We start from the raw sequence: 66,464 nt of genomic DNA, 5'->3' as shown, positions 1-66,464 counted from the left end.
GGGCTGCAATTTTTAATTGTATTTTTAATTTATTTAATTTAAAATATACTGGTATGCTCTTAATTTCAAATTAGTAGTGTATTGCCCCTGTATGTCATATTTTTCCTGATAACAATGCCATGCCAGTCATCTATGTAACTTTGTTCTGGGGAAAGTTTTGAATTGAAATCACACGACTTCCAGTCTAGACCAGAAGTTCGTATATAGTTAATCGGGACTTCCTGCCCTAAGCTTTCCGTATCTGGTCTCGACTTTCGTCTATCTAATTCCGTTCTTGAGATTAGCAAGGTTGCAGCCAAAGTTTTTGATGCAAAAACGTGTACGTCGGGCGTTTGGTGCAGCCTTCCCATAAGCCTAGAAGTTTGACGATGGCGTTTGGAACGTCGGTGGAATTGTGCTCGACATTCCAAATGCCATTGTCAAACTCCTAGGCTTACGGGAAGGCCACAAACGTCCGGCATTTACGTTTTCATATTGAAAACTTCGGCCGTAACCTCGCCGTTAAGGAAGTACGGACGGACGGACAACAGTGAGAATTTATAGATCTACAATTTTTTCAAATTGTAGCCCAATAAAATCAAAATTTTTTAATGGAACATAAATTAGCATTTTCATTTTTTTGTCTTGATATATTTTCACCAGATGATAATGATATAAAATTATTTCTCTAGATGTCACGCACGCACACTTGCATGCACTATCACATATTCAGAAACCATAATGTTTGTTTTGATTCAAAATTAAAAAGTTTTGGAATTTATCTTATATAGACTATTTTAGAAAAACAATTATGATTTAAACCATTTTACTATTATTTCCTTCAAAATAGCCACCTCTTGCAGCTCTCACTTTTTGCCCAACATTCTTAAAGCTGTTGAAAACAATTCTGGAATGCACTCTTCAATAATTCATTACAGTGGCAGTGGTCTGTCTCTCTGAAGTACTGTCCTTTCAGTTTGGCTTTAAAGTGAACAAGAAAGTGAAAATTTAGTGGTGACAAGTTGGAAGAATGTGCAGGACTGCTTCTAGTGTTTATCACATTGTGCTTTGCTTTGCTACATATTATTTAACTAATATCCATTGTGCCGGAGCAGTGCCACGGAGGAGAATCCACGTGTTTTTTTATTTTTATTTTTGTGGATTTCTTACTACGACTCTTGACCACAAGGGATATCAAGGTATGTACAGTACATTTCCTTGGTAACTTTGATTTTCTGAAATAAATACTTAGTGAATAATAACCCGAGAAAAAATTTCCAACAACTTTTCCTTTGACCAAGGAGATGATATCAACTTCTAATTGGAAGTTATCATCTTCTTTCATATTTTGTCTTAAGATATGGTATTTTCTGTAGATCTGCCTCCTGTGACAATCATGTTTAAAAAATTATCTATTTCAGCCATAACCATTAAGTTTCCTGATACTACTGTTTGCATTTCTTTGTTCTGGAGACAATTTTTGGAACCATATGTTGACAAACACAATGCATGTTTGGGTGATTAATCAGAACATAGGAAAATGTTGGAAGTTTTTACAATATCTAAATGCTATTTCTTCAGTTGCTGTGAATAACATTCTGAACATGGCAATGTTTTTGTCAGTTTGACTGCTTTGAGGATCATTGTTAACAGTAACTTGTGCCAATCACAGACCTGGGATTCTTCATTGCAATATCACTAAGCTTTCTGAAGAATCATTAACCCATTAGCAACATCATTTCCGAACAGTTGGGGAATAGAAGTGATTGACTTTTTACATCAGATCAAAAAATAGTGGATTAAGCAGCATTGGTAAGTTAAACATAAGCCAGACTGGGGAAAGCAAATATTTTTTAAAAATAATTATTGAGGTTGTGTTAGTGAAGATTCTGTGTCTTATAGCAGTGATCTCCAAACTTTCTTGATTGTGTACTCCTAAGATAAAAATAATTATAATTTGTACCCTCTAGAATATAAGAAAATCTGCAAAATTTCCACTATAAACACGCAATTCCTGCTAAATTTTTTGCTACCCGCAATTTGAATTTTTTCTACGTATGCAAGTGATCGTGAGCCTACTTCTTCGGGAGGATGACTGTAAGATTAGACAGACTGCGGACGCGACACACACACACAGTATTTTGAAGGAAAATTTGGCATACCCCCAGGATACACGTACTGTACTTTCGAGACCATTGTCTTAGAATTAAATTTTGAGAATAAATTTGATCAGTTTTGACAAAAACTTTGCCATTTTATATTAATTGCAATGAGGAATCCAAAAATGTAATAAAAACAAATGGGTTTCGCCACTTAGTTTTCAAGATATGGTGGAATCAAAGTGTCAATGTCCATGCTAGCCGATACAATTGCTACTACTGCACATTACTGCTGCAATAGTGGCCAGTGATCTTCATAGATGGCTCCCCAAAACTATTATTGAGTTGCTAGTGCTTCAACTCAATTTCAAATTGTTTGTTTTCCACCAGAAAACGAGCGAATTAAATAAATTATATCGTATCTTAGATTATTACCTCAATTTAAACAAAACCAAAAATGTGTTTCGCTAACATCAAAGAATTTGCCATATTTATTCAAGCATAAGACCCCATGCAATCTTTTTCAGGTTTTAGTATCTCTGAAAATTGGGTATTTCATACAGTATGTATGTTTATAGTAAATACCGAAACTCCTTTTTGGAAGTGGTCACTTTAGATTATGTATAGTATATAAAAACTATTGTTTTTAATCTTTTTATTTCTCATTTTAAATCAACATTCAAATTTTTCTATTTTATCAATTTTACATCAAAGATTGAGAAACATATTTTTGCCAATAATGTACTACAGGTAGTTGCCAACTTACAATGGGAATGTTAGACCTTAAGTCAAACATAAAAAGAATGATGGGGCACTGATCCTAAGGCCCCACCCAATCTTATAATTGATATGGACATTAAGGTGTATAAAGATGGCCGGAGGCCAATACATTAACCACTGGCCCCATTTGAAAGGTTAAAATTATGAGCAAAGTAAAATCTAAATTTTTAAGAAGGTATGGTACGGTACATGTACATGGGTGAATTACTATGTCCTTTTCTTACGTTTATATATATTAACTCATAACTACCAATTCTTCAAATGAAAAGCTTTGATTAATTACTAGACAAAATCACTCATTTCTCTAAGTGCTGTATCAAATGTGTCACTAACAAGGGAAGAGCACGACCTGGGAAATTCACTTTGGGATGAGACTTGGTATATAGGTAGTACTACTTTAGGATGTTCAATCCTCAAAACAAGAAAGTGCAATGGCCAGCCAATTTTAAGAAAAAAGCTGAGCTCGAATTTTTAAAGGCCTATGTACTAATAAGTTTTGCTAGGTCAGCAGCTGCCGAGCAGCTCGGTCGACATCGTTCTTGGCTACCGCCAAGTCGTTCGGGGTTCAAATCTCGGTCACGATTAGTATTTTTTTTTTCTTTTTAAAAATTTTTTAAAATAAGTATTTTGAATATATATAAATATTAAAATGTTGTTATAACAAACATTTTTTTAAATGAAATTATTTATTATAATAAGATTTTAATATTTATATATATTCAAAATACTTATTTTAAAAAATTTTTAAAAAGAAAAATAAAATACTAATCGTGACCGAGATTTGAACCCCGAACGACTTGGCGGTAGCCAAGAACGATGTCGACCGAGCTGCTCGGCAGCTGCTGACCTAGCAAAACTTATCGTTACATAACTCTGGATATCTTCTATTTCGAAGTTAAGACAATGAAGAAAATATACATTTTCAAGTCTATGTTTTAATCCATTTTTCACCAACCACAGAAGTAACAGCTAAAAATACATGAAAATAAACTTCACGAAAAAACAAAAAGTAAGTAGAAAATTCACATGGTTAAAACGATATCAACGTCAGCGTCAGCCTTTCTATGGAGGATCTTTCTATAACATAGACTTGAAAATGTATATTTTCTTCGTTGTCTTAACTTCGAAACTAGCAAAACTTATTAGTACATAAGCTGAGCTCGAATTTTTAAAGGCCTTTTTCTTAAAATTGGCTGGCCATTTCACTTTCTTGTTTTGAGGATTGAACATCCTAAAGGAGTACCACCTATATACCAAGTCTCATCCCAAAGTGAATTTCCCAGGTCGTGCCCTCCTCTTGTAAGTCGAAGTGACAACTGTAGACCGAACATCTAAAGTGTGTTCTAAGAGAATGGGACCAAACGGTACACAACCAATCTCGAGAGGCTCGATCCATACTAACAAACCACAAAGTGGCAGAGTATAGACTGATAATGCAAAAAGTTTTACCATGTTTTTTTTAACTTGCAACTTTTAGGCATGTAAATTGAGTTGTTGAATTTGATAATTACAACTAAAATTATTATTATTATTATTATTATTAGACAGCTGGATGGCCAAAGCAATTAAAGCATCAGCCTACAGCCTACAGCCTACAGCTTTAGGAACTCAGAATTTTACATAGGTGCAAATAAAAAGAAAAAAATTAACCCCTTTCAAATTTTTTACAAAATTTATTTGGCAATATATAAATACATGCTAAATATTTAACATTGATATCATTACATTTTAAAGTACAATAGAAACAATATTCATTTGTACATTTTATATTTTACAAACAGAATATACTCAATTCCCTGCCTTTTGACAATACAAAAATGATTTTTCTTTACGGAAATCAAAGTGGAACGGACACCGGTCGGCCAAATCTTTCCTCCGAAGTAAAGGTTAGTGGCTCCCAGAGATGTATTTACCTGTCTTTTAATTAACAAAAATCAAAACACTGTTTCTCTTTGATATTTGTACCGTGTCAAAGAACTCGGTCGATTTAAAGCTAAGCTGCAATAAAATATTTTAAAAACATACTTGTATTGTGAATCTATTTCAATTCTTGACAAATACCCTAACTAAAGAAAATTTGGATTTCTTCAAGCAACTATGATGAAAAATAACAGTTAACAATAATGTTAATGACATTAAAGACAGCAAGTAACAAAAAACGTTTTATCAAATAATAAACTGACATAACACTAATAATAATTTTCAACTAGTTGGTGCCAGAAATACAGGTCAAAGTAGTGTGATTACGTATAAACCAAATATTGCAACTAACAAGAAAACTTATTTCCTATATGGTTTGTAAATATTTCAGACCTTAACATAACATTTTAACTGTAAAAATTGTATATTATTATAAATTAGCTCATTAAAAGCCAACACTTAATAAATATTTGCAAAAACCCAGAAGCAAGTACAATGTGACTTAATTTATTTTTCATCCAATTTAAATAATCGTACTTGTTGTTGTCATAGAGGCTAAAGAACAGAATAAAGTGGAATTAGTATATTTTTATGCTTCCATGTGAAATTATTAATACTAAATACTCAGAAATAATAATAATAATGAAATGTAAGCACTACTAGCTGAAAATTTTTTATCTATTGGTCTAAAGAAAATAAGGAGTTAGATATTAATAGATTGAAAATGCTATTTGAAACATAAGATATCCAACGACACTAAGAATATTTATAAATGTTCTTAAATAAATGGAATTGAACTATTATTTAACTGGCTAATTTTAATTTATATTTAAATATAAAATTGACTGTTGTATTATTGATTTAAGAATGGTTGGCATCTGTAACAAAATAATTAAAACATAGGGACATGCATACTTCTGACACCAAATAAATTTGGTTTGTATTGAAACAAGACCCACATATATATATAAAACATCAATTGAATTCCTAATTTATAAAAATCGTCACTTGAACTTGTTTAATTAACAAATTTACATTTCAGTTCAAAGTAAGATGAAGTACATAATGTTTTAAATCACAAAATACAACTTTAGGAATTTCTACCAGATGACCTTATGCATTCTTCCACTTTGATACAATACACAGTTATATCAACTTAATTATCTGTGACCAATTAAAATTAGATAATATATAACTTGTAAATTCCTTTTTAAAATAAAATTATTCTATAAAATTTTTTCAGATGTATCACAGAGACTTTCAAGATAAATAAATCTAAGTATTGTATACAAAATAAAATCACCGCACGATAACTTTGTAATTATCCTTGAGAGACGTGAAATTCTTCGAAATGCATCCTTCCGCGGCTAGAGTGAAAATGAAATCTTGCCAGGTCTTTTCTGGTAACGATGCCGATGACCTGAAATATGCATTAAAAGTAATTTAAAGGAACAAAAATGTACAAAAACGTACATTTTTAAAAAATTAACTTACCTCGTTTCTATCGTTCACCACGACGATGTGGCGAAGACCTAGAGCACGAAACAGACGAAATATACGAGGAAGCGAAGCAGTCTAAAATTTGAATGAAATTTATAATTAATTATATATAAACATATTCAAATTAAATTACAGAAATAGAGAAGTGACAGTATACATATAGAGCATTTAATCCAACTATAATAGTTTGAATAATATATTGTGTGTTTAAAAACTGATATTTGAAATTATTCTTAGCATGTTACAATATTGAATAGTTTCCAATTTATTAAACTATTCTATTGATAATATAATTTCCAGAAACTTATTATTTTACTGATTATATTTAAGAAGAAAAATCTTCCCTATGGCTTCGAATAAAAACCAACAAACAATGATTAATGTCTACAATTTGACAAATAAAAATACTCCTCTCATCAGACTGGTAAAATTTGTCAAAACATTAAGCAGAGAGTAATTTACATAAACATACATTTAATAAAACCGATAGCAGAAAATTGACACCTTATGCATGCAGATATTTCATGCATAAATGTTTTTGAATTTTATTGTAGGATTTTTCAAAATTGTCAGTCTTCTCTGCATATACCAAATTTCAATGACGTATTGCTTTGTTTACAGAGCGATGTCCTTGATGTGCCCATAGAGAGCCCTTCAAACTTTGCAGTAACATGGACTAATGGGAAACAAGTTTAAGTGGAAATAAATCATATTTTTCTCTTTGTGTGAAAAACACCTCAGCCCTCATGTCATTTTACTGTATTTTTGGACTTGAAACAAACCTGTGAACACATTTAAATTTTTGAAGGTCATAGTGTTCAGGATATTTTAGAGACAAGCATCCAAGGTTCACAGAGAATTGCAGACCACGAATACCTTTTGCAGTAATTGTGAAAGACCTCCACGACGTCATTTTTGATAACAGGTTACCAAAAATGATGTCAGAGCAGAAAAATCGTCACTTTATGCATATGATTGCATACATAAAGTGGCAGTTTTTTGAGGGCCTTTGTGTAAAAATTTTGGTTGAAAAAATTTTTTTTCGTTTATCAGACAGACGGATAATATTTAGATGTGCTTACACGATGTCCTCGTGCTAATTAAGTCAATTTGGTAAAAAATGCTCACAAAAAATTACTACTACTGTATGGATTAAACATTAATAGCAACGTATTTTCAATTAAATTTAACTTTTTTCGTGTAAAATTACTTACATGTAGAACAGAATATGCCGACGGATTCATGTAAGGTCTTAAATCTATGGTAAAGTTTCTCTCTTGCTGCGATATATTTACTTGCTACATATAAAAAAAATGACATATTTTAATTATGTATATTTCATGTGTTTGTTATTTTTGTGTTAAAATATTATTTAAACACAACTTTTCCTAAATTATTATTCTAACTTTGTTAAAATTAGCAATATTTGCCAGATATAATCAATCGCTTTTATAACTCCTTAAAAGGGACTTTTTGGACAAATAAACTGAAATGTTGTGTCCTTCGAATCACTCAGAAGACAATTAGTTCTCATATTTTATTTAAATGCATTCTGGATTGGAATTCTCACTAATTCCTCTTCAATCTACAAAATAATTTTATTGTTTATAGACCGAAGAGGGATCGGCAAGAATTCTGTGGGAAACGCCGGGAGGTAGGACGGAAGTCGGGCCTCCTTGTTCTCGGTGAATAGGTCGGCAAGACCCGCCCCACTGTCAAGGATGGCTAATTTTGCGCGATATCCCGACTTGTCGGGATCGGTCAGTTACTTGTCAGGTCGAATGGAGGTGTGTGTGTGGGGTCGTCGATAAAGAAAGGCAATATCCATATAACAGGACAACATAGATAATGGTTTATTGGAACATAGGAACTACTACAGAAATGCTACGCATCCCGTCCCTAATCGCGGGAGAGAGAGAGCTCACAATGGTTAGGGGATTAATACCTCTCGGTGATCGATTTTGGTCGAGGATGTTCGTCGGACTCGGGCGTTTTCCTGGCGGAGCGACAGGTGGGCGGCAGGATTGGCTTGTCGGCGGAGGCTTCGGCGTCTCGACTTGGCTTCGAATCGGATACGGTGTCGCCGGGCAGTTCGTCTTCTTCGGACGTCAGCTACCCCGTTCTTAGAGATCTCCCCCCTATTTATACTCTAAGTCCCTTCCGCCACGATCACCAATCGCGATAGAGGATGATGACTTGAGTTCCGTGACTCAGGTCGGATCCCGAGAAGGAGGGAAGTGAGTTTGACGGCGGAAGATTGTACATCCTTCGAAACTTAATCGTTATCTCCCGAGAGGACTTCGAAATAATTAAAATTTAAACTCGGACCGGCTCAATTCGGTCCTTACAATTCCAATCCAAAAATGCATTTAAATAAAATATCTGAGAATTAATCATCATCAGAATAATTCTTAAACTCAGGTGAACATTGGATTCCAAGGACAAAGTTTTTGGATGAATAAACCGAAATGTTAAGAGGTTATAAAAGCGATTATTAAATTTAATTAGAGAAAAATGGCATAATTTTTTAAAAAATTAAAAAACTAAACATAAAAATTAATATAGATTATTGCATTTCCTTGAAATGCACGAAGTAGTGGTTATGTATTTTGAATTTTATATTGTGCAAAAAACTGCTGTGGTAATTAATTAGTTATACAGTGGAACCTCACATAACAAGCAAAAACAAATTGTAAAAAATTGACTAGCATAACAAGTGACCAGGAGAGGGAAGTCCTGGATTGTGTGCATGCTCCACCAGTCTGTGTTTAGCACTCGTTCCGCAAGCATCTTGGCGTTGCTTGCAATCACACATATTATAAACATTAACAACCATAGCCTATTATATAATAAGCAGGCCAAATTATATTTAATTATAGCTTTCACATGGCATATTAAAAATTAATTTGACTAGAAGTAGGCAGTTATGCTGCCATCTCGTATTAAATTTAATTAATGACCAATTCCTAATTAAATTTTAAAAATGTCTAAATTAAAAATTAATTATTTATAATTATTATATTAAATACGAGATGGAAGCATAACTGCCTGCTTCTAGTCAAATTAATTAATTTCTAATATTTAATTATAGCTTTCACATAGCCCAACAATTTGGCCTGTTTATCAGACATTATCTGCGACTTTTTTCTTTTCTGAAAATCGAATTCGCATTCGAGGTTGGTTCATTCCGCACTAGAAAAAAAGATGATGATGATTCATGCTTTATAACAATGTATATTGTATAATTTTCTTTAAATAAACATTATACATAAAATATTTGAATATTTTTTTTTTGGCATGGAACGCATTAAGCTTGTTAAGCGAAGTTCCAGTGTATTTTATTAAAAATTAAAAAAATACAACCTTCATGAAGTTTTAACAAACAAAATTCTGGACTATTGGAAAACAAATTTTTAAAGCAATAATGATGTCAAATAAGGTGGGGGAGAAATGTAAGATTTTACAGCTCTAAATGTCAGATATTTGACATTCTTTTTCTTCCTCTTGTATGTGCAGCTTTATCTAAAATTAGCTCCCTAAGATGCTTTAGAACTATAAATTAAAATTTTTCCATTTTTAAATATATAGTTTTACAGAGAAAATATATAGATACAAATTATAACACAATCAATTTTATTTCAATATTAAAGTCTTTAATTTCAAACTTACGTGAATAGGTGGATAACGAGGATACGCATCCCTAAAGTTTTTTAATTTTAATTTATTTGGCCAAGTTCGTTCTGCAGTTTCATTAAAAACCTATAAATAAAATTCATTTAAATGAGTATTATAAGCAAACCTATACATTTATATGTATAAATTATGTATGTATATAAAACTTGATTTAACAAGCTAACATTTTGTTTAAAATAAAAAATATCTAAGCTTTTAAAAGTGCACACAAGACTTATTTCAAGCAATTATTCCACAGAAAATTACATGTTTTTATTGATGACAAAAAAATAGCAATAAAATATTATTATTAACAACTTTAATACTGTATTAATATATATATGACAATGCAAAATTAACATTTTAAGAATTACTGATTGGGAATATATCATTAACAGAATTCTCTGTGTAATATAAACTATTTCAGCATTATTGTTCATTTATCATCAAATCTTCATGGTATAATTATAATTTACAAAATTCAAAATAAAATAGCACAGGTTAAATTTATGAATTACTCTCAATTCATATATTAGTTTCTTTAAAATTTTTTATGGAAGGTCTACAACTTGTTAATGCTAATACTTGCCTCAGTATTAATTCACACACAGAGAGAGATAGAAGTAAGTGTGGTGTCTGTATATACAAGTTAGCTTCACAAAGTTCCCAGAATTATGCTGGGTCAATTAAAGGTGACGAAAAAGGGAACATATAATGCATGTCTTAGCTAAACAAGTCCATACTCTCTGCAAAGATGACAACAGTTATCATTCACTGAAGGTCATGTTAGTGAGACGACGTGAAACAGGGTCTGGCAAAAATGTCTGTGGAACAACAACATGCAAATATCAAATTTTGTGTGTTATTGGGGAAAAAACTTTCTGAGACCTTAAAGATGCTTTGGGATGCCTGTGTCGAATCTTCCATGAAGTTCGACTGGCAAAAATGTTTTCACGAGGGACGAGAAAGTGTCGATTGTACATGAGATTGTGAGGTCAGACAGCAGGAATTCCGGTTGAAAGTTGTTATTCCATCCTGCATGATCAATTGAACATACACCATGTTTGACACCGTGAGCATTCGTCACACGGTGTCACGAATGCTCACGGCAGACCTCACGAGATTTATACCTCTTCCTCTGGTTCCCTTACCTTCTTGAAAGATGCCATCAAGGAATGCCACTTCAAGAATGAGGATATGGGATGAGGTTATACAGAGAGTGACATCTGTGCTGCAGGCATTGTCACAAGATGGCTTCCAAGAATGTCTTCAGCAGCTATACCAGCATTGGAAAAAGTGTGTGGTTGCTGAAGGACAATACTTTAAAGGACATTTTGTTTGATTTATCAATTGTACACATATTTTCGATTAATAAACCAATTCCAGGAACCTTTTGAAGGAATCTTGTATAATATATATTTGTAAGATTGATTAAAAATAAATAGTAAGTTATTTCTTAATTTTGATTATCAAAATAAGTTTATTCTTTTTTTGTATAATACAAGTGAAATAAATCATATCAAAATAATTTCTAAATTGTTGTTTGATTCTGTGAAGTTTAACTCCATTTTCCTTGTCAGTTATTTGAAGCTTATAAATAATTTAGATTGTGTAATTTTTCTGATATTATTATATTAACAAATATAATAGAAAAGATAGTTTAATTACCTTATGCTGCAATAATACTATTAACTGCCATCTTAAAATCAGTCCACGAAATCTTCCTTCATGCTAAATTTAATAAAATATAGTAAGGTTTTATTTACATAAAATATGATATATAAAAAATAAAACAAACAAAAAATTATTACCTTATTATCTACAACAGGAAATCCATTGTGCATTTCTTTTGTTAAAACATCTACAATTTTACCAACTGTTTCAACTGTGTTGAATGTGACAACAGGACAACTCATTACTTTACTGAAATTTTTAAAACATTTCACTTTAAAATTTAATAATCATTTAATTCTAAATACACCATAGTTATTTAACTAAAATATGAGAATAAGTCAACAGTGGCTTAGCGAGGGGGGTGCAAGGGGGTGTATCATGCACCGGGCGCCACTCGCAGAGGGGTGCCCAAATGGTCTCCAAGACAAACTGTGTGTGTTTCTGGAGGGAGGAGAGGTGTGCCAGTTATGTTCGCTACGCCACTTGTTCGGTATCAATCGTATTAGTGCAGAAGAAAGTGTATGTTGGGTGGGGGCGCGTATGTAACGTTTTTGATAGGTGCTGGAGGGAGAAAGGGTAATGGCGTCTACGTATTACACATTGTGATGACGATTTGTACCTGTCCAGTTTGTATTGATTCAGTTTATATTAAAGGTAACTAAGAGACTTTAAGCTTCGTTTTATCATCTGTCCGGAAACATTGCGAAGGCTCATTGACATAATTTGGTCCGTCGAGGCGGATTCTGGTGTGGTTGGCGAGGGTTAAGCCTAATACAGACAGCAGCTATTTCATCCATCGACATCCAGCCGGATACCCGAAAACTTAAACAGTGAGTACCGTTTAATTGTTTCTTGGACGACGATCAATACGACCACGTGAATAGTATAGGCATTTCGGATACATTGGGAATTGGAGGACATCTTAAGGCATAACGAGCATTCAAGATGGAGGCACTCTTAAACCGAAGGAAGGTACTAAAGGGACGGGTAACCAGGATTGAAAATATATTAGAGGAACATGGAGTTCAACCTCTCGGTGAGGTAACGGCACAACTATATCTTAAAAAATTAAACACGTTATCGGACGAAATCGATCAGTTACAACAAGACATTAGTGGAGAATGTTTGGAAGACGAATTTGAGGTACATGATGCTCAATATAACACACTAATTGGTCGCGTGGAAGCCATGACTATTCGACTCATGACTGTTGAACAAAATTCAACAACCATAAGTTCAGTACCCAACAGTGCGACTGGAACAGAAGTTAAACTTCCAAGATTGGAACTCCCGGTTTTTAACGGCAAGTACGACGAATGGCTCTCCTTCCGCGATTTATTCACAGCAACTGTTCATAATAATTCTACACTATCTAGTGCCCAAAAACTCCAATATTTGAAATCCTCAGTACGACAGGACGCCGCTTTATTGATTCAATCCATCCCCATCACGGATGGAAACTATCAGGAAGCTTGGGATACATTGTTAAAAAGATACAATCACAATCGTGAGATAATTGATTCGTACATTCAGAAGTTATTCAAGCAACCCAACATTGCACATGAATCAGCCACTGCGTTACGACACTTACTAGATACAACTAATGAGTGTATTCGTGCACTAAAGGTATTAAAGCAACCTGTACAACATTGGAACTCTATTCTGCTGTATATCCTCAGAGAAAAAATGGATCAAGAATCTCGTAGACAATGGGAACTTGCTCAGAAGGACGCAGAAGAACCAACATTTAAAAACATAACCTCTTTTTTAGAACAACGAGCTAGAGCACTGGCTGTTTCCCAACCCAATATTCATTCTGACCAATCAAGGCCAACATCCAGACTTCGTCAGTTTTCACAGTCCAAGCAAATATCTGCTGCAGCACACCATGGTATTGTGCAGCCAGCATGTCCCATATGTCATGGCCCACATTCAGTTTTCAAGTGTTCGACATTTTTGGGCGCATCGGTGAACGAACGGAGAGATCTAGTTAAGAAGCATGAGTTATGCTACAACTGCTTGAAGCTTGGACATCCGGCAACAAAGTGTAAAGCAGGTCACTGCAAAAAATGTTCACATAAACATAACACCCTTATACATCAAGATGGCCCACATGACAGTGCAACAACCTCCAGCAGGGTTGTAGAACCAGAAGTCATGTCACACATGTCAAAGCAATCAAGTGGGCATAGACAAGTATTGCTATCCACTGCTGTCATTCAAGTGAGGAACTTTCAAGGAGAACTACAACCATGTCGGGCTCTATTGGATTCTGCCTCTCAAACAAGTTTTATTACTGAACGTTGTGCTCAGCAACTTAGACTGAAGCGGAAACCATCTAACGTAACTATTTCAGGAATTAATTCTACCGGTATTAGCACCGCGTCCAGTAGTTTATGCATTAACATAAGGGTTACCTCAAGCAATTCAGAGGATATTTGTGTAGAAACACTAATTACTCCAAATGTGACAACAAACTTGCCGAATTTCCACTGTGACCCGTCCAATTGGGCACATATAAAGGGACTTCAATTGGCGGACCCAACCTTTCATAAACCAGGCACAATCGATATACTTTTAGGTGCAGATGTTTACAATGAGGTTATTTGTCCAGGGCAGTGCAAGGGACCACCAGGAACTCCTAGCGCATTGAACACAGTATTTGGTTGGGTACTATCAGGACCAATAGGTTTGAACCAACCACCAGTTTCAGTCAAGGTTCATCACTGTAGTATTAATAATCAGCTAAAAAAATTCTGGGAATTGGAAGAACTGCCTGAAATAAGACATTTAACAACACAGGAACAACTGTGTGAAACCATTTTTTATAGTACACATTCACGTGATTCAACCGGCAGGTATGTGGTTCGTCTCCCTTTCAAAAACTCCACACACAGGCTTGGAGAGTCAAGAAAGACGGCCATTAGACGGTTTCAACAACTAGAACACAGGCTACAAGGGAACAACAATCTGTATAATCAATATAAATCTTTTTTGGATGAATATTTATCCTTGGGACATATGGAAGCAATTAGACAGGAGGAAATCCAGCTCAACCCTTCAAGGACATATTATCTTCCCCATCATGCAGTGTTCAAAGACACAAGTACTACAACCAAGCTTCGGGTTGTTTTTGATGCATCGGCTAAAACTACCACAGGACACTCACTCAATGATGAGCTTCTGGTTGGACCAAGAATACAGGATGAGTTACTCAGTTTGTTAATTCGGTTTCGGTTTCCTGTTGTTGCGATGGTAGCAGATCTTGAAAAAATGTACCGGCAGATTTGGATACATCCAGATGACAGAGATTTTCAAAGAATCATTTGGAGGAACCATCCAACCGAGCCTCTTAAGGATTATCGATTATTAACAGTCACCTACGGTACGGCTTCAGCACCATATCTAGCTACCAAGGTTCTCCAACAATTGGCTAAGGACGAGGGTGCAAGGTTTCCATTGGCAGCTACAGTGCTCACTCAAGACTTTTATGTTGACGACCTAATGACAGGGGCTAACTCAACAGAAGAAGCCCTTAGACTTCAAGCAGAACTCATTCAACTGACACAACAGGGTGGGTTTAATCTTCGGAAGTGGGTGTCAAATCACCCATTGATACTAGATGCAATTTCACCAGAACTAAGAGAGATTCAACTCCCATTTCAAATAGATAATGAGAAGTCAGTCAAGACGTTAGGTCTTCAGTGGCATCCTGCAACTGATCACCTTTCCTTCACTGCAACCACCTTACCAGAACACATCAATAGTACTAAACGAACAATCTTGTCAGATATTGCAAGGATCTTTGATCCGCTTGGCTTACTTGCACCAGTAACTATTCGCGCAAAATTGATGCTCCAAGAACTTTGGCAGCTCAAATCAGACTGGGATGATCACTTACCGAGAGACCTTGAGAAAAGATGGCAGGCATTTCGAGACCAATTGGATCAAATTAGAACTATCAAGATCCAACGTTGTGTTGGTCAGTCAAGTATCGAAGACATTAGTTTACACGGCTTTTGTGATGCCTCTGAAAGGGCGTTTGCGGCAGCGGTTTATTTGAGGACTATGGCTCATAATAAGGGTAGTCAAGTTTATCTCATAGCGGCAAAAACGAGAGTTGCACCCTTGAAAACAACCAGTTTGCCTAGACTGGAGCTATGTGGAGCTGTTCTTCTGGCAAGACTGATCAGAACAATTCAATCCTCCCTAAGGAGACCCATCACCGAAGTTCATGCCTGGTCAGACTCTACGATCACACTTTCTTGGTTATCATCGTCTCCACAACGTTGGAAAACATTTGTTGCCAATCGAGTTGCGGAAGTTCAAACTACTATTCCCAACGCCAAATGGCATCACATTTCTAGCGAAGAAAATCCAGCGGACTGTGCTTCCCGAGGGATTTCAGCAACTGAGTTACTATCTCAGTCACTTTGGTGGCATGGCCCTCATTGGCTTCTTGACACTCAATTCCCAGAAACAAATCCTGCGTTATGTAATAGTGCAGAATGTGCTGTCGAAGAAAGGAAGATCCATACCATTGTGGCTCACACTCGAATGGATGAGTCATTATTGACCACGTTTTCATCATTGTCTAAGCTAAAAAGAGTCACAGCATTCGTACACAGATTTATCAACAATTGTCGTCTTCCTGCTACTGCACGTCAGATAGGTCCTATATCAAAGCAAGAATTAGATTCAGCTCTCTTATATTGGGTTAAGGTGATCCAGCACAACAGCTTCGGCCCAGAGATTGAGGCATTAAGGAATAACAAACCGCTTCCAAGCAAGGGTAAAGTAACACAATTACATCCCTATCTTGACCACAACGGAATTCTCAGGGTGGGCGGAAGACTTAGATATGCGAAGATAACTCCTGATCAAGCACACCCCATCTTGTTATCACATCGTAACAAGCTTGTACAGTTACTCATAGACATGGAGCATAAGAGATTACTACATGGAGGTCTCCAACTAGTGATGTCAACCTTACAACAACGTTTTTGGATAATTGGAGCCCGGGACGCCATTCGACATCACATAAGACGATGCATTCCGTGCGTGAGACAACGTGCAGAAACTGCCCAACAACTTATGGGTGATTTACCGCCAATGCGGGTGAATCCAGCGCGTCCTTTCCTTAAGTGCGGAGTCGACTTTGCAGGCCCCTTTCAACTTCGCCTCATCAAGGGTCGAGGTCAACATTCATTCAAGTCATACTTAGCGGTGTTTGTGTGTTTTGTCACTCGAGCTGTTCATCTTGAACTAGTCAGTGCACTGACAACAGATGCATTCTTAGCAGCTCTCAAGCGGTTTGTAGCTCGACGAGGAAAATGCTCTGATATTTTCAGTGACTGTGGTACCAATTTTATTGGAGCAGATCGAGAACTCAAAAAATTCATCAATTATGTTTCAATCAGGCAACATACTAATGAGATATACAACTGGCTTGCCAACGAAGGCATTTCATGGCACTTCAGCCCTCCTGCAGCCCCTCACTTTGGAGGTCTGTGGGAGGCTGGAGTAAGGTCAGTGAAATACCATCTAAAAAGGGTACTTGGACCTCATCGACTGACTTATGAGGAAATGGAAACACTGTTGTGTCAAATTGAAGCCTGCTTAAACTCCAGACCACTCACAGCACTTAGCAGTGATCCTAATGATCTCACAGTTCTCACACCAGGACACTTCATTATTGGCGATTCCCTTTCAGCAATTCCTGAGCCAGATCTCACTAGCATCAATTCTAACCGCCTTTCTCGATGGCAGCTAGGCCAACAGATGTTGCAACATTTTTGGAGACGGTGGAAACGTGAATATCTTGTAAGGCTACAACAACGACCTAAATGGGCAGCCAAAAGGAAGAACATCAAGATTGGTGAGTTAGTGTTACTCAAGGAGGACGATCTACCACCCACAAAATGGAAGATGGCGAGAGTTTGTGAACTTCATCCTGGAGAGGACAATTGTGTACGGGTCGTGACAGTCAAATTGGCATCCGGTCAACAGCTCAAGCGACCTATTGTGAAGATATGCCCACTTCCTCTTGATTAACTGATTAGTGACACTGGTCTTGTAACCGCATCAGATTGAAACTGTTCTTTCAAGGTGGGCGGGATGTTCGGTATCAATCGTATTAGTGCAGAAGAAAGTGTATGTTGGGTGGGGGCGCGTATGTAACATTTTTGATAGGTGCTGGAGGGAGAAAGGGTAATGGCGTCTACGTATTACACATTGTGATGACGATTTGTACCTGTCCAGTTTGTATTGATTCAGTTTATATTAAAGGTAACTAAGAGACTTTAAGCTTCGTTTTATCATCTGTCCGGAAACATTGCAAAGGCTCATTGACACCACTATAGGTCAAAAAATTAAGTTTCCTAATTTTATTACTTGGAAACAAACACAGCTTGCTGCAACTTGAGTATGTATTCACGGCTACACAGCATGGGACATTGTCCTTGAATGTTTGGACAGAATGTGTGCAGTAGGTGGGTTCTGAGAAAACTGTCCAGAGAATGGCTATCTAACTGACAAACCTGAAAAGTTATGCAATTGAGAGTGATACTTTTTTGTTGCACAGTGTCACAGGTGCTGAGACATGGGTGCAACAAAAAAGGGTTGGTTAGGTTACAATATAAATGCAGCCTAACAAACAATAAAAAATTTATGTACTATTGATTGCCTTGAATACAGCCCAGGTGGCACAATTGACTACATGTTCAGGTTCAATTCCATGTATCATTCTGCAAACCCCTTTGTAAATCTACAAGATTTGAGAAATACAGTTGTTAGCTTTTAAGACAATCATGTAAATTACTCCTCCATGGCTACCAGTTGTAAAAGAGGGGGAGAGAGAGACATCATATATCTGTCAATCAGGTCATCTGGACTTAATCAATTTAATTAGCAACTGTTCTAGAGTTTTCCAATGTTCCTTCAGTTCCCAAGACATAAATTTTGTACATATCAGAATTGAAAACTAGTAAGATTTCAGAGGAAGTCAGGTGCTAAGGCCCTATTCATCCCATAATTTTTCAGAAGAGGAGGAAGAAATAGGCCTAAATAATGAATTGTTAGAGTCAAAAATGACAGAACTGATTGTCTCTGATAGTAATCTAATAAAGATTATTTGTCTGTCTGATAGTGGAGCCAGCAATTTTGAAGGTTTTGAGTGAGAAAAACTGTCCTTTTCTGTGTATACATATATGATATATTTGTTTTCTGTGTACCAGTACTAAATAAAACTTTTTTAGTGGTTCAATGCTCACTATTATTATTCATTTATTGGAAGTTTTGGATTATTTTAAACATTTTCACTGCAATCTAACATCCATGTGGCTTATCAAACAAAGCATTTTATAAATATTTGGTTTTTTAACAGTGATGCTTATCAAACCATGGAGCCTATAGTCCCAAAAATATAGTAATTTAATAATTCTAAATATATTAAATTATTTCCACTAACAAAGAAAACAGATCATATATTGTTATACATTAAAACTAATCTATGCTCATTAAATTTGTAAATGTAATATCATGCATGAAAAAATTAAAAATTTTTGTTTTGATTTAAGAGAGAGATTTGTTTTAATTTAAAATTATATAATTTAATTAAGAGTAAAAATAATTACCATATTTTAGTAATATATTTTGATGTTAATAATTAACTTTTATCTACTTTAAATAACATTCATTACCTTGCATAAATATTATGTGAAAGTGGTGGTGGCTCCCAAGAAAGAAGAGGTACGCTGGCTAATCGAATATGAATATCATATAGACCCTAAATATAAAATTTAAGAAAATTAAACAGTAAAAAGTTATATAAATTATAAATATATTGAAATATACTTCTATAAAGAAAATTTATTTAGAAGTATATTTTTAATACAACTTCATAATACGGTAAAATTAAAATTATTATTGTTGTTATTACAGAAAAATTTCATTATATCAATATTTATGTAAACACACAATAAAAAATACTAATAGTAAAATCTTCTCTGCTAAACTTGTAAAAATTGTTTGTTACAAGACAATAAATAACTAACTATAAGTGCAACTATAGAAATATTTGCTTAAATAATAACATCTAATATATAATGATGCGTTACATCTTAATAACCAACAAGACTGATTGTTTCAAAGCTTTTCCTATTAAGGAGTAATGTTTTGGTTAACATGATTGCTATAAAGGATGTAATTGCAAGTTTTAATAATATAAAAATTTACAAAATATTCATCACAAATTTAGTTATCTAAAAGGGAAGTAAATTTTAAAACTATTTTCAGTAATAAAAATGAAATAGTTCTATTCTTTACTCACTAATGTTTGTAGCTATTAAGTTCTGATTTTTGAAGTCATCGTGTTAACAAAAACATTACTTTATGAATAGAAACTTTACAATCTATTAAATTCTTCTGATTACAAATATTGTATTCAATAAATATTCTATAAAGATAGCATATATTTTTAATCATGTTCATTTTACATTAACACTTGTAAACTTATTAGTAATAAATAGTAATATAAATTTAAATAAATAAATAAATAGCCTGGCATTCATTGTAATGATGCTGTTGTAAGGGATAAAATTTTGTTATAGTTAAATAATGGTATGTAATGTTCAATCAGAAATGTTTAAAAATGGTTTTAAGGATTTGTTGATTAAAAACATGTGTGTTTTGTTTTTATAACAATTTTTCTTCAATACCAAAAAAATTTCATATTTTTTTCCATACTATAATTTCGTTCTTTTTAAAATATTTAAACTACAGTGAAATGAAGATTTCATAATTATATTTTAAATGTGCTCTATTCCCTAAGTAAAATATCTTGTCTTGTAAAAAAAAAAAATCGAGCAAACGAAAAATATTTTAATTTTCTGCTTAATGATTTCAGTTTAAGAATAAGTCAGACCTTAATCAAGACATTCCACAATTATAACCACTTCACATAACTAAGCTGTTTGTGATGTCAACTTCCACTTGGATAACTGATATAATATTGACTCAGACAAAATAATAATAATAATAAAAGTCTTAATCACACTTAAAGTATTACTACTATGTAAAAAGTCTGATTTATTGAATTATATTTTACTGAAATATAATCATACTGAGGTTTATGTTTTAGCTGACATCAATTTCCATCTCCCGTCACTAACAACTAAACTATATTTTGAAAACCTCTCTTAGTCTCTACATTCAAGCATGGAAACCATATACTTTTTTGGGCAGCTACAGCCTAAGCTTTATACAAAAAGTTTAATCCAGTAAGGAGCTCAATATTCAACTTCAAATCATCATCTCATCCAGGTTGTTCCTTTATTACAGCCAGGTAAATTGTATGAGCTTCTAGAAATACCTAAGTCTATCTTTTTAAAAAATGTATATATTGTTCTTGATATTAAATAACTCTAATATAGAAATATTCTTTGTTGCATTTTGAGGATCAAAATATAAACACTCAGCTTCAATAATGTTTCCTGCCAAAGCATTGCCTTCAATTTCAATTTAACCAAAGTAGACTATGGGGATCTTGTATTAATTTTCCTTAAGCTGTTTTCAGTTTAATGGCAGTAAGTTAATTCTAATTCAGAGAAATCTCCTTCACTTAAGGAAAGATCTGTAACTTTATTTCAAGTAATTTAGTAATCTAGTCATTTTTCTATTACAAAATGAATTACTGGATGTGTGTCATTGCCGACAAAAATCAGAAATTCTCAAAATCAGTTTTTAAATATCAGATGCCAGTCCAGTTTTCAAACTGATTTTAAAACTGCTCTGAATTCAATAGAATTGTTTTATTATTGTATTTTATTTATTAATAATAAAATATTATTAAGTACTACAGTAAATATTATTGAACAATATTCACATATATGTGTGTATTATGTTTTATTTCACCAAGAAGAAGTCAGAGTTTCTTTGATGCTGATAAATGCTAGAATCTACATATTTAACAAATAGCATTTGAAAAATTTATCGTTTTAAGATTAATTTCCATTGGTTTTCATGTTAATTTCACTTTTTGAACTTAAACATGAGTGATACATGGTGTTTTGAATTACGGATCTTTTTAGAATATTCAGTTATCGATAAAAGACAAGAATGCTAATAAAGTCGTAACTGAAAACACGCTTAATTCTTTTTACAATATCATGCAAATATTTCAAAAAGTTTTGTGTTATTTATAACATAATATATATATATTATTTATTCTAATGAAAAACATAACAGATATATTACAAGTATCCTGTAAAATTTTCAAAGGTCAATGACAGATAGATTTGAATTGCTAAGGAACAGATAATATATAGGAAACTATCTAACAGAAAAAGAATATATTAACAACAACATATATTAATAATGTTTTTCAAATATAATAAAAATATATCTGATTAAAGTTAAATGAAACTTACATTCAAAAATTAATTATTTTGTTACAATGTATACCAGCTTATTCAGTAAAAATTTACACTACTATATATGTATAATGTTTTTTAGAATGAAATAAAAACAGTATTATGATTTCAAATTCAGATTCAAATAGATCCTTCAGAGCATTTATTATTATTAAAACTATAAAATTTAATAATATAGCAAAAATTCATACAAATTAATCCAAAATACCTCATTAAAATAATCTCCAACCCATTTTGCAATCATTAATGTAAGCATTAAAGGAAGACCTAAGGTCAAATTTCCAGTTGATTCAATTAGAATAGCTGTCAAACTAATAGTCATTCTTACAACTCCACCAAGCATTGCAGCGGCACCAATCAATGCAAATTTACTAAAATTAATCCATGGCTGAAATTAAAACAACTTATTTTAAATTTATTTATTTACTAATAAAATAAATACAGTAGAGAGTCGTTAATCCGAACCCCAGTAATCCAAATCGCCAATTATCCAAACGATTTTCAGTCGGACTGTGTCGTGCTGAATCGAACGTTTTTGATACTAGATTTACTTCTAAAGTATAATTTTCATGTTTTTATATTCTTCAATATATTTATTTGTTTGTACAAAATAAAGAAATAATTTTTAACGATACGATAGCCTCAATTATTATTATAAAAATTTTCGTTAGGCTTAAAATCGACGAAAATTCAACACGAAGAGACACGCAACGGAGAAAAATTTGAACATCGGACAGGTTAATATATTTTTTCGTACATAACCGGTTATCCGAACAAATCACTAATCCGAACAACCCCAGTCCCCAATTGATTCGGATTAATGACTCTCTACTGTATCTTCAATTTTCAGAAAAATTTTCCTTAATTACAATTTTGTATTTCAAATCTTATAAAAATGTAAATTCTATTTTTTCTTTATTTAAGAAAATAATAATAATAATTTTAAATAACTTTAATATTTTTTCTCTTTGCTGTTTAATCCTCATTCAATTTTTTGTTATTTCCCATTTATTGTAATCTCTTTCTAAACTATTTTCATTAATGACCAGATAGTTGAGTAATTACGGTGACAGCCTACTGCTCTAGAGTACTTGGAATTGAATCCAGCTGGGTTGAAAAACCTCAAAAATTTTTAGGGTCTGTCCAGATGTTTGGCTGCACCTCATCCCATTGTGGGTCTGACCAAACACATAATGGGCTTGCTAAAAAAAAATTGCCCTCTTAGTACCCACAGGGCAGAGAGAATTAAAAAAACTTACTCTCATTGATTCTGAACAAGAACAAGACAGCATAAAAATCTTTTAAAAACAAAATTTTTGAGAAATCTTTTAGTTTTTTGTTAAACTTAAAAAATTAATTTGTTTACTTTATTTTGTTTAATTTGCTATCTCCAAACAAAGTATATTTATTTTTTTAGCTTTTATACCAGAATATATCAGAACTTTGTACACAATTTGTAATTTGTTTTTTCTCAGTTTAGAGAGTATTTTTCTGCATACAGTAAATATGAAAATAATATATAACAGCATTTTCATTTATACGGATGAAATGCAAAGAGTAAGCACACATTCTACTTTTACTCAAAAATTTTATAATTTACTATACCTGATTTGGAAAAATGGCAATTATTATTTTAGCAATTAAACGGCCCCAAGTAGCTCCAATCAGTAAAGTTGGAATAAATAAACCACTTGAAATACTAAGTCCATATGTCCAACATCCAAGCATATAATAAAACACAATAAAAATTGCTAATGATGATATTGACCATGTTCCTATAAAAAATAAAATGAGTATCACAGTCAATTAATACTGTAATTTATGATGATGCAATGAATATTCGGTTACTATTCGGTATTCGGTCAAATACCTAAAAACAGGAGTAAGAAATAACAAAAACACAGTAAATTAATCATTTTGATATTTAGATTTAATGTTATCGGGTTAGTGTTGTTTGTTTATATTTATTTATAACTTATAACCTGCACAAAATAAAAAACAAAATAATATAAATCACATGTATTCACAATTTATAATTACAAAGATCGGCACTCGTACACACCTATTCGTTCGAGAAACGTCGCACATCCGAGGGTCTGACCCTGTCTATCCTTCTTTTTAAGCGCTCGTCTTTGCTCTTCCCTTTCTCTTCTCTCTATCTATCGCTCTAGTCCACGTATGCCTATGCATACATCATAATGTGCGCGCACGATACTTTCAATTTGTCACTTTTTTGTCGTAGATTTCCCATTTTACAATTATGCGACTCATAGCCTGGTGATAACAGAGAAAAGAGACAGATAGGACGTTGGTATAAGTCACAGTTACGATTTCACATATTTGAGACAGCCTGGTAGCCCGAACGGCCCCAGGCTTTCGCCCGTGCACGTTAAGTGACTTTCATTACAAGCATATTTAACTTTCCAAAGTCTACAAGAACAATTATTTGGCATTGATGACCGTGAATTTCGCACCAATAAGCTGCCCCGACTTGTTCAATTATGTTATCGACTCAATTTCATATTTATTTTCACATTTTCACTTTGCGGTCCTTCTCTGTTCTTTTTCCGTTATTTACACGTGTAGGTCATTTCATTGTTATCCACATTTGATATCATCACTTTATCACATACTGCCATGACGCTCCTGTCTGTCCACTACAACTGTCAAGAATTAATGCAATTGGCAAAACGTAGTGACAGCAGGCCAATAGAGAGCAGGGTCCTTGCCAAAATGCAATTTGTGCGCCAATTTTCATATGTGTGTTAATCAAGCCGAATAGTTTGGCCGAATATTCGGTATTCAGCCTGAGGCAAAATATACTATTCATTGCAACATTAGTAATTTATGTTCTTCAAATTTATTCTTACATTCAAAACTAAAAATAATATTTAAAGATGTAAAAATTAATGTTATTGTCATTAAAGTTTACTAAAAATTACAATATTTAACAAATTTAAGTTTTATAACTTAAACTGAAGTAATTTAAATATTTCTGAATTTATATTATTTTAAATAAAAAAATTTTGGGCCACCATTAACTATTCGTAGTTTTTGAGATAGTTTTGATTCTCTTCCCTTCCTGTTGAAGACAATGATATACTTTTGGCAAACTTCCTTCCCTGTAATTGCATATACAGGGGTCCATAATATTTATGAACAGAAAATTATATACAAACGTTCAGTCATATTTTACATTAAGAGCTTTATTTACATATTATAATTTATCTTTTAAGCATTAATTAAATTTAAAAATAAAAACTTTGTGCTCATAAAACTCCATATGTATTTTCAAATTTCAAACTGCAATAGTGAAAACAGCTCACAAGGACTCTTGCATGACTTCACACACTTTTAGACAGGAGGTTAAGGGAATCAGGAAATGTCAATAATTTTCAATTATAATTTCTAAAAGTTCAAAAATAAGGCTTTCACCTTTTTTATGAGTAGGGATGAGTATTTAAAAAACTAGTAAATGCCAATAATAAGTAAAATTTTTAACATGTTCTGCACCTCATATTATTAGTGGCTTGCCCCTGCACATCATACTTTTCCTTTAAAAAGAGAGTCATGCAAGTCATCTACTAACTGCTCTCAGGAAAAAAGTTTTGAATTGAAATAATGTGACTTCCTGTTTGCATCGGAAGTTTGTGTATAGTTAACAGGGCCTCCTGACCCTAAAGTTTCCATATCCGGTCTTGTCTTTTATCTATCTAACTCTGTTCTCGAAATTAAGGAAAGATAGATGGATGGACGACAGTGGGAATTTATAGGTCTATAATTTTCTCAAAATGCAGTCCAAAGATAAAAATGACAATTGTCTATTCAATAAAATAAATTAAAAACAACAAAGTATAATATCACTATTCTAATTTTTGTATTAGTGCTTGTCATTAAACATACTTTATAATATGTGCTTTACTGAATGAGAAGGACTTTTTGAAATGTATTTCTCTTAAAAACATTTTCTAAAATAAAACTAAATTATTCTTATTAAGAAATTTGTTCATTTTACCTCAAACATAATTATAATATTGAAAAATAATATATTTTTCACTAACCTGGTAAATTATGAAACATACTTCGTACACTTGCTTCTGGAGTCTGAAACCAAAGAGCTCCAAGAGTACTAAACTCACCATCAGGACAATGATACTGTGGGGGGAAAAAAAATATGACTATATGAATACACCCATCCCTCGATTTACACGGAAGATAGGTTCCTGAGAAAAACGTGTAAATCAAATTTGTATCTTTTTGAATGTAAAATCGTGTAAATTGAAAAGTATGCAAAAAACGCACAATTTCGTTGTTTATTAATTATGAATTTTTTCAATTTTTTAAAGGTACATAAATCAAACAAAAATATTGAAAGGCAAAAAAAAAATATATTCTTTTATTAATTAAATACAAAGTACAAAGGAACAAAAAATAAAATCTGAAAGATTCATAAAAATGTAATGTAATTGTGTAATGTAATGTAATGTAATGTAAAAAATGTAATTAAAAATAATGTAATCGTTTGTTACTTATGAATATGAAAAATTAAAATTTTCTGGTTTAAAACTATGTGCAACGAATGCAACTTTGTGCGTATGGGGGAGTACCCTATATCGGTTTATCGGTTACTATTTGACGGATTGAAATAAAACTGTCACCTAGTATCCTAAATATCAACTATAACATATAATTAGGGTGGATTGGAATATAGATGTAGATTAGAGTTAAAAATTGTTCTTTTTGATCATAGTCAGTTTATTTTCTACATATATTTTTTAAACCATGTAAAAGCGAAAACGTGTAAAAAAAGTACTGTGTAAAACGAGGGATAGGTGTATTTGCTGTATATCAATAGCTTTTAATAAAAAATTTTAGTTAAACATTTAAATTCCAATTTAAAAAACACTATGCTACTAAAATTATTATTGTGAATCTAATATTTTATTATTACTTAAATAAATAAATTATAATATTAAAGAAATACATAATTTACTAACTTGAATAGTATAATTTTCAATATTTTCTCCATATTCTTGACAATCATTTGAAAAATAAATCATCAAAAACCCAACAGTAGCTGACATTATGGCCACAACAGCAGATTCCAATACTCGTGAATATTTATGATGCAAATATCTAAAATAAAGCTTTTCTATAAAACAGCATCTTTCATTACATAAAACTTAGAAATTCTAATAAATAAATATATTAAAGATAATGGCAGTATTTAACATTATACATAGAAATTTACTTATAATAATAATCATTACTATTACTGAGAGGATTTTTTAAACGATTAGAATGTTTTTAATCATACCTATTTTATAAGAATGAGAATATACTAAAGATTTAAAACTAGTTTAATTCTCAAAAATCTACTTTAAAAGCACTCCTTCTTAATTTATATTAAATAGATAAAAGTATAAATTTAAAAAAAATCATCTATTTAATGTTTTGGTTAAAATTATAACATTCTAAAACACTAACAAGCTTCAATAATACTCTTTTTTTCAATAATGAAAAAGAAAAATTCCATTTTTGATTATATAAATCTTTTCAGATTATAATTTCTATCTTTCTACATCAACTATTGGAATTCCATTCAAATATATAGTAGTTATATAAATATAATTGTACTGGAATGTAAGAAATTTGCCTTTTATAATTCAAATTTCATTTTAATTTACCCCTTTACACATAATTTAATAAACTTATAATTTATAATTATGTAAATTGAATCTCTAGCCATAAAACGTATGTCTTATGTTCATTTTGTAGTTGTTTTATTAGTTTTTCTTATGATTTTGTGGGAATATGATTGTTTTAATTTGGAGGAGGCCAAATAGCTATTTGATGGTGCCATATGTGATGTAAACATAAAAATAAAATAAATAAATAAATTTGTATGTTATTGACAATACTTAAATGAACTATAAATATTAATTTTAATTCTACTATGATATCAAAATAAGAGTAAAAGAGATTTAATGCATTCAAAGATTGTGACTTATTAATCCTACTTGTCTATTTGTACTGAAATAAATGAAACCTAATATTAGAGTTGCTAATAAGATAGCTTAATAACAGGCCTACAGAAAAATCACTGATAGACATTATGTAAAAAATTCGTAATTTCTGAAATTAGTAGTCCTTGAAATTGATTTTTGATAATCAATGCTCTCTTATGTTTATATAAATAACAAAATATGTAATTAACAGAGATTTCATTAAGAAAAAATGTGTAAATGAAAGAAATATCAAAAATATATAAAATAATCCACTTTTAAAATTTAAACCTGTATATTTTTAGAATTATATTGTGGTATTTAAAAAATATAAACTTTTATCGAAGTAATATTAAAAAATACAACTTACTTCATTCTATACACAGCCAGTTTTGAATTAATGTGATTGTAGAGAGCACCTAATAATCCACCTGTATGAAAACATTTTATTCTATAACAAATTATTTTTGATTTTAATAAATAGTAAAAATAGCATATGATTAAAATGTAAATAAATAACTCCTAAATCAGTAACGTAATGACTTCTTAATTTATGCATGTTTAAATTATACGAATTTAAAATGATATGCAGCAACCATATTTTAAGAAAGCACCACAAGAGACCAGCATACTAGCTCACCATTTTCTCATTTTGTTTTGCTGAAGATTATGGAGCAGTTGTCTAATGGAAGTGCTCGAATTTTACTTTTGCACTTATTTTTACTTATTTCACAATGACGTTCCAGTCAGGGGTAACTTAGCTAAAATGAGAGTTACTCTCATTAGTCTATTATGCACGTTTCAGTGATTTGCATCATACATGAATTTAAACTGCACATGAGACATTCTGAAACTTACCCATTTAGTAAATTAAGAAGTCACTTTATAAAAAGTGAAAATATGCTTCCATATTAATATTTCATTGCTTGTTACTTATAAGTTTGAAATATAGTTATTGTTTAAGATTTTTTTAACTTTTAAAACAATAATCTTATTTAACGACCTGTCAAATTTTCCTCAAAAGCAAAAATCTAAAAAAAAAATTCACGCATTAACTTTTTTCAGTAATATATTTGATTATATATGTTTGTACATAGAAGCCCAGGATTATTTTGACTATTGTCATTATTGAAAATTAAGACTATACAAATAAAGTTGAAGATTGATTGTATTCATCTGTTATTTTTAGAAATTTTACTTCAAGTTGTCGGTTGTTTTGTGGTTCCTGGACTGGAATAAAAAGGATATAAGTAGGCAAAAGGACTCAAACTTTGTATAGTCTTAATTTTTAATAATGAAAAATGAATATACGTTTAAACTTAAAAACATATTCTAAAATTGAACTTATTTATTATAATAATAATAATTAACAATGTATATAATTTGTAGCATACTAAAAGAAAAATTTACATACCAAGAGCACCCATAACCATATATATAGGTAATTCAAAAACATCATAATTAATATCCTGTAAAAAATATATTTTTATTTTGCAATCTGTTAATATTAACTATAAAACTTTGTTAAGTTATCAATAAAATATGAAATTTATATTGTTAAGGTTATTATTATTAAACTTGATACTTATAAAGATGCAATATTTTTAGCATTCTAATTTATTTAAATTATGATGATGACTTACATAATTTAAGTTAATGAATACAGTAGACTTTACTTACTGTAATCACTTTAGAATGCACTTAAACTGATAATATTAAATGAAGTAAATAAATGACTATAATTAGAATCAATAAAACTAGAATTTCCTCTAATATTAAAAGGGCATGTTAGATGAATTAAAATGATGGATTAAATGAGATCAATAACAGATTAAAATTCTGTATAATGTAAGGAAGTTTACCTGTCATTTACGACATTTTTTGATTTCATATATTGATTGCATAATACAAGAAATAGTAATAAGAATTAAGATTATCCCTAAACAATATTTTTTAAAACAACATTCTTCATATACAAACACAAAAATTCATTTTATAAACAGAGATGGCAACTGTAATAAAACAAAATAAGTGTTTTGAATATTTCATAATTTCACTGAAATTCTAAAACAATGGTTTGCGAATGATATGGTAAATGTACATCATCATCTTAATATAAAGAAAAAGTAATCTTAAAATAAATAAATGACTTTTAATCTAATTTTGTCTCATTTTAAATCTAATTAGTTTCCAATGAAAGGTACAATAGAGCAAACAATCTATTATACCTTTTTTAGATTTGCTATTTCCCTTAGGTTACTTTTTTGTTACATATAAACTAAATAATATAATCTAGATAATTCACTATTTTTTCAAATGTAAATCATGGAATAAGAATACTACAGATATAACTGTTATTGGCATATAATAACCAAAATTTCATAAATCTAAAACTGTAATAATATATTTTCTTAGAAACTTTAACCAATATTTAAAAATATTTTTCAATATACAGGTATCCCTCATACAATATCCTACTCCTACAATACAATTGAAAAATTGGGGATATCCCCTGTACAATACAGTTTCCAGTTTTGTTCTAACGTGGTAAAAGAATTTAGGAAATTGTCCATACAAAATTTCAAACTTTTAGGTGCAAACTCCAAAGTTCGATATTTTTTTCTTCAAGTAAGCATGCATTTTGTCTCAAATTTGCCCATGAATTTTACAATATTGAGATTTTCAATTTGTTTTGTGCCTTTCGTCGGGTTTACTTTAATGAAAACTGATAGTACAATTTTATTTCCCCGTCCTAGCTTTCCTAATAACCAGGTATTGTTGATGTTGCTTTCAGACATTAGCATTTAAGACTGTCACATATTTTGTTTTTATAGATTAATCTTCGAATTTAGTAAAATTTATTTAAACATTTTTAGATAAATGTTATTAATTTTTTTTTAACTGAGGTAAGTAATCATTTGTAAAAGTGATGAACAAAATATGGCAGTATCTCGATACTTGAACTGTTCCCAACTAAAACAATTTGAACACATTCTGGAGAAAAATCACTTGGTACTTGACTGAAATGAGGGGTCTGTAGAACAAAATTTCAATTAATAACATATTTTTACTAAGCCAAACAATTGCCATAATTAATTGGGTTATTAATATGCTATAATTAATAATTAGACATTAAGTAATTTGGTACTAGAAATACCATCTCTTACCTAAATTAATAATTATAAAACTTTATTAAATAATTTAGAACATTCTGGGAGAAAAGAACTAGCCAGGAACAGGACATGAACCTGCAACCTCTGCTTACCGTGCAGTGCACCTGCCAGTTACACCATCTGGACCCTGAGCAAGTCTTCGCTTCCAGACATATTTAAATTTAGATTTAACTATTCAGTTACTTACACCACCTGCTGGGGTGACTCCTTCACTCACGATGGCCTATGTACTTTTCCACTATGGCATTCAACTGGCTAATGCTTTACCGGCATGTTATATACAGTCAAACCTGTTTTTATGCAGTGGATAGGGACCGCATTAAAAAAAAAAATCGCACAAAACTTTACGAATGGCTGTAAAAATAGTTTTCGCAACACAATTAAAAAAATATTTTTTTATGCGGTCAACAGGGACCGCATAAAAAAAGTCTCACATAGGAAATAACTCGTTTTAAAAATCGTAGTCTTAGTTTCTAAGGAAATTACCTTCCTCTTCGCTTTGTTTTTGCCCTTATTCATTTTCAGGGATTATGTCTAAACATAAAATAAAAATCCTAAAATTTTATATCTAAATAGAAAAAATAATACAGTACATTTACCTTTGATTTATGCTTTGAAATGAATTTTATCTTAATGGTCCAGGAATGTGAAAGCACTTTGAAGGTTTAATTAACGTAATTAAAGCACACGTAGAATTTATTGACAACAGATGTCAGCACTTGACTGCATCGTCTGGTCTATCGTCTGTTTTACATATTTTTGTCCAGGTGGTGTTTTGTTGACTTAAAAAGTAAATTATTTCATTTTTCGCATATTCATGCAATAATATTACTATAATAAGTGCATTTATGCTATAATAAGTTTATTTAGCTATAATAAGTCAACGTGAGACATGACGAATCGCACGAGACTAGTCGCCAACTATACCGCACAAATAAAAAATCGACACAAAAAAAACCGCACAAATTAAAAATTTGCATTAAAAAAATCGCACAAATAAAAATTGCGCATAAAAAGAGCACATAAAAACAGGTTTGACTGTATATCGTATATTTCCGCGAATAAGACGACCTTCAGATAAGACAAAGTATAAATTTTCGGCAGTTTTATAGTTTTAGCGTATATCTCCTATAAGACGACCCCCAAACTATCAATGGCTTATGAATTTAGTTTAGATCAGCAATCATCATCTGGATAATAATACTGTATAGCGTATATGGAATTATGTCCTATTCGTAATTTTTCAAATGAACAAATTTTATTTTCTGCCTCGCTATTGTTGCAAACGTTCACACTGATTTGGGCATTTGGGTAATGACCTTGACTATTCACAAAAACATCGTATGGGTTATTCTATTTTGTGGACATGCCCTACTCTCTACTAGTAAATAATTACGGTTTGTCCATTTTTTTTATAATGGTTTTAATTTATATAGATTTCAATCTAATTTTTTTGTATCTGTCCTATAAGACGACCCCAGATTTTGGGGCTGTTTTTTATGATTCAACTATTGTCTTATCCACGGAAATATACGGTATATATATCAAGTTCCCAAACCCGAATAAAATTATTTAATAAATTATTATAGTTATTAATTTAGATACGAGATGACAATTTTTTATTTTGTCATCCACAAAAATTTTTTTATGATAAAAATAAAATGAAGACATTTCTGACATTTCTGATCAAGATCAACAAAAAAGCTATGATGATGATGATGATACTTTGTAAAAAGAAAACACCCTCATTTAACTAAACTTAATATTAATGAGTAATACAGTACTTTTAATTGTGATTTTTAGTTATTATTGATTGGATATATTACTGATTGATTTTATAAACATATTCCTCTTATTAATGAGAAAGAACAGTATATTTTTGCTAAGTTTTGGCCACTAACCCTATGTTTTGTATTAGTCCTTCGTTTCATATAGCACAGATTCACATAACACTGCACTTTTTTGGAACATAACTACTATGTTATACAAGGGGTACCTGTACTCTAAATCTTTTACTCCTGTGATTTATTACAGTTTATATAGTCTTCAAAATAATACATCTCAGAACTATATATCTCTTGAATTTTGATTATGTGATTTTAGATTATTTATTTTCTAATGATTTATTTCTATCAATTATTTCATACTAAAAACCAATTTTATATAATCTGTTTTTATTATATTTTATGAGATATATATATATATATATATATATATCATTTATATTATTATTAACTACTTAGTTTGATTAATTAATTTATTAACAATTGAATGAATTTAATGCTGTAAATAAGCATCTGCTGTTAATACTAATGATCATACTTTATAATCATGGATTTAGGATTAAAAAACTTCTTGAGTAATAATCAAATTAATAAAAGAACTTTTTAGTAAAATTAGTTAAAATTTATTGTAATGCGCTAATTTTAGTAACTATTAACTTGTATTTGGAAGAATAATGAAATTACATCTTTCCTATATTTTTGTTGTTTGTTTATTTTTTAATTTCAGTTAATTAATTTGTAAAACTAATTAAGAAAATATTTTTAATTAGTAGAGGAACTTTATTTTTCTTAAACAATATTCTTTTGCATTTATCAAACAATATAGAGAAAGGCTTTACTATTTATAATAAATTTATTATGAAAATTTTTATAGTATGTAAAATATTTACCTTAAACTTTCCAAAATTCAATAAACCAGGATAGGATAATTCTCCAACATGGCGATGATAAATGCTCAAAATTAAATTTAACATAAATACAGAGATCATTGAACAAAAGAACTGAAATGTAACAAATTATCATAAGAAAATTATGAAAATAAAAAAAATTTAATACATACATAAAATAGTTATACTTAAATTAAATTTCTATAACATTTTTATATATATAATAAATTTATTTAATAAGTATTTAGGAGAAAAAAATTAAAATTAAACATAAAGAAAATTTTATAACAGAGATGATATCCAACTTAAACCTCTATGTTTGATTATTATTTTTTCTCATAAAAAGTTTAAATCTGAAAATTAGAACAAACTGATTAAATTCTAAAATTAAAAAAAAGTGCTATAAAAAATTAATTTTAAATTGTCGCTAATTTTTATGGATTATTATTTCTTGGATTTTATTAAGTCAACATTTTAAAATAAGATATGTTTTATCATAAAATTTAAGAATATCAAAAATATTTATTTTTGATATTCTTATTCAAACTATCAGTTATTATAAAATACATTTTCAACCAATCAATTTCATCCAGTATAAATGTCATGAAAGAAAGATTTCTAATAATCTTCTAGGATAAGAGAAAATACATACAAATTTATTTCTATATTGCCATTTATTTTATTTAGTGTATGGCTAGACATCTAATTAGTAAAAAAAAACAGAAGGCAGAAAAAAAACCACGAATCATAAATGTAAATCTAAGTTAGAAATATAGTTTAGAGCAGTGATTCTTAACAGGGGTGCCACAGCCCCCTGGGGGTCCGTAAGAAGTTTGCCGGGGGACCGCCAAATAATGCAAAATTTCCTTCAGAATATAATAAAAAAAAAATTGGTGTATAACCAAATATCGTATTGAAAAATGAAATAAGAAAGATAAAGTTTTCCTATTTAGTTTTTTTTATTTCTTACTATATACAACTCTGTTAGTACAGAAGAAATAAATGCAAATATGCTACTTACACTGCAGTATTTACTTCTTTTATTCCAAAGCAATTCTAAGAAACTATCAATGCTTGGAATTTTAAAAATACAGTCGACACCCCAAGGGGAAGTGGAAATGTGTTGAGTTATACGATGTGACTAAAGCGAAGTTGGGAAAAAAACCACAAAACCACAATTAATAAAATACAGTAGTGTATTATACAGTAGTATAGGCTTACAAGACATTGTGTCCTCCATTTACAATTACTCTGTAGATGAAAAACTGAAAAATTCATTTAGTTTTGTTTGTTTTGAACACTTAACTGTCTCGACTTTCTTTTCAACCATCACGAACGCCTTGAAAACATCATCTTCGCAATTGTCAATTGTTGGCAAGTAACGTCTAAGGATTCTTAATGCCTCTGGCATGAGAAAATGCAAAATTGGATTCTGGTGTGATGTTGATGTAGATTGTATATTTTTTTTTGTTTATCTGTTATTATTTTATACATAAAAATACATAAAATGTTAAGGCATTTTTATTAATATATATATATATATTATATAATTAAATATATTAATAAATCGAGTCCCCCTCCTGAAAAAAACGAGTTCGCACCACATGTGCAGAGTGAATTCGTTTTTTCAGGAGGGGGTGATGACTTATCGGAGTGTGGGATGGCAAAAGTATGTCGACTTATCCAGTGGTGACGAGTTAAACGGTGTCGAGTAAACCGGAGTTTTTTAACATTAATGCCTATGTAAGTCGGCCAGGACCACAGAAAATTGACTACTTAACCAATGGTGTCGACTTATGTGGACTCGACTGTAATTATGAAAAATAGTAGGCTTAGTAGTAGGCTTTGAAAATTTATATATTTTTGCAAAAAATATGCAAAATCTTTACGACAAGTTGTGGGTGTTTTAGTTTTAGTTTTAGCATCAACTTTGGATCAATTTATCGACATGTTTCTTATTTTATTTTTTGTTAAAAATTAATGAGTTTTCGTGCTTAATTGTGAAGTTTGAATGTTATTTAAATAGATAATGAAATAATAAAGTTATGATTTACATTTATTATATAAAAAAATAAAGCAATAATTTGTTATAGATAATTTGTTAATTTGTTATAGATACCAATTTGTTATAGATAATTTAACAAATATAAATTATTATTTAAGAAATGGGGGTCACAAAAAAATTATGAGATATTTGGTGGGCCGCGAGTATAAGAAGGTTAAGAACCACCTGTTTAGAGCACTTTCAGTCACAATCAGGAAGTCACTCTGTTGTCCTGGAAAAGATCTTATTGGACAATCTTCCAAGATATGATGTATAGTCTGTCTTTCAGCACCACAATCACACTGTGGGGATGCAACTTTTCCCCAACTAAAAAGACTGTCCCTACATAACCCATGTTTGGTCCAAATTCTATTTAGCATATTCCAAAGATTTCTGGATAATTCAAATCCAGGTGGTCGCTTTGTGATACAAGGAAGTTGTCGACTGTCCACCGGAGAGACATCAGCCCAAAGCCTTTTCCAAGATTCAGTAAGGTTGAAATTATTGGAATGCAAGGATTTAGCTCTTAAGAGAGGGAGGTGTCTTGATTTAAGTCAATTTATGCTGAGGTTATCAATATCATGATGAATCGGAAGTTGTGGACTGGACAGTATTTTCCCATATTCCCTGAGCAGATCGCTATCTTTTTAGAGTACAGACAGAGGGATATGGCTCAAAATAGGTAACCAATGAATAGGAGTAGATTTAAGAATGCCTGTTATGATACGTAGGATATTATTTAGTTGGGCATCCAGTTTTTTAACGTGAGTACTGTTCATCCATACTAGTGCACAGTATTCCGTTGCAGAGAAAACCAAGCCAAGAGCAAAGATCCATAAGGTGGACAGCAAAGAGCCCCATGCAGTTCCACATAACCTTTGGAGAATGTTGTTTCTGGTATTAACTTTGGCAGCAAGATTCATCAAATGTGTTTTAAATGATAAAGTTCTATCTAAAGTGACACCAAGATATTTCGAGTTCTTATATTTCAGTAAATTATTTTCAAAATAAACTTTAATTCTTCATTTGCCAGTTTGTTATTAAGGTGAAAGCATGTAGCTTCAGTTTTTGTCTTACTCAATTGAAGTCTCCACTGGCAAAAATAGTCCTAAGGTAGATAAATTCTCTGTCAGGATCTTCTGAGTAATTGCAAGATCTTCATGTCTCGTGGCAATCATCCAATCGTCTGCATACCCAAATTTCCTTGCTTTTGTTTGAGGCAAGTCAGCAATATAAGTAGTGGTGCCAGGACAGAACCCTGAGGTAGGCCATTATTTAGTTTTCTTATCCTACTTCTCAAATTTCCCATGATAACTTGAAAGTGTTGGTTATTTAACATCTCATCAATTATTTTAACTATTTTTAAGCAGGGTATTACTCGGAGCAGTTTATAGATTAGGCCTGCCGCCAGACTGTATCATATGCTGCAGTAAGATCGACATATACCGCAGATGTTTTTAAATTGCCTTTGGTATCCAGCCTCTACAATAGTAGTAAAGACTAGTACCTGGTCTGTATAGCTCCTACTCAGTCGAAAACCAGCCTACTCTACAGGAATGTTCTCAAAAATTGTATTGCTTAATCTGTTGTAAAGAAGTCTCTCTAAAAGCTTACACATCACACTCAAGAGTGAGATAGGTCGATAACTCGATGGTATATCATTAGGTTTTCCAGGTTTCAAAATAGCTATGATTTTAGCTTGTTTCATAGCAAAAGGAATATTACCTTTCTGTAGGATGTTAGTCTATTTTGCCATACTAAATATCTTTGAATTAGGAAATGGTCTAAACAATTATTACATTATTTATTTTTCCTTAATTTCTGTACTCAGTTATGATATTTTGAAAGAATAAATTTGAAGGAATGAATTATTTATAAAAATGTGTCTATAAATATATAACCTTGGAATTGTTCTCCACTTGTAACATTACATATTACATGTTCATTGAATTAGTAACTTTTTTATTTTATAAAAAGTTAATTCAAGGTATAAGAGCCTGGACTTGACAAAAAATTTTATCCGAAAATTTTTCGAGAGGAAAAAAAATCGTTAAGGATATGATTGTCTCTTTTCCCACAGACTAGCTTCCTTGTCCAGAGATGACATCTTCTGGATGTGTCACCAGGAACAAACAAAAAAAATCACTATTGAACATTGCACTTCAAAATTTCCAAAAAAGGGCATAACAGTGAGGGGGAGGACTCACAGGAATAAAAGAATGGGATCAATGATGATCGAGAGTTCGTTCATCTCGTGAGTTGGTTGACTAAGTGTTCTCTCCCATCTTGGATTATCCCCTACCAACCACCATTGCTACCGATTGCTGCCTAGGTCAACCTGCCATCTTCCTACCTGCCCTCCAAGGATCTTAAACCGAACTATCGAAACGTCTAACATCCAGACAAATCTAGAGACCGTCTACATAATCAAGGAACAAGGAATATCAAGTGTGTAACAACTACAGGTATTTATCCTTGTGCACACAAGTGTAAACACTCTCTCTCTCGCACTCTTAACCTTATATGTGCAAATAGTTATATAAATAAACAGGTATTATTCTTTTGTAATTGAGTTGTAGTGTGCACTTCTTTTGGGCGCACTGTCTCTTGGACCGTCTCCATCCCAAATCCAAGTGCCTACAGACACAACTGCTTGCGCGTAAAAGCAAATGAGAAAAAGGCCATCAAGGTTTCTGTGTCTGTCCTGATAACTTTGTCATCGCAAACGCGGTATCGACCCTTCGGTCCCATGATACGGAAGCTTAGGAGGTGCTTCGCACATTGTCACAAAGGACAAGGATAAAATTAGCTGATTGAAAATATATTTTATAATAATTATTTTTAATATTGTTAAATTTTATGATAAAACAAGTCTTATTTTACAATGATATGTAATATGTTTAGAAATGCTGGCTTAGATTATTATTTCTTGAATTTTATTATGAAAACTAATAAGTTAAAAAGTTATAATCTTTGTTTTTCTCTCAAATTAAAAAAAATGATCAGTTTGTTTAAATATGAAATATTAGCAAAATTAAACCGTTTTACAAGGAAAGAAAATCATCATAGGCAGAAGATTAAATTGGATGTCATCTCTATTATAAAACATTCTTGATATTATGATGAATGAAAATTGATTACATCTTAAAATATATTTCAAGATATTATAACATATAAGAAACTCTTATGAATTATAAATAACAGTTTTGGATGTAAACTTGTAAATTCAATAAATTATAAAATCTTTTACAATCAGGGTAACCTTTCATAACCATAAACAGGTTTATGAAACTGGTGTTGCCATCTAATGACCAAAGTATGCATCTAACTGGAGAACCTACTAGATGCTTCCATTTTATACATTTTTAGTGCTAGAGGCTAGCAGAAGTTTCCATCATCATATTTAAGTGGGATATCTCTTGAATCCAATCCATATATAACAGTGTGTGTATATATTAACTTTGAAGCAATTTGCCTAAGTGTCTTGTAAATTGTGTTAGTCACTAGTGAGGGGTTAGTTACAATTAATAGTAGTAAAACATTAGTGTTATTGCATTAATTATTTTTGTTTACTATTGTCTTGTCTGAGATTGTCATCATCTTTATGGACTCATGTAATAATCCAATATCTCTGCTTATTTTGAATCATGAATAAGTTGGTTAATAAAGAAGCCAGTGACAATGCAAAATGCTGGACTGAAGAAAGAAAAACAAATTGTGGTGGACAAAATGGTCAAAGAAAAAAACAAGGTCAAGAATTAAAATATATATTTTTATATTCTATTCAATATATATACACAATATGTAAAATCTTCTTACTTTAAAAAATAGTTATATAGTCTTCAAAATATTACACTATATAACAAGATAATGCAGATTTTTGGATAACAAGTTTAGTGATAAAAAATAATTTTTTAAGAACTTAGTTTGCAAATAAATAACACTTCAATTATATTTTATCTATTTATACAAATCAATGCTGTATCTTATAAGATAATCTTTTAAATTTTGATGACACATTTTTACACGAACTTATTACATAATCCAATATATTTGTGGCATTAAGCACTGTTGCTATTCTTAATATATAAGGTATGTTTGTAAAATTGAACAAGTTACAAAAATTACTAATGAGTTGGTCATGAAGTACTAATTCAGCTCAATGTACTGTACATGCTCAATTCTGACAATGTTTCAAATGAAATTCTAACAAAATTCAAAAAGGAATGAGTTAGTTTACATTGCTAAAAAAATGTCATTCAGCAATATTGATGTTTCTAAAGTCATTTGAATGTATAAATTGTAAAAAGTTAAATGACACAAATAACTGCCCATGTGAAGCAACCTGAGAAAAATACTTTGGACCAGACTGCACTAACAACATTCATAACTTCAATTTTAGAAACAGCCATTTTGTTGTAAATGAATCTGTCAAAATATCCAGCAAAAGAAGAACAATGACATCATTCTTGTTTAATTTGTTTGACTTTACAAAATATACCCATAATAGATCATGGAGAAAAATTTTTAAAGCAATTAGTTTTAAAGTTAAAAGTATATGTTTTTATTTTATTGCTATATATTTATTATTATTATTATTTGAATTCTACACTTCAATTTTTTATGCTTTTTTATAAAAATATACAAAAAAATACATAAATAAAATAAAAAATTCTTAAATTATATATTATTTAATAAAACTTATAAATACTGGATATACTGATTGTTATATATTCAATGGCATAAATGAGATTACTTACAATACGCCAAGTAAGATACTGATTCCAAAAACTAGCACCCTCTTCTAAACTGAAAAGAACTCCACCTGAAAAACAAAGTTTATTAATCTAGTATATATAATAAATAATATTATTTAATAATTAAAAATTTAATGATTGAGTTGAACGATTAAAGTCTTTTCAAAACACTAAAACAAATATAGCATTAACATTTCACAGTGACAGACAAATAATTGAAATGAAAAAGTTCTATAATTTACAAACTTTTTATAATCATATCATTCATTACAATATAATAATATGATGACAAGATTATAAAAATTTGATGCACATTCATAGTAATCTAAATTCCTTATTTTTTTCATTATTTTTCAATCTAAAACTTTAAAATCTACCATATTGCATACTAAAATCATTTAACCAGCACCTTTAAGTCAAAAACGTATTTTTCCCCCAATTTCTAAAAATGAGTATAAAAAAAATAATAAACCCAATACAGTGGTACCTCATACTTCGAATCACTCTAACTTTTAATTCTTCAGGGTTAAAATGCCAAATTTGACAAAAATTCACTTTGGAGTTAAAATGATGCTTTAAAGTTTGAATTGCACATGCAATGAAAAAATGTGCTCAAAGCATAAATACAATTTGTTGTGCACCCAAGTCGTCTCTCACATTATGTTCGTCACATTATATTGTTTTCAGTGCTTTTTTCACTTTATTTTTGGTGTGTTTAGTTATATATGTTTTGTGTTATTTGTCGACTTTTAACAATTTCTTCCTAAAATTTTTCGACAACAACTTTTGGTCACCCCCATATATTTTGTATCTTTTAATTCAAAATTTCCTAAATGAACATGTTCAAAGTTTAGGAGCATCTTCCTCATATAAATTATGAAAATTCTTTTACAGTTTGTAGTGTTCAGAAACTCATAAAGCATAATATGTCTAATTTTTATATAAAGACATTTCAACTTGATTTTATTAAAACAAAATGTGAAGTTTAAAATAAGCTTCTAAACAAAGAATACAATCTTAAATCAGAAATAATATGTTACATTTCACAATTGTTATAATTAAATCATCTGTTAAGTAATAACAGCTGTCAAAAATATGCAAAAACTTTCTGTCCAACCTAATATAGCCTTTACTTATTAACCATAGTACTTGAGAAGTGTATGGAAGCAATGAAGTCTAAGAGAAAGTTTGTATTATCAATTGTTGGATTGAAGAAGAATCTTATCATGAAGCATGAAACCAGTATACGTGTGATAGATCTGATGGCCATATTTAAGATACCAAAGTTGACAATGTACAAACTAATAAATGCAATTTTCATTTTATTATACAGTATTACATATTTTATTTATTGTTTCCATGTTTTAATTTATTATTAGGGCATTTAAGATTAATTTTTAATTTAAGGTTTTAATTTAAGATAAAAATAGCACATTTAAATATGTGCTATTTTTATCTTAAATTATGTGTATTTGCTGTTTTAACTTTAATTTATCGAAATAGGTATTGTTTAGGTTCTGGGAATGGAGTAATTCACTTTCCATTATTTCTAATGAGAAAAACTGATTTGGACTTCAAAGAATTTGGAATTTGAATGCCCTCCTAAAATAAATTAAATTATGGTACAAGGCACCATTGTATTTTCTAATGGATAGCAAATAATGTTGCACACAAAACACATTTATTATTAAAAATTGCTCAAATAACTTTTTTCAATAATCAAATCCATGGATAGTCTTAAAAAATTTTACTAATTACTTTGAACTTGATTTTCTTTTAAAAAATTCTAGATGTTGCAAAATTCTTTTAAAATTCATGAAATTTATAAATTTCACAATTTTACATTAATTCTGAAACATAATCTTAAAATAATTGTTTGTTATAATGCTCATTCTTGAAATTATATATTGTATTTACTCTGTATATATGCTTGCTCAGTACAAAATCATTCTGTATAGAATTCATTCTTATTTTTTAGTAAAATCAGTTACAGTATACAGTAATACCTCAGTTTTCATTGACTTCTGTTATCGTTGATTTTTTCACAAAAAATTTGTCTCAGTTTTCGTCGATTGCCTCAGATTTCATCGGCATGCCCAAGTAATCTTGCTGCTAATTTTGCGAAAACAAAGGGCAACCCATGAGTTTTCTGGCTCAGTGTGGTGTTATTTCTCATTCTGTGAGCATTACCCCATGATGGCCCACCACTGGCCAATGTTTCTGTTCCCTGAACACACTGGGAGTTGTCATGGGTTCACGCTTTGCCAGGACAGGCTGGTAACGTGGAGTTTTCCGGGTTTTCTCCACGTCTGTAACGCCTGAATAGGTGCCAGTTACCCTTAAACGGACCTCCCGGAAGGCATTTTTCCCCGCAATACGACCATCATAAATGCATACAACTACTATTACATGACAATTACGTCACACTTTATCACGGAGCGATATAGGCTAGAAGCTCATGTCTAACTAACTTCTACAAGACAAGACATTACCCCACACATCTAGCTAAACAATTCCATTGCTTTCCTTTAGCTTTTAGATTAGTTTTAGTTTTTTTTATATTAATTTCTTATTGCTTTTAGTATTTAACGCTATATTAATTCTCTATAAAATGTGTTTTTTGGTATGTATTTTGGACTGTCTAGAACGAATTAATTGGATTTACATTGATTCGTATGGAAATAATTGCCTCAGTTTTCATCGGTTTTGGATTTTGTCGATTGTTTTTGGACGAATTATCGACAAAAACCGAGGTATCACTGTATATTGAAAAAATGTGCAAAACGATAAAACGTTTTTATATTTTTGCTGACTAACAGAACTGTAGGCTGAATTTTTGGGACTTTTTTCACCAGCATATTTCACTTCTCTTAATTAATAACTTTTATAAAATTATTAATTTTAAAAGACTGGAAATAAACAGTATTTATTCTAAAATAATTGCAGGAAAATAGTTTTATTGTAGATTTGCCATTTAACATATTTAATAGAGATTAAAAAATGATTAAACATATTAAAACACACCTATTGGAGCACCAAAAGCTGTAGCCACTCCAGCTGCAGCCCCTGCAGAAACAAAATCTCTTTTTTCATGATCTTCTCTAAATCTTTCAAAAACCTGTAATGAAATTCTTTTAATTTTTAAAAGGCAGATTTTTTTGTTACTTTGTTACTTCAATTACATTTGGATAAAAATATAAATTTATATCTGTATAATTGTTTAATTTATGTTGCATTTCTTAAAACTATTCTGCATTTATAGTGTGTTTAACCATCTGTCATAGCATTATTTGTAACAAATAGAACAAATATAAAACAGCTGATGTTGTATTTGCCTTGCAACTGAATAATTTAATATATTGTAATCACTGTCTGTTAATTATTATTTGTAATTTTTTTATTTCCTACAATTTGTAATACACTTCTCATTCAGCAGTTAAGATATTTCATTTATTCCTTTGTTCTTTTTCTTTTTGAAGAGTTAGAAAAATCTTATTTCAAAATTTAACTGAACTCTAGAGTAAAATAATTGCTCCACTAAAGGTTTTTATGTAATTTAACAATATTTTACAAAGTGATTAAACAGGTATTTAATTTTTCATTTGATAAAATTACATATAATATATTATATGTAACTTCATAACTTTACTAAAATTTAATAATGATACTTAAAATTATAAAATATTACTAGAGACAATATTAAGATCTTCAAAATTAGACAAATAAATAATTAAATATTCATTTCTTCATAACTAATTTTTTTTAAATAAGTTTGAAAAATTAGTTTCAAAATCTTGAAAACTGACTGGGAAATAAACTGTCTGCCTAATAATTTATTTGAGTTAATGTAAAAATTAAAATGTTTCTTTGAGATATAATGGCTCCAAAAATTGAATTATGAGCTATAAAAAAAATATTTACAGTAAAAGGATGCTTTATGAAATGAAAAATTCGTATAGATGCAATTTTGGTATATTTATCAAATAATGTTTTCAAAATTTATATTATTATTATTATTGTTTATTTAGTAATTTTTAGTAATTAAAAAAATAAATAAACTTAACCTTAAAATCTTTTCGAAAGGTAGTGCTTTTTCCTTGAGAAATTCCGGCAGCAATAACCGAACCACAATGAATCATTGGCCCTTCCTAATAATAAAAAGTATGAATAAATTTCAAACAATAATTTAAAATGAAATAATAATTTCAAAAAAATACCTTTCCGACTGCTAAACCTCCAACAACTGATAAAATAACACCAACAGCTTTTACAATTAAAGTTTTTATCCTAACTACTTCTGGAATTTTTACTCCATTTAAATAACACTTGATGACAGGAATACCACTTCCAGCAGCAACAGGCTTAGGTTAAAATAATTTATATTTATTATAATAATTTTAAATTAAAAACAAATAGAAGATTAAAGGAAAACTTTTAGAAATAATTTTCTCAAAAAATTCACTAAATTATTTTTAGTTTTATATGAATAATTTGTAATTTCTAATAAAATACAAAGTTATCACTACAAAATGTAATAAAGTATAAAAAATATCTTACGGCAATGTAAGTAACAAGAAATGATCCAATTAAAACTGAAACAACATTAAATACTATCCACAATATAAATGGTATAAACATGCAATCTTTATCTGTACATTTATCAACATCTGTAATAATTATTAAGGAATATAGGCTATAAAACAGAATTCGAATAATGATAAATGATGATGATGATAATTATACTATAGGAGCGATTCTTATAGAAGTTTATAATTATATTTTTTACTATTTAAAAGATACAAAATTTCAAAACAGAAAATTTCAGTCTAGTTAACAAATCAATTAAAATTGTTATAAAACATCCTGTCATGGCGGTGAGTGTTCCAATTGCCACTATGATGAGCCAACGATAAATACTCATCTTCTTTATCAACTATAAGAAAAGAAATTGTAACAAATTATATTAAAAATACACATTATATTAAAAATATATGGTTTAATAAGAATTTTAAACTATACATATGTTAGGGCTAGAGAACGGCTATAGCAATATTAATAATACGGGTTAGTTGTTGTTTATTTATATATACATATGTTACTATATATATCATCAAGAATTAATTAATGCAGTTTTTATTACAATTTTATCAAAAATTAATGCTATTATATTCTATATTATGTACTTAATATTCATTTAACCAGTTGCTGATATCATCATATATTGATATGTACAGTACTGTAAAAGATAATTTACCTCTATTTCATTTCATTTTTAAGTTACTAAATTTTATTAACTAAAATCATTCCAAAGTATCTACTGATTTGCAAAACTGTTTACACAAATTTTTGAGTAAAAAAAAACAAGCTTAATGTTTTTATAAAAGAACTGTTAAAAGACAATAGAACAAAATGGTTCATTGGCCATTTTTCAGGAAATTTGTTAACTCTATAAAACTCCTGCTTTTCCCCATCAATGGCCTTTGATATACATTTTAATATGCTAAAGATCAGGCAGATTTATAGTAAAATGCGAAATTATCAGGAAATACAGGAAATTTTGCAAAAATATCTGAGGATATAAGATCTAAAAAATAAGATAAGTAATTACAATTATTTGTTTTTGTAATAGGACGAAAACAAATAATTATAATTAATCTTCTTAATAGCTTTATGTAATTTGCTATAAATTTTAAGGACTTATCACACTGCAGTTTTCAATTAAAATGAAATGATTTAATAAAATCTCAGTGAACTTTCCAATTGAAAACTGTGGTGTGATAAGTCTTTAAAATTTATAGCAAATTACATATACTTATTAAGATGATTAAATAAGATAAATAAATTAATATATCCTAACTAGGGTTTCTCAAACGAGATCCCGGTTGTTTTTTTATCCCGGGAAATTCCACAAATTTCTTAAAAGTTCACTTTTTTCTTATTTTATGTTAAGGTTGAGGAAATTTTGCAAGTAGAAAGTATAATTAACTCAAACTGTCAGAATATATTTGTATTTATTAATTTTAAACCTACTTATTAGTTTTTTTTATTTTTGCATACACTATTGTTTCTCCAACTTTTTAACTGGTTATTTTTTCTAATTAACAGTTATATATTTTTTTTTATAACTGATGAATTAGTAAAATTAAAATAAGAAAGACAGAATTATAGCATGTCTTCTCTACATAAAACTAAAATTTTTTATTAAATAAAAAAGAATTTATCCTGTTATTAACTCATCTGTAAAACTTCGTGGCTTTGAAAAAAAGAAAGATAAAGCCATTAATTATTGTTAAAAAATTCTGTATAATCCTTGTACAAAAGTATAAATTTATTAAATTTGTCCCTTAATAAATTTTCCAAACTTTATAAAATATTAATAAACTGGGAAGAAGTTTCAGAAATCAAATTGTTTTGTTATGCAATCAAAATTATTAAAATGAAAAATGATAAATAATACCATTTGAATTAATATTAAGTTGTTTATTATTTTTGATTCTTTGTTATCATTTTTTTCATTAGTTCATTAACACCTGCCCTCAAATTGAAAGTGTGAATTGTGAGAGAGAGTGTGTTAAAATTTTTCAAAAACTTTTATCAACATTAGATTATTATGAGTATTAGATTTTTCTCTCAAACTTAATACTGCATAATTAATACAGCAGTTTAAAATCTTAGAGTATATTAAAATTTAAAAATAACAATTGATGTTGCTGTATGATTGTACATTTTGTGTGCTATAATTTTGTGTATGTTTGGGTGAAATTTTGGATCCTGAAAATATTCTGCACCCCTTTTTTCCCTGACTTTCCAGGTGCATAGGAACCCTGTATATACAGCTTACATTACTTTCATGTCAGGTTCTTACATTTTCACAAAATAAAAATTTTTATTCTTAATATTTAACCACTCAGCAGTGATCGACAGATATATCCATCAAGGGCGATCGTGTGGCAGTGGTGAATGACTTCTATATCTGCAAAGAAATTTTGCAGATATCGCCAAAAACTAGCCAAAAATTACTGCAAAAAAAATTCACATAAAAAAAGGAATTATATGACAATAAAAATATGATTTTTCTTTAGTAGACATAACTGTTTAATAAAATTTTTTTGAAATGGAAACGAGAAAAACACGAGAGATAATTCTTTAAAAATTTCCCTTGTTTATTCTCCACTACATTGTGGTAGCTCCATATCTGACTAGCCCACTGTAGAAAGGTTAATGAAATAAAAAAACTTATATTCATCATCTTCAGGCAAACAAGATTTAAAATATAAAACACAATATTCTAACATAAATGGAATAAATATCATTTAAATTAAATTAGAAGTCATGTTTGAGAACAAAGTTCAATTACACAAGAAGTTGAAAAATCATTCAGCACATGCATGAGACACGCTCACGTCAAAGATGTGATGGTGGACACACATCACTGTTTAGCCATTTATACAGGGCAACCCACACGCTGGGTAGGTCAAGTGTGGGTGTGTTACATGGCTCCAAGGTTGTTGTAAGGAGAGATTCTCATATGAAAACAAGTTTCCAGTTGCTGCAGTGCCTGAGTAGCTTTGTTTGAGCCAATAACGAGTTGTAGTTCTGTTTGAACACCTTTTTTGTGAGCTCCAAGGTATGCTTTCCTTTCACCACATCTTCCTGGCACTCAGATAGACAGATATCAAGCATTCATGTTGTGGCCCCAATGTACATCATATTCACCCCATTACAGGATTCTCTAACAGCATAGCATAAATTCCCAATCTTTCAAAGGTGGAGAGTTTATTCCAATCATTGCAGATAAGGCTTCATAAATTTGGTAGCAGGAATATGTGCAGAAGAAAGTTGTGTTGCCTGAATATACGGCAAATGTGTACGCAGAGGAATCTAAGGTACAGCAACAGCAGTTGAATTATTGACACCTCTCTCTTGTTATGCAGTGTTCTGCTTGAAAGTAGTGATTTTCTGACCATATTAAGTACATGCATAAACTTAGCACATAAAAAACCAACTGTGCACATTACCAAATCTATGGTGCTCAACTCAATGTTTACAAGTACTTGCATTGACAGTAATAAGAATGCTACTCTAATGTGGGCAGCAATAATGGCACCAACATATCACAAAGGATAAGAAAGAGCAGAGATATTATGAGGCACCATATTAAACTTATGGAAAATCGAGAATAGCAGCCCTTCGCGGATCTATGTATGCACAGAATCAAGAATGTAATTGCCACATCTACCTCTTTTTCCACGTGAAGTTAAAAGAGGGTGAATAGGCTCAGGCACTGCTGCAAACAAACTCATTTTCATATGAGAATCTCTCCTTACAACCTCGGAGCTATGTAACACACGCACACTTGACCTACCCAGCGTGTGGGTTGCCCTGTATAAATGGCAAAATAGTGATATGCATCCACTATCACATCTTTGATATAGGTGTGCACTCACACATGTGCTGCATGACAGCTTGTAATCGAACTTTGATCACACACATAACAACTTCTAATTTCACTTTAAATGATATTTATTCCATTTACGTTAGAATATTGTGTTCTATATTTTAAATCTTGTTTGCCTGATGATGATAAATGTAAGTTTGTTGAAAATGCTAGTGAAAATAAAAACTTAACACCACACTCTGTGTTTTTATTTTCTTTTATAAATGTTCTTATAACATCTACTGTATTTTGAAATAAAAAAAAACATGTTATACATGAAAATTGCTTGTTTTTGCAGTTTTTAAACACACATCCTACTTTGATTATAAGAACATGCTCTTTTATGTGCCAGCTTGCTTTGGTTTATAAGATGTTGCATTGCTGTATCAATATAAATTGAATGTTGATTTAGTGACATCTCTGTAATAACCAGATAACTGTTATTAAAAACACGCCGAAGTAGACAAATGTTTTTGATACTACAAAATTTTTTAAAAAAATAGAATTTTCTTATGGACTTTGCAGAATATAGTGCCAATTTTGCCACATCTATACTCTTAGTGACAAAAAATCTTTTCTATCTAATCTTGAGAAAGATTTTCTGCATAATCCTACAATTGCTAAGTCATGATATTCAGTAGCTTTCCTGGCAATTGGCTTCCATATTATTTTGAAAGAATTAATGTTTCTAACAGGTTTTGATCATCTAGCATATACTGCCTTGCAATATGCCTAAAAGATTTTGATAGGTCATACTTGAGTTATATTAGAAAAATTTTCCTGCTTTTCTACAGAATCAACATTTTGGCTTCTTAAGTTACTTGGCTAATATTTGGTGTGATATCGCTATATCAGACCAGAATGAAACTTCTTGATTATTAACGAAGGGGATAAAGTCTTTCTTTGATCTTTCCTTAATGCACTCATTTAAGTGGGTGTAAGAGGCCGTAATGCCGATATGTAGGGTTTTGACACTATTCTTGTTTTGTCAATGGCTCACAGCATCAAGTATTTCTTGAAAAATTTCTTCTTTCCTTTGAACCTGTTTTTGTCTGATATAGCAGTTTTATTAGTGTGATGGTAGTACTTTTTGCTGCTTATGTCACTTGGGTCAGCAGGCATGTAGCTTTTGTCAGCAAGCACAGTGACTTTTCCAGAATGTAATGATATTCAATTTTCAATGAGCTTGTGACAGCTTGTTGTTTCTGATCTTCATTGTAATGAGATACTACACTTATTACTGCAGATTTTATTCTTAACTTGTTTGCCTTTAACCAATGTAATGTTTGGTATGGAATGCCAATCAGATTAGCAGCACAACATTCTGACATGCTTTGATTATAGTTAAATACTTCAGGAATAACTGATAAGACTGCTTTGACTTTTTTCATTAATGAATAACTGGGCATCTTCATACATTTGATACTTCCATATTCTTCATACCTTCTAAGAAGACAGTAAATAGTTGACTTTGTCACTTCTTCTGCAGCATGACAACAGATTTTACAATCATCTTAGTTAGCTAGATCTTTGTAGTAATGGATAATTCTGATTGCCAAAGCCTCATTTCTTACTCCCTTTATTTCAAAACTACTTGAAAATTTTAAATAAACTTTAGTATAATGAATCAACTAGAAACATGTTACAAGATTAGACAATTTCCAGCTAAAATGCACATGTATGCTGTAAGAATATAACAAATGTAAGTCTTAAAAGATCTTAGGTAACCATTAGATGTTATATGAACATTTATTTTTATTAGATTGGAAGATTATTTGCTAACTTTTGGATGTCACAAACATTATATAGTGATTAGTCTCAGAAAATGTAACAGTAAGCAAAATTTTTAATTTTAAAATAAATTTCTATTTACCCAGTATCCATTTTCTTTTTCTTCTTCAATAAATATTGTATTCTCACATTTATCATAATCAAGACTCTAAAGAGAAAAAATAAAAAGTATTTCAGATCATTAAAAAAAATCTAATAATACAACATAACATTTAAAAATTATGAAGAGGAATTAGGCATTATATTTATTCAAAATCAAACCTACTTCGTTTATCAATAGTTATAAGCAATAAGCAGGACTTCTTTAGTTATCATAAAAATTCACAAAACTTGACACCATCGTTATAAATAAATAAATCAAACCACTATTTCAGGAATCCAACATTTCTTATTAAACAAAAGGAGTGTTTTCATCAAATATCTGACCATCTTCAACTTAGAACTGTCCATTAAATACTTTGGAATGACATGGAAAATTCTTACATTGGAATAATGTCCAAACTAAATATTCGGCACAATTACTTTCTTGAATATCAAACAGTTCCGTAAAATTCATATTAACAATTCTTCAAAGTGCCTTCTAAAATAAAACTCCAGTACCTGCTTACTTGTATAAAGACTAATATTTTCAATCCTTTGATCCAATGTATTTGAAGATTTGAAAGCCAAATATACATTTGACTTTCAAATCTTCAAATACATTATTAAAATTAACAAGACATAAAATAATCACACATTTGAAGTATAAATAAAACATAAAATTGAAGAACTTCAATCTCACTTTTACCAAGTATTTAAACATTATTGTAGGTCCCCTGCTGGCTAAAAATTGATACCATGTGAGGTGTAAGTGAATGCCATCATTATTACTAATTTTTATTTCTGAAATTAATTTTCTTATTTCAAAATATTCAAGAATTTTCCTTTTAAATGTATTATACTCCTTTTTAATTATTTCTAATGTATTTTTTTGAATTTCACAACCTTGGCTATTACAGTGGCGGGCTACAGTTGACAAATACAGCGATACCTCGGTTTTCTTCGATAATCCGTCCGAAAACAATCGGTGAAATCAGAAACTAACAAAAACAGAGGCAATTATTTCCATATGAATCAATGTAAATCCAATTAATTCATTCTAGACACTCCAAAATACATAAAAGTGCATTTTATAGAGAATAAATATAGTGTTTAATACTAAAAACAATAAGAAATTAATACAAAATGAATAAAAAAGACTAATGTAAAGAATAAATGAACATTTAACATGGCATTTCCCATAATGGAGCTAAAAGAAAAGAAAAGCAGGAATAGGGAGTATTCAAAATCTCAGCATTAATCCAGTGTGATGCTGCCAGATGTGATGCAACTGCTGGCATTTTCTAGAGAACACAAACGTTGACTGCCGGGAATTTCAAGAGAGAAAAACAATAAAAATGGCAAACGATGTGGACTTACACATTATGTTAAATTTATTTTTGAGCTTATTTAATGAGAACAGTTTAATGAAAAATGAATATTTCGAAAAGAGAAACAGGAATGAAGATTTTTTAAATTTCTGTAGAAGTTTTAAATAATTAAATCAATCCTAAGATTACACTTTAACAACTAAAAAAAATATGTGATGTCTTACGTATATATATTAGTATATTAAAATATTTTATTAATCTACTAACCGAATATTAATTTATTCAAAGTTCATTCATCTACAAATAAATTAAATTCAAAATTGTCAACTCAAAATAGAACTCTTATGAGCATCATGGTGGCTCCCATCTTGTTTGCTTGTGTATGAAACACCAAAAAAGACACTTGCAGTTTGCTGGAAGCATGCTGGCAGCAACCAGAAGTCATCTGAAATTTTGAACAGAGGTGTTGACTGCACGCTGAGATTTTGAATATGGCCTTTGTTTGGCTACATGCGCGAGGTAATGTTCACACACTTGAATTATCGGTAGCATTCCTATACACCTCAGATGCAGAATTATAGAATTCCCAAGAATTTTCTAATTGGAATATAGCTGGTATCCCAACAAGAAAGGAAATGTTGATCATCGTTTTTGAATTTTGAAACTGATAGCTTATAAATTTTTAAATCTTATTGTATAACTTTTTTTTTTTAAATGTTTCCATAATAATCCATTTCATTTTTTTTAGTATACCAGTGTCAGATATTTGTTCTTAACCTATTATAAATTTTTCACTTGTTGATATGATTTTATAATAAAATAATCAAAAGAAAATAAACTTATGTATCATTGATTTATTATTATTATTATTAAAGTTGTTGTTATCTAATAACACAATATCCTATTGCTAGTTCTACAAGAACTGTTTTTATTGGTGAAATGTTATTTCTATGGCAATCCCGCTTGAATTCAAATTTTTCTTAGAATAATTCATTAGGTTTTAACAGTTAAGTGATTAATTTATAATTTTTGAGTTTCAGTTCACTTACATTCAAGAAAATAAATTACTTCTGATGCTACAACTCTGCTTAAATTGATAGATTTCATTTCTTCTCCCGACTCATTGTTCAATGTAACGTATTTACTCGGATATAAGACGAACTCACATATAGGACGAGATGTGACTTTAGAGATCAAAATATAGAAAATTAGATTTATTAATACAATTCTAATTTTATTTCGTTTAATCACAAATAAAATATTATCAAATGCATGTATTAAGGCAAACGACCATGTTTGGGGAGTGCTGTGTCTTCGATACTAACTTTTTTCTTTTTATAGGCAAGTCTTTACAATTATGGCAGTTAATCCGAAAAGAAAGTCGTTTTCACCCGAGCTTAAGGGAAGGAGAGACTAGTAGTAAAAAGAAATCTTTGAAGAGTCGCGAGGAGGAAGAATTTGCATATCTTCTGGAAGGAAAAAATTTTAACTTCGAAGAAGGTATACGTGTTCTGCTGTGTTTACATTTCTCCATGAATTATAAGGTCGACGAACTTATTTCAAGATTGAATTATGTATCCAAATGGCTAAAAAATTTGGATGAAAGTTTGGGTGACTTAGATAACAGATTAGAAATATTAGAAAAATTGGCTGATAAAAATTGTAGTTTAAGCGATCAAAGTAATGTTACGAAAAAGTTTAATGACATTACTCGTAAACTTGATTTTTTGGATAATCAACGTCGAATAAATAATGTTGTCATTTCCGGTTTGGAAGAGGTGCAGGATGAATCATTTCTAGAAACGAAAGAGAAAATAGTTGAATTTGCTACACGAGTCTTACAAATGCCCGACATTAAGATTGGTAGGGCAATGAGAGTGGGAAAGAAAAAGGCTAATTCCCCTAGGTTAATTATTTGTACTTTTGTTGATTATTATGAAAAAATGAACTTTAAGAAACGAATTTTGGAATTAAAACCGGATGGTGTCTATGTAAATGATGGCTTTTCTCCTAGATTGAGAAATATTAGGTTTAAGCTTCGGGATTTTGGTAGACAGTCAAAACTTTCTGGAGTGCGAATGGTAAAAATAGTTTATGATAAAATTATTATTGATGGAACAAAGTATTTTTACGATGTTGACTGTGACCAGGTTAAGCCCGTCTCATCCTAGCAATTGTCGAATAGGGGTACTTCTTTTTAAATTTGGAATTGTGCTGGCTTGTTTAATAAACCTGAGTTTTTCTGGAAGTATCTATTGCAGTATGATATTATATTTCTTTCTGAAACTTGGTATGGTTCTACTAATAGAAATTCAGACGTAACTGATTGTTTGCAAGGTTATAATCTTCATTTTGGAAAGGCTTTTAAGTTACATGCGAAAGGTCGTTATTGTGCAGGCTGGTTATTGGCAATAAGATCCTCTTTTCCCTGTGTTATTGTTTATCAAGACAACTTTCTAATACTTGTAAAATTTGGTGCCGAACTTAGTAATATTTTGGTATATTTTGTTTATTTTAGGGAAAATGACTGGCAGTCTATTTTTGATACTTTAACTGGTTAGATATTAGATGATAGGAATGTAATGATTGCTGCTGATTTTAATGCTAGGATTGGATTGGGGAATATAATTTCTGACGCTTTTTGCAATTCTTTTGGTATTGTTTGTCCTTTGCATAGAAATTCGAAAGACTTGGTGATTGATTCTTTTGGTAGAAAATTGCTTCATTTATGTGATGATTTAGATATAATTATTGTAAATGGACGATGTTTAGGTGATGAAGCGGGTGAATATTCTTTTATCTCTAATCGTGGTTGTTCGGTTATTGATTTGGTCATAGTTTCTCCGTTAATTTGGAAAGATGTTCTCTCTCTAACAATGGATCAGTTTTTGAATTCTGATCATAACCCTTTAATTTTATGACTGGCTTGTGGCAATGACAGATCGGTCTCTGTAGAGAAGAGGCAGAGGATTAATAGATTGTTTTGGGACGAATCTAGAAAAGATGAATTAAGGTTGGCTATGGAGGAAATATGTATCTCGAATAAGTTTGATTCAATGGAAGACCTGAGTAATTTTCTTTTTAATTTGGCTTGTAACTGGGGATTTAATATCAGGAAACATAAGAATTCTTTTTCGTAGTTTGATTCAGACTGTAGGATGTTAATTTGCACTAAGAATAGAGCCTGGAGATCTTTTAGGAAGAGTAACGATTCTAATAATTGTTTGCATTTTGTTACGTTATGAAGTTTGGTGAAGCGGTTTAGCATTGCAAAAAAAAAATTATTTGCTGGAAAAATTCAGAATTGTTTTGGGAAAGATAATAGACTTTTTTGGAATTATTTCCGACATGTTAAGCGAGCTAAGTCTTGTAATTTCAGCTTTATTCCTATTGATGATTGGTTTCATCACTTTTTTAATTTATTTGGTTCCTTGGACCCTTATTTTGCCAATATTTCTATTTTTAATTATTGTAGGAATTGGTATGATGAACTTTTGGACCATGAATTTTCTGCAAGTGAGCTTAATGATGCTTTGAGGAGGTATAAGCCAAATAAAGCCTCAGGTTTTGACGGGATCCCAATGGAATTTTGGAATTTTGAGATGCTGAGACCACATCTTTTGAGTCTTTTCTCAAAGATTTTTGATACTGGGATAATACCAGAGTCTTGGAAGATGAGTATTTTAATTCCGATTTTTAAGAATGGTAGGAAGGATGTTCCTGGTAATTATAGAGGCATATGGTTATCATCTTGTGTTTCGAAATTGTTTTGTATTATTTTGTATAGAAGACTGACTCGATGGTTAGAAGTTAATAATATATTGCACGAAAATCAGGCAGGATTCCAGGCTAGTTATTCCACATTGGATAATATTTTTGTTTTGTACACGGTTATTCAGGAAACATTTTTACGGAAACGGAGGAAGGTTATGCTTTTTTTGTTGATTTATCTTCTGCGTTTGACAGAGTCTGTAGGAACTTGTTGTGGTCAAAGATGTTGCGTTATGGTTTCAGTTATAAATTTATATCTTTACTTGTTGCTTTGTATGAAAATTCCTCGCTTGTGGTAAGAGTTGGAGGTAACTGTCCGCCATTAATGTTTTCTAAGACTGGTGTTAAGCAGGGCTGCATTTTGAGCCCAATTTTGTTTAGTATGTTTTTGAACAATCTCTTTGGTATTATTAATTCTTCCAGTGACGGTATAGAAATAGATGGTTTCCAAATTAAAATACTGGCTTATGCAGATGATATTGTAATTTTATCTGATTCTGTGGTTAGACTTCAAAGATTGATTGATAAATTGGCAATTTATTTAGATAAAAATGGTTTGAAATTGAATTTGAATAAGTCTAAGATTGTTGTTTTTCAGAGGAGGTAAGAGTGCGAGGGCGGATAAATGGTGGTTTAAGGGTTCTCCAATTCAAGTTGTCTCTAACTACAAATATTTGGGTGTTACATTTTCATCTAATGGTTTATTTCATATGCATTACATTAATAAGAGAACTCGTGCTAGATTATTGATGAATAAAATTATGCAGTTGGGGAGATCTGCCAAATTACGTAATCTGATGGATTGTTTACGTTTATTGAAAACTGTGGTTTTGCCCTCTTTGTTATATGCTTCAGAAATTTAGGGTTTTAACCTGACCAATGGTGATGGTATACAGACTGAATTTATTAAAAACTTATTTTATTTACCTCGTTGTACACCAGGTTATTTAATTATGATGGAATGTGCTTTGACCCCTATAAAACTTATAATATTTAGTAGGATAAGAAATTGGATTATTAGAATTTCTAATTTTGATGATTATTGTCTGAGTAAAGTTTGTATGAAATTTATACTTAAAAAAAAGTCTATAGATTGGACACATTATCTTATTGATACCTGCAATAATCATGGTATTAATTTTATTAATGATGATTTGGATTTAATGAACTGGTCTCTTCTCCTTGTTAACATTTTTGATAATTTTTTATACAATATAAATGAAAAAATAAATAAAAGCATATATAGTTGTTGGTATACGGATTTGAATGTTACTTTTTTTGATAATTCCTTATATAATCAAGATGTTTCCCTTAATATTTTGTCTTTATTTATACAGGCTAGGTGTAATTCGTTGAACTTTTTAAATAATTATTCGAGAGAATCGTGTAACTTTTGTGTTGAGAAAGAAATTGTGGATGCCTGGCATATTTTGGCTAAATGTAAGGCGTCTTAAAGTGTTATGTGAAGAAATTTTTGGTTGCAAAGTTCTTACCAGGTCTTTATTTCTTAAAATTTTATCGGAACCTTGTTATCAATTTAATGTGTTTTGTTTTCTAAGAAAATCTGTTGAACTTTTGTTTTAGGGGGCGTGATTCCTCTACTTTAAATCTAGCCTTGTTGCTGGTGCTGTTTGGGAGCATCTGTCAGTGCTGTGTCTTCGATACTAACTTTTTTTTTTTTATAGGTAAATGATTTGCCTTTTTGGTTGTTTTATTTTTATTTTTTGGTATTTTGTATTTTATTGACAGATGCTCCTGAACTCTAACTTTAAACTTTATTTAATTATTGCATTTGATTTGTATATTTTATATAATTAACAATTTAGATATAAAATAATTTATTATTGTATAATTTTGTGTATGATCATATGTTTATCGTATTTAAGTGTTGTGTTTTTGGGAGATGGTTTTGCTCCTCGCATCAAGGAATGTATCCAGTATGCGTAATAAATAAAAATAAATAAAACAACCATGTTTGCCTTAATACATGATGAATGGAAAACAAAACCAAAACATTATAATGCGCATGACCAGAAAAAGTTTATTTTTAATGATTCAGAATATGCTAATATTCATTAAAAATAACAATTTAACTAATATAAAACAACTACATTTATAATTATTGCTAAGTGACCTGTATTTCATTAATGTTTTTATAAATAACTAGAAACTATATTCTGCGAACAAATGAGATGCAACACGATTTTTAATTAATGGACGTAGGATTAAACCAATAAACAAAGGAAAGTCGTCTTAATTTGTTTACAGTAGGAGCCAACTTACACTAAATAGACTGTAGACCTATAATGACAGCATGAAATATACACGGTTCACAGAAATTATTGCAAAACGCAAAGAATCCTTCACTCGCGCATCTAGGACGACCTAGGTTTTCGAAGCAGTAAAAAATGAATAAAAACCTCGTCTTATATGCGAGTAAATATGGTATATGCTAATTAAAAATTTTTAACTTGTTTTTTCACCTAAGTAACTTTCAAAGTTATTCTATGTTTGCACATTTGCATCTGAGTGTGTTAAAATTGAATGGATTGTTATAAGAAAAATTTAAATTCAAATGCAATTGCATTAGAAATGCATATCCCACTCAATGAAAATTACATTATTTTACTTTTTATCATTAATGTTTGATAAAATCAGCAATATTTTACAAAAAATTAATAAGAAAAAATAATAATTTTTAATCATTACAATAAATTTTAACAATTTATATTAGAGCATCAATCATCCAAAATAATACTGAGAAATTGAACGTAAAACATAGAAAAACTGCCATTTCGATCTTGGTTCAAATTTGTTCTATGTTTTACATTCATAGGTGATTCAAGTATTATGCTATTAACGCGTTCAGCCCTTAGCCCGAGATATCTCGGGCAAGTTGTATAGCGTTACAAAAAATGGGGTCCTTTAGGACCCCTAAAAAAATTTTTTTTTTTTTTGATTTTTCGGATGTTTTCTAAGTCTCCAAATTTTTTGAAAAATTTTTACCCGCGCGAAAAAATTTTATTGCGAGTTTAATTAACCTTTAATGACACGCAATTAACGCTTAATGGTTTTTTTATGGGATTTTTTTATAAAACTTTATTCATCTTTCTAAAGTTCTAGTGCGTCGATTTTACTTCGGTAAAGTTATTTAAAGCTATTTTCTGATGTCAAAAACAGCATCCAATAGTTTTTTAATTTTTTTAATTAATAGATTTTATTATATATACGTTTAATTAAGTCGGGGGGTCGGAAATTTCAATTAAAATCGTAATTTTAAAAAAATATTTAGAAATATACCGCCATCTAGTATTCACCCTACTTTTTACCCTTCTCCTCCCGAGAGTTTCATGAGAATGTCCCGCGAAAGACGACACCAGCTGTTCTCAAGGTCATCCAGCTGTGTAAACAATGACACATCGGTGTCAAGTTTCGCGCTAAGGCGAGACAAAGGAAATTATACTTTGAAGCTTTTTCTTCAAAATTAACACATTTCTATAATTTTTTTTTCGTTTTTATGTTTAACTACATTAAAATTAAAAAGTATGTTTTACATTCATAGGTGATTCAAGTAGTTATGCTATTAATGATAATTTTATAAATTATATTTAAAAAAACCTATAATTTAAAAAAGTTATATATAAAATCTCAATACTTAAAAAGTAGACTGAATTATTGTAATATCAGTGACCAAGAAAACTTAAACTTTAAAGAAAATCCTTAAATTTTTCAAAAATTTAATTGTTGAATTCATTTGTTAATGCATAGAACAATATACTTTGAAGTAGTATTTCTCAATCTTTTTGGATCCATGACACACTTGAACAGTCTTGTAAAGGTTGCAAATACTGTTATTAAATATTACAGGACAAGCCAACAAGTCAATCATGGTAGTAGAGAGACTACTACCTTCCGTATGATGGCTGACTGATACAAATGTATAATATAATTGATAAAATAAATATTTTCTTTTATTTTGTCATTTGAATTTTTAATTTACCTGGTAGAACATTTAGAATAGTTTCATGAACTCTATGTCCATGCCCATTATATATACTTCTGATTTGTAATAAGATCAGTCAGCCAACACAGATGATGTATGGAAAACAAATATCTCAAGTTGCAATTTTTTTAAAAATTAAAAATAGTGTAAAATTATTAAAATGATAAAAGAAGTAATAATGCTATAATTAAATTTCATAAATATATAAGAAAATTGCTTTTCAAAACTGAAATAACATTTTATAATTACCTCATATTTCTGAGACAATAAATTAAATGATCCTAATTCTATTGAAGGTTGGCCATTATTTTCATTCCACGAATAGTAATCTTGAATATCAAGATTTTCATGTTCAAAAGACTATAAAATTAAAAATCACATAAATTTTTTAGAGAGTAATACATTCTTGAATAATACAAACTAATGTTAATGCTTATCTTAATTACACCACATATTAATTTAAATTTTTCTTTAGAACTAATATTTCAAGAAGCAAATTTTACCTTTTTGGATTGATTTATTTAATAAGAAAATTCTATTTTTTTTATAATTTAAAGATAAATATATATTGTTCATCATTTCCCTAAATTCAAATAAAAATGAAAAGAAAACTTTTAAATTCTAAATTCAAATGTCCATGTTAATAACAGAACCAGGAAATATTTATTAATATTAAATTAAATATGCAAAGTATTATAAAAAGTAAAAATTAAAATCAAGTTTAAAATTGATGTATTACATATATTTATGTAAATTAAAAATATAATCTTAAATCATATAACAAAAAGTATTCCTAATAATAAAATATCAACTTTCTTACCAGTATCTTGTACCAATATATTTCAATAAACACATAGTAATGAAGAGTCTAATTTGGAAATACAGCACTATTCAAAATTGTTTTATTTATATTTTCAGAATTATTTTGAAAAATTGGTTAATGTTACCTACGGTTCCAAAATGGCGGCTCGTCCAATTCTAGTGAATAGAAGAAAGGAAACAGTGGGGACACACATTCCAACCTAATCCAACCTATTCTAATAAATTACCATAATTATTACCAACAAAATTACTAGAATAGGTTAGGTTAGGTTAGAATGTTTCCCCCACTGTTTTCTTCTATTTGCTGGAATCAGAGACGAGCCGCCATTTTGAAACCATAGGTAATATTAACCGAAAAATTTCTCAATGTCTCTATAATCAATTATTGATCATTTTTATTTTTCATGCTTTGCCCACATTTTCTAACCAATTTTTGATTTTGACATCTTTACCATAATTCAAACTTTAACTCTCCACCTACTACTGACTTCTACGTTAATTTAATAGTGTTTCCCAAACTTTTCAGACTACTACCTCCCCTTTTAGTGCAGATATTTCTAATAAAATATAATTTTTAAATTTAGAATTATATACATTTATATAATTTTGAAAAAGGATTTAACAAATATGAATAGGTAAATTAATATTTTTAGTAATAAAATTCAAACATTCTTTTCATTAAATCTAATATTAAAAAAATCGTTTAATGATGATAATTTAGATTTAACGATAAAGTGAGTTTCTAAAATTCATAAATTTGTTCAATTTCTACTTGTCTACATTTAACATTTTTACTTTCCTTGGAAAAATTTATTTATTGAAATATGTTAAATTTTTTATATTTAATTTATCTTATACTTTAATAATATAAAAATAAAATAAATACAAACAAACAACCACTAAACCCAATAATAAATACAGTAAACTTTTAATTTAATGGACAAAATATTTCTGCCTTAATGGAAAAACTGACAATCTTTTTTATTTGCAGATAGAACATGCTAAAAGATAGATCAAGTATAAATTATTCAAATTATTTTATATTGTATAATTTATTATATTTATATAATTACACTTTAATATATCCTGTACATTATAAGTTTGTTATTAATCCATGTTGTTATTAAAAGAAATTTTGGTAAAAATCCATAAAATTTTAATCTCGAGAATAACAGTTAACTTTTACAAATTTATATACTTTTTGAAAGTATTGATATGAAAATAATCTAATATTTTATGAATTCTTTCAATTAAGATAAATCAAAACTTGAAAACTGAAAAACATCTGCTTGAGAAAGTTGTTCTGAATATTAAATTCAATTAAAATATTGACATTTTATCTAGACTTAATTATTCCTTCACATTTGTCAGAAGTGTTTATACAAATATTACAATGAATACACATTTCAATTTTCATTAATAAACAAAAATTTGATAATTCTACTAATGTAAGTATAATGTATTCTATTTAACTTTCTGCTTAGTTTTTTAAAAGATGGTAAACAGTATGAGTATTTATTTATACTAAATTTATTAATTTTAATTAATATGTATAAATTATACTTCATCTTAGATATCATAATTAACCCCAAAATCATTGAATATTTAACCATCATTACCAATTAACTAACACTAGTTCATTTTTTTTTTAATAAAAATAAAGGCCAATACGCCGATTAAAATATGCGTGCCGACTCGTCGTTCGATGATACTTTAGCCAAGATAGCTCGTCGGTTTCCTTTGATTTGATATACTTTTATTGATTTTTTTGTACTTTTTTTGTATAAATAAAATTTTGTAAAAAATTAAGAAATTAAAACAAGAATTTAAAAAATTCTAATGTGGAGACAGTCTATCATATAGATTAGATTTTTTTCACATGGAGACATACTATACTAACAGACCATCAAAATACACCTTAAGTTGCAGAGATAATTTATTAAAACTAAACTAACATTTTCAGCCCATTCAATAGACCATCCTCAGGTTAAACAAGATTAAAACATTGGTGTTCCAAAACAGAATACATAAATTTAAATACAAAAAATAACAGAAAATAATATATGTATAAATATAAAAGAAAACAAAATCAGATATAATAGTTAAAATCCAGTAATAATACCTTAAATAAACAGTAAAAGAAAACTATTAAGGCATAATTGTAAAACAGAAAATTGTAAACAAAGATATAATTTAGGAGTTCATAGAAAACTTTTTAACTATGTTTTCCACATACAGAGTAAACCTTCGGCATTCCTTGCATTTATGCTTGCCTCTTCCACTTCGCTTTTGTAAATTTCAATTTTTCGCGGCTAACGTCGGGGAGTGCAAGGGTTTAACAATATCCGCTTCGTCCCATTTTACCGTAGAGTCTCGAGCCCGCACCACCCGGGAAAGTACCGTAGCATCGGCTCCTTCGTCGACATTATACTCGTGTTCTTTAAGCCCGACTCCGAAACGTCTCATCGTAACGCCAATATACTTTTTCTCGATTCCTAATTGTACATTTTTGTTATCTCGTACACCCCTTTTATTTCTTCTTTTTTAACGTCATCTATGTCATTCCTTAAAATTGTACACAAGTTCGGAGCTCTTTTCAAAATCAAAAATTTGACATAAACTTCACCCATTCTGTTTCTCAGTTATAAACAGAGGTTTGTACCAAAAGAGTATTCTATGTTCTATGTAAATTTTGTTTACTTCTGCTGTATGTTACTCGTTTATTTATGCTGTAATTATGCATATATGCTGTTTTTTAGATTTATATTTGGAATGTTACATTTTTACACAGTTATATACTGACATATTTCATGTTATTTGAAATGAAAAAGAGAAGAAACTAGATATTTACTGAAAATCAAAGAATAAGACACATTGTAATCATGGTAAAGAAATATATAAATAAATAAATAAATAAATATATATATATATATAAATGTCTTTTTATCATTGGAAAATGTATTGAAAACTTCTCATAGATGATAAAATAATTCTATTAAATACTTTCACTTTGCAAATTAGAATGATTGTTGATGAATTAATGGAATGTTATTCATACCTCTAATTCTTCTATATAATAATTTTTTCGAGAAGTAATCAAAGGCGTTTTCTCGCTTATTTCTGAATCAGACATGTTTGTTATTTCACTTAATCAAATTCTACTCAATTACGACGTCCATTCCTATCCAACTTCCCACGTGAATCTGACGTCACCGTCACGTGAGTCTCTGTAAATGTCTATGGATTAAACATACTTTTTATAAAATTTTGAAGCGTATAATATATATATATATTATATATTTTAAAATATTAATTATATATGAATTTATAAGTGAAAAACTATTGCAAATTGTATTTATATAAACATTACTGTGGAGCGATTGCCGAATGGTTAGGTGGCAGTCTATCCTGTGAAGGATCCGAGATCAAATCCGGATATGTCGGACCCCGTTCTTTATCACTCGGCCACCTCCGTTATGCGCCTGGACGAAGCCATAATTGGTTTGCTAAAAAGATGCCCACAGGGCAAAAGAAGTTAAAAAAAAACATGGCATTACTTCAGGCAGGAGCGGTACGACCGCCCAAGGCACCGCGATCCTGCATGATTCAACTTTTGAGAAATTTAGAAATTGATCATTTCATTATCCGCTAATCTATTCAACGAGTGGTTAAAATATTATTTTGTTGTTCGAAATTGCTATGTTTTTATTAAAAAGCCCAGTAAGACAAACTTTCATCGGGCCCCGCTATTTCTCGGGCCGGCACTGACATCAGGCAAAGTAATTTGCTTACAGATAAAGCTTAGTACCCAAAGGACGGAAGTAGCCTAAATGAAAATGAGAAATTCGTGTAATAAAATAAACAATATATAGAAGTTTACTAGTTGTTTAAAATAAAATATCTTATACATAGACTTAAACAACGTAAAAAATGTAACGAAATTGAAAAGTTGTGATAAAATATATATATCTGCGGGTCAACGCGAAGTTTTCAACGCGAAAACGTGAACGTCCGACGTTCATGTTTTCGCGTTGAAAACTTCGGCCGCAACCTCTCTATTATCTGAGACTTCTATAGTGATGAACTTAAGAGTAAAACGAAGTAACATTTTTTATTAATCAAAATATTAACTTTCATTTGTTACAAATAGTTGGTCGGAATTACACACGTCGGGGGAAATGCGATGAAAAGTATATTTGACATAAAAAGTTAATTTTCAATGTTCTTGACTGATATTTCTTGAATGATATTCTTGAGCTTTTATGTAGCCATGTAGATCTAAGTTTATTACATATAGCTTTTTCGCTTACATGTAATGAATATTTTTCTCCTTCGCTAACATTTCTCCCTTAAGTTATCTAAATTTTTCCACTTTATCCTACAATACCCAGACCGCTTCGCCATTGCAGAACTTTTGAAAAAGTCATCTCTTCAAATATTTTTCGATAGTTTATTTACATGACTAGCAAATAGGCTTATAATCCGTTATAAATTCAAATACAGTATATAAATATATTCAAACAAATTCGTACGCCACTAATACCACAAAAAAAAAATCCACACAGACAATGCCTCGACTCTCTTCCTCACCATCGTTTACAATGATGTACTTTTCAAGATTTCCTCTCTCTTTCTTAAACTATACACGTAATTAATGGATGGCCCCACACGTTATCAGTACTTGGATGTAATAAAAAATTAATTTGTGTGAAAATTCTTAAATAAGAACAAGAAGAAAGTTGGAGGCGAACACGCAAGTCTCATTAAAGACATTTCATTTCCTCTTCTTACTCGTCTCGATATCGCATATTCTGGAAAGCTCTAAGTTTTTTCGGAGATGCTTCAGTCGCCTCAGCAGAAACTACGCAAAACTGCTGCTGCAGAAATAGTTTTCGTCTGTTTTGAAAGTAATTTATCCCCATCATTGCTCAAAGACCCATCAGTGGCCGAGTGGATAAAAGCACTGGACACAGTGAGTTCGCCCCTCTCCAATGGCCTGACCACGTGGAGTTTTCCGAATTTTCTTCGTTTGTAAAAAAGTTAAATAGGAACAGGTTTCCCAAAACTGCCGTAACCAAATAAACCAAACCAATCGTTGCCCAACCCAAATGCTCGTATTCAGATCTTGCTTAGAAAAAGATATTTTTAAATTTTATTTAGCATACTGGTACAAAGACCCTGATGCGAGGATAAAGCAAACACAAGTATACATAATCTTACAAAATGATATTTTAATTGATGTATATATTTGTGGAATATGTAATAATAAATCACAAAATTCATAAATTATTAATAAATCCTCCTAAACTTAAATTCAATCAAAACACAAAACTTACAGAACTACATAATAAATACCTTGGTAAACAAAATCAAAAATAACTTTCTTAAACTGATTAAATGAAAAACAAGGGACTTGGTCGAACAAAATATTGGATTCGTATACTTTGGAGGAGGAACTGAGAGACGTTTTAAGTAAGTCTAGTGTTGTCTCCTCACGCAATTTTGACAAAAAAAGTACAAATAGCGA

At 30.2% G+C, this 66,464-nt stretch overlaps 1 protein-coding gene across 1 annotated transcript; it reads right to left on the bottom strand.

Moving 5' to 3' along the window:
• Positions 1 to 5,766: 5,766 nt before the first annotated feature.
• On the bottom strand, positions 5,767 to 64,170 carry ClC-b (chloride channel protein 7). The gene is made up of 23 exons (XM_067272631.1): positions 63,996 to 64,170; positions 60,365 to 60,475; positions 51,015 to 51,080; positions 45,505 to 45,637; positions 45,262 to 45,371; positions 44,922 to 45,065; positions 44,769 to 44,852; positions 43,729 to 43,822; positions 40,708 to 40,772; positions 33,907 to 34,017; positions 29,474 to 29,528; positions 28,430 to 28,490; positions 27,052 to 27,190; positions 26,116 to 26,209; positions 23,660 to 23,829; positions 22,263 to 22,442; positions 19,325 to 19,410; positions 11,762 to 11,873; positions 11,619 to 11,681; positions 9,948 to 10,037; positions 7,493 to 7,576; positions 6,273 to 6,353; positions 5,767 to 6,198 (listed from the first exon to the last, which is right to left on the bottom strand). The coding sequence occupies exons 1-23, from the start codon at positions 64,068 to 64,070 to the stop codon at positions 6,100 to 6,102; spliced, it is 2,307 nt and encodes a 768-aa protein (XP_067128732.1). The 5' UTR covers positions 64,071 to 64,170; the 3' UTR covers positions 5,767 to 6,099.
• Between the last annotated feature and the right edge of the window lie 2,294 nt (positions 64,171 to 66,464).

Source organism: Centruroides vittatus, unplaced genomic scaffold, assembly GCF_030686945.1.
Source record: "Centruroides vittatus isolate TY-2023 unplaced genomic scaffold, ASM3068694v2 contig_452, whole genome shotgun sequence".
NCBI classification, from domain to species: domain Eukaryota; kingdom Metazoa; phylum Arthropoda; class Arachnida; order Scorpiones; family Buthidae; genus Centruroides; species Centruroides vittatus.
This window is presented reverse-complemented; position numbering and strand designations above follow the sequence as displayed.

Excerpts from the sequence above, each read along its gene's own strand:
- ClC-b (XM_067272631.1), bottom strand. The coding sequence starts at position 64,070 with ATGTCTGATTCAGAAATAAGCGAGAAAACGCCTTTGATTACTTCTCGA. Across the intron at positions 45,638-51,014 it reads AAAAAGAAAATGGATACTGG|TTGATAAAGAAGATGAGTAT; the intron begins GTAAATAGAAAT and ends CTTTTCTTATAG. Across the intron at positions 26,210-27,051 it reads TTGAAAATTATACTATTCAA|TATCATTGTCCTGATGGTGA; the intron begins GTTAGTAAATTA and ends TTCCCCCCACAG.